This window comes from Gnatocerus cornutus, chromosome 2 (assembly GCF_029298725.1).
Source record: "Gnatocerus cornutus isolate USDA-ARS CGAHR chromosome 2, icGnaCorn1.1, whole genome shotgun sequence".
NCBI lineage: Eukaryota > Metazoa > Arthropoda > Insecta > Coleoptera > Tenebrionidae > Gnatocerus > Gnatocerus cornutus.
This window is the reverse complement of record NC_142234.1, coordinates 5065949-5136423: the sequence shown is the minus strand read 5'-3', so window position 1 is coordinate 5136423 and position 70475 is coordinate 5065949. Positions and strand designations below refer to the sequence as shown.

General features: G+C 35.3%; 8 protein-coding genes across 9 annotated transcripts; 4 read left to right on the top strand and 4 right to left on the bottom strand.

Moving 5' to 3' along the window:
* Positions 1-31973: 31973 nt before the first annotated feature.
* Positions 31974-43577, bottom strand: LOC148178252 (maternal embryonic leucine zipper kinase-like). Its single transcript, XM_088030933.1, has 8 exons — positions 43233-43577; positions 42998-43180; positions 42691-42951; positions 41482-42091; positions 35964-36015; positions 35326-35473; positions 35168-35271; positions 31974-32399 (listed from the first exon to the last, which is right to left on the bottom strand). The coding sequence occupies exons 1-8, from the start codon at positions 43452-43454 to the stop codon at positions 32063-32065; spliced, it is 1917 nt and encodes a 638-aa protein (XP_087887059.1). The 5' UTR covers positions 43455-43577; the 3' UTR covers positions 31974-32062.
* LOC148178253 (elongation factor-like GTPase 1) lies at positions 38046-41185 on the top strand. Its single transcript, XM_088030932.1, has 2 exons — positions 38046-38155; positions 38231-41185. Exon 2 carries the CDS (start codon positions 38232-38234, stop codon positions 41142-41144), a length of 2913 nt encoding a protein of 970 aa, XP_087887058.1. The 5' UTR covers positions 38046-38155; position 38231; the 3' UTR covers positions 41145-41185.
* A 42-nt stretch (positions 43578-43619) lies between the features above and the next one.
* On the bottom strand, positions 43620-44716 carry viaf (viral IAP-associated factor). Its single transcript, XM_088030936.1, has 5 exons — positions 44585-44716; positions 44398-44530; positions 44124-44352; positions 43870-44078; positions 43620-43812 (listed from the first exon to the last, which is right to left on the bottom strand). The coding sequence occupies exons 1-5, from the start codon at positions 44588-44590 to the stop codon at positions 43697-43699; spliced, it is 693 nt and encodes a 230-aa protein (XP_087887062.1). The 5' UTR covers positions 44591-44716; the 3' UTR covers positions 43620-43696.
* An 82-nt stretch (positions 44717-44798) lies between these two features.
* Positions 44799-46242, bottom strand: LOC148178250 (protein arginine methyltransferase NDUFAF7 homolog, mitochondrial). The gene is made up of 2 exons (XM_088030934.1): positions 45453-46242; positions 44799-45404 (listed from the first exon to the last, which is right to left on the bottom strand). Exons 1-2 carry the CDS (start codon positions 46151-46153, stop codon positions 44867-44869), a joined length of 1239 nt encoding a protein of 412 aa, XP_087887060.1. The 5' UTR covers positions 46154-46242; the 3' UTR covers positions 44799-44866.
* Positions 46243-46247: 5 nt separating this feature from the next.
* Positions 46248-52611, top strand: l(2)k09022 (HEAT repeat containing 1 homolog l(2)k09022). The gene is made up of 3 exons (XM_088030931.1): positions 46248-46357; positions 46411-47572; positions 47675-52611. Exons 2-3 carry the CDS (start codon positions 46419-46421, stop codon positions 52536-52538), a joined length of 6018 nt encoding a protein of 2005 aa, XP_087887057.1. The 5' UTR covers positions 46248-46357; positions 46411-46418; the 3' UTR covers positions 52539-52611.
* Positions 52612-54707: 2096 nt separating this feature from the next.
* On the top strand, positions 54708-55814 carry ND-30 (NADH:ubiquinone oxidoreductase core subunit S3). Its single transcript, XM_088050696.1, has 5 exons — positions 54708-54860; positions 54909-54974; positions 55022-55269; positions 55319-55564; positions 55608-55814. Exons 1-5 carry the CDS (start codon positions 54800-54802, stop codon positions 55767-55769), a joined length of 783 nt encoding a protein of 260 aa, XP_087906822.1. The 5' UTR covers positions 54708-54799; the 3' UTR covers positions 55770-55814.
* BtbVII (BTB-protein-VII) lies at positions 55810-63834 on the bottom strand. Of its 2 annotated transcripts, XM_088050694.1 has the most exons (10): positions 63713-63834; positions 63568-63644; positions 63313-63502; positions 63100-63265; positions 62888-63050; positions 62514-62775; positions 62365-62461; positions 58676-58977; positions 58426-58629; positions 55810-57599 (listed from the first exon to the last, which is right to left on the bottom strand). In XM_088050694.1, the coding sequence occupies exons 3-10, from the start codon at positions 63481-63483 to the stop codon at positions 57339-57341; spliced, it is 1626 nt and encodes a 541-aa protein (XP_087906820.1). In that variant the 5' UTR covers positions 63484-63502; positions 63568-63644; positions 63713-63834; the 3' UTR covers positions 55810-57338. The 2 variants fall into 2 exon arrangements, with proteins under 2 accessions (XP_087906820.1, XP_087906821.1); XM_088050695.1 differs by lacking the exons at positions 55810-57599; positions 58426-58629; positions 58676-58977 and adding an exon at positions 59041-60934.
* LOC148178247 (uncharacterized) lies at positions 57707-58432 on the top strand. The gene is made up of 2 exons (XM_088050697.1): positions 57707-58015; positions 58058-58432. The coding sequence occupies exons 1-2, from the start codon at positions 57707-57709 to the stop codon at positions 58427-58429; spliced, it is 681 nt and encodes a 226-aa protein (XP_087906823.1). The 3' UTR covers positions 58430-58432.
* Positions 63835-70475: the final 6641 nt, after the last annotated feature.

Here is a 70475-nt window from a genome sequence, read left to right as displayed (position 1 = left end):
AAAAGTTAAAGTTAAAATCATCAGAGTTAATCGAAATTTTGTTTCGTTTATGCTATAATTTTGTAAATAGCCACAATTAAGAAGCAAATTAAAGTTAGTAATAAATTCTCTAAATTTGATTGCAATGTCGTTAAAATCTTCAAAATTACAGGCTTTAATAAAAAACTAAAAGTTTTCGGTTCGTCCCCAAAAATAAATATTTTATCTTTTCTCTGTGTTTTCAAAAATAAACTGAAAAATACAGAAAGATAAGTACATGGAAAAAAACAACACTTGAGAGTAACGTGAATCCATGACAATAATAAATTATTATGTAATAACAAGTACGTAGTAATAATAAATACGAAAGTTTTTGTGCGATAATAACAGCTTTAAGATGTCTGTATTTAAGGACATAATTTAATACTCTATTTAGTTTACATTATGTCTTTTTTACTTGAAAAGCGAACGATGTAATAGAAGTGGAAGAACATGTAGACGCCAATTTATTAAAATAATTTGTGTCGCAATTTTTGCAAATGTTAATTAACTTTTATGACGACATAAAGGTTAATAAGAAAATTTATAGCTTCTTTTAAAACATTTTAAATGTGCTCTGATTACCGAAGTAAACCTTTCTATAGTTTTTGTTAAAACTTTTAAACGCTCTTTTGTGGCTCTTTGAAGAGTCTTATATATGTGAAAACAAATGGAAAATTTCAGTCCTAAAGAAAAATAGTAATTCATAGAACTATTCCACCGGTCGTTGTACAGAATTGCAGCTATTAAACTAAAGGAAGTGACTCGCAAAATGCAAATAAAACGGCCCACACCATACATTAACGTCATTCTCGCTCACCAATTAAATAATTCGATTAAATTTGAAATTGCCGCTGTCGATCAAATCTGATTGATATTTGTTCGTGTGCTCGCAGTCATAAAATGATCTTGTAATAGCGACACGCTACATAAGAAGTCGTGTTTTAGTCCATAAAAGAGTTGAAATTATCGTCGTTATCTGGAGAAGAGGAAGGGCACCTGTCCGGAGCACCGGAAGTATCGTCACAGTAGACGATTCTTCTCAATGGATGCGTCCAATCTCCACCGGAACTGACCAACCCTTCAGCCCTCGTGTGGAGAGCAGTGCGGAGGAAGGAATATTTTTACTTTATGCTTAAATAGGAACACGACACAGGATATGCGCAGAATTTAAATCATAAAAGAAGTACTTTTTATACACCGACTTTTATTCACGATTACTAGTGCGATTACGATTGTTATCTAAACAAATTCTGGGCGGAACAATAATAAATGTTAATTGTATAAACAGTAAATTATAAAATAATATGTGTACCACATAACAAGTAGTTTTTCGTTTAGTTGAGAATAACAATACATTTAAATTACCTACTATTGTTATTTATAGAAGATAAAATTGACATTTATTGAGCAAAAACGCATTGCCTGATGATACTGATGAACTATAAAACGGCTAAGTAGGTTAATTTAAATCCGCTTCAAAACTATTATTTACTAGTTAGTTTGGCAGAAAAAACAATGCCTCTAATAATGCTCTTTTACTTTTCTTCAATCCAAAAGTTTAAATAAATATTTGTATACGTACGATAAAAATTCGCAGAGTTTTAGAGTTTACGTGAAATTCTGCGTGAGTACCAATAATTTAAGTTTGCAGGATAATAAATTGAGATATCGACTGAATTAGATTTGCGCACATAATTTTTTCGAAAAAATTGAAATTTCAAACTTGGGAACTCTAACACCTAATTCTTATGGATCTTTCGGAGATATAAAGCAACTCAGAACTTAAAAAAAATCTCTTCTTCAAACCCTTCTAATTCAATTATTTGTTGAAGTACATTAAAAATTTGCACTGTTTCTGATTCTGCGTGAAATTCTACATTAAATGAGTACCAATAACTTCAGTTTGCTTCATAAATAAATAAGACCGAATTAGATTTAAGTCGGAACAAAGATTTATCAAAAAAAACTAAAATCTTAAATTTTCGATTCTGCGTGAAATTGTGAATAAAATAAAAACCTCCTCAAATAAGCGAGATATCAACCGAATTAAATTTAGGAACATATTTTTTCAAAAAATTAAAAATTTTGAATTCTAAAATTATATCACCTGTTTTTTATGGGATTAGGTGTGCAAAAAAAGGATAGTTAAAACCTTGAGTAAAAACCGCATCTTTCTATCTGCCGGAGATACGAAGGTTCAAAAATAAAACAAAATTATTTCATAAATTTTTCTTTTCACCTTTACAATAAAAATAAAAATATTTTTTTTTGTGCCGCCATCTATTAGAGATTCGACAATTGCAAACAACATTTCAAATGTCTATTTTAATGCGTTTTTATTGCCAAAGTAGTAAAAATTTTGTTTGCAACACGAAGCAAAAGTGGGTAAAATGAAACACTTCTGCTTCCAGTTGCAAAAATAGCAATTTGTTCACATAAAATCCAAAATTTGTATGATGATTTTTCTGGGTACAAAAATTCAGAACTTAAGTCTATTTTCTCGCTCAAATGGACGAACACTTCGATTGTACGTGCTAGGGCAAAATAACGTCCACGCAATTAACATTGTTATAAAATTTTTGTTACGCTCATTTTATAATAGCCATTATTATCACTTTCACATTCAATACCCTCATTCAAGAAAAATAGCTTAGCAAATGATTAGAACTGCTTGCAATCCCATTCATGATACGTGAATTCAGCATAATTAATCATTAATGTCCAAGCATGGGCGTTCTTGCCTTAAAAATTTTCATACGCATTTGCAACTTTAATTAAAAGCACAATAGTTGTCGACGTGCACGCTGCGTTGTAAACAATATTATTAATCACGTGGTTTGTATGTCACAGCTAAATCCGATATTATATAGTTGTATTGTTCTTTTGGTTTAAATGTGTTGGCAATTCTAGAAAATTTATGTTTAACATAGACCGTAAATTAAACTTGCTTCTATTCAAAGCATGAATACTCCACTTGAAAGGAAAGTGACCTAAAACAGTTGTACTCATTTGATGAATTGCTCTTGCACAGAGAATACGAAGAATTGATCAAACAATGGACACCAATTATCTCTCACGACTTGTCAAGCACATTTTTTAATTATTCAAATTTCCGCAGCCCCCGGATTTTCCGCTGAAATAAAATAATTATGAAATTTTTTCCGGGTATCTCCCACAAAATTTCGTTAATTAAAGCATCCGTTTAAATATGTGCATACAAAGCAAGCGACCTGGTCAGTGCAGGACGTTCCGGTCGCTGGATGCAGAATACGATTAAAAATTATCTTCGTTGTTATTTTAATTTCTCATTGTCTCTTACATTCATATGTGCATAAAAATGTCCCTCCTCCTGATATAATTATTGCAGGATAAATTCTGGGAAAGTAACAAATTCGTGGAGCAAACAAAACGCAAAAGCTCTGAATAATGTAATGTTCGTTCTGAACTGGAACCGGGGGGAAAAATGCATGCGTGTCTTGTGTAAAAGATGAACGTAATAGATGCGCAATAATTCATATAACAATTCATGCTGCAGTTAGAATGAAGCGACTTTCTAGTTTCGTTTCTAATAAATTGTTTTTGTTTAAATAACGACTAATTTATATAACAAGTTGAAGTAATTAATTGCGCACAGATAAGATGCAGCGCACTTAACAGAGCAAAAAATCAGAAAGTTTTAATTCCGCATTTATGTAAAACTACAGTTACTTTGGTTATCTTAATAGTGTAGTGTGCACGCTACAAGAATTAAAAATATGTTAATTGGAAACAATGTGTAGTGGCTGAACGACTGACCAAAACCTTAATAGACTGGAGAATAATTAACGGAAGAGATTTATTCACTTCAACACCTGCTAAGTGCAATAAAGATTTTCTTACGAGAGGCGAAGGAGTTTTTGATAAATCGTCATGAATTGCATTCATGGCGACCTTTGCCACGAATCGACATCATCGCTCGTGGGTACAAAATTTATCGTTACACATCTCAGTTTTCAATACGGTTTTGCTGGTTCAATGTGGCAGGTGGTTAAACAAAAACGTGAACAAGTAGCGTCTGCAGACTAAAAAATTACGAAATGAATTATTGACAAAAATGTTCAAATTTTTAAAAAATTAAATGTAATAATTAACATTTTTTTTAGAAAGTTTTTAGAATGACCCGATTTTAATTTAGTCGTACAGTAGACTCTCGATAATTTGAACCTCAATAATTTGAAGAAGAAAATTTGAAGATCTCGATTTCTCTCGATAAATTGAAAAATTTCAATGTGTTTTGGTCCCCTTGTTAATTTGAAGTAAAATCGAGAACTTTTTTCCGCCAACACACTGGCAATTTGAATTTTTTCCTCTCGAACTCTCGTTAATTTGAAGTTCCTCGCGTGGGCGTACAGAAAAGCAGAAAACTTCTGAACAAGGCATTCTTAAAAATTCCATTTCAGCTTTAAAATTAGATTTTTAGTGTTTTTTGATAAAGGGTTCTTGAAAGTTCTGTCTAATTAATAGCTTGCAAAATATAAGTTTTTCGATATTTCGTCAAAGTGGAGTTAGTGGATTTTAGGCTCTCTTCTCTGATTGGTTTTTTTCTTCTGACTATTGTCTGTTTGTCTTTAAATTCTCGTTTATTTGAATTTTTTCTTGTCTTTCTCTCGATTATTTGAATCACACCATATTTTCAACCCTCGATAATTTGAACTTTTTGTCAGATCCCTTGAGTTTCAAATTATCGAGAGTCTACTGTATTTTCCTAAAACTGAAAATTATTTGGAAATTCTTGTAATTTTAGAGCCCTAGAAAATCCTAGATCATCCTTAATGAATCTACAGGATCCAAAAACACAAAATTTTCTTAAATATTCTGAATACCTATTAATTTAATTTCGAATTTTGATTCACATTCACACACTTTTTTATCTATCCTTGTTATTTTTTTTTCGTCAATTTTAGGATAAACTGTAGATACTTTCTTTTTCGTTTTATACTTTTTTCTTTTGTTTCTTTTTTTTTCTACCAATCTTGTTGTTTTTCCTCTGCTCTAGCATTAAAGTCTCTACCCATAAAACGCTGCTATTGCCTTTTAAACTCATTAACTAAAACATAAGCTTCAAAAATTCGAAGTTTCTTTGACAAAGATTCGTATTTTTGTGTCCCCCAAACCACTTTCCTTCTTTTCTACTCTTCTTGCTCGTACAGAGCAAATCTTTTTGCCCACTCGCATTCAATTTTTCTCATCTCCGTCATCACGGATTAAACTCATTGTGTCTACCGTCCCGGTCCCCTCGATTTCTCTCGATAAATTAAAAAATTTTAATGTATTTTGGTCCCCTCATTAATTTGAAGTAAAATCGAGAACTTTTTTTCCACCAAAACACTATAATTTAATTTTTCCTTCCCTAACTATGTTTAATTGTAAGCGTAATTTTAGAGCTCTAGAAAATCCTAGATCATCCGTAATGAATCTAGAGGATCCAAGAACACAAAATTTTCTTAAATATTTTAAATACATAGATACAGTGAACATTCGACAGTCTGGCAACATTTTTTTAAAAAAGTTGCTTTTATCAAAAATGTTGATTATATCGAAATGGATTGACAATATTTTAAAAATAATATTATGGTTTTTCTGTGTATATGCAGACACAGAAAGGACAAAAGAGCTTGCCTTGGCAATGACCTAAAGATGAAAAATAGTCACATTATACACCGAATATACAGAAAATAACCAGAGAATTTACCAACAGAAATGAAAAATCAATAATAAATAATTAAGAAATGTGGAACAAGGTAAAGAGCATAAACAATAACGAAAGAGGTGTAAACTGAAAGGATCACAAATTAAAGGCAATTTCAGACGGTACCTCAATAAGAATTAAATCTGGGAACATCGAGTAAAAAAAATCGATGTTGAACTTGAAGAACAAGAGCACAATTACATCGATCTCCAAAACATCGGAGAAAACATCGATTTTGAAAAATAGTAAATAAAAAAACTTAATATAGCCTAGTTTATTGTGAAAAATAAAAGTAAATAAAATTTTTAATAAAGCAACAAAATAACAAGCAAATACAAGAAAAACAAAAATAAATAAAATCCTTAAGTAATAAACAAAATAATAAGTAAATAAATTATAAAAAATAACAAATTCAAGATTAATAAAAATAAACTAAATTCTAAAATAAAACTCCCTTAAATTAAATTACAGTCTTCTTTATAAATATCACCAAAATCTAGAGTGTAAAATAAAATACATACATCGAAACCGCAATTATCGATTTTTAATGATAAATCGAAAATACAAATATATGTATTAAAAATCGATGTTTTTTGGCAAAATCGATGTAAAAGTCCCAGATTTAATCAGTATCTATACAAAAAAAAAAGGCAAAATAGTAAAAAATTATTATTAATGTTAGTAGACAAACAACGAAAAATTAACAACAATAGACAAAAAACAAATATTAAAGAAATACCTTGCAATTACAAATATAGAAAACTACGAAGAATACCAATTGTCAAGAGCAAGAACAAACAGTAAGATAAAACAAGAAAAGGAAAGAACATGAAAAGAATTTAAGAAGAAAATAGCAGAAACTTCAGAGCGACAAACACTGTCTCTTCTGTTTTTGCATCTTTAACACGGTTATTTTAGCGACTGACAGTTAATGTGATTATATCGAATTACAGAAACTAAATTAGTTGACAATATCAAAGGTTGCAATATCAAATGTATCTTATATCGAAGGTGACTATATCGAATGTTTGCTGTATTTAATTGCGAATTTCGGTTCACATTCACACTCTTTTTTATCACTCCTTGTCATTTTTTTGCAGCAATTTTAGGACAGCCTGTAGATACTTTTTTTTTAGTTTTATACTCTTTTCTTTTGTTTCCTTTTTTTTCTGCAATCTTGTAGTTTTTCCTCTACTCTAGCATTAAAGTCTCTACCCATAAAACGCTTCTATTGCCTTTTAGACTCATTAACTACAACATAAGCTTCCAAACTTCAAAGTTTCTTTGTTAAAGATTCGTATTTTGTGTCCCCCAAACCACTTTCCCTCTTTTCTACTCTTCTTGCTCGTCCAGAGCAAATCTCTTTGCCCACCCGCATTAAATTTTTCGCTTCTCCTTCATCACGGATTAAACTCATTGTGTCCATCGTAGGATTTCCTCGAAGTCCAACAGGAAGACTTCAAGTACTGTTACGAATTGTACGTCTTCGACATGAGTTCTTTTGTGATGTCATATCTTCTTATTATCTGGGGCACGTATAGAAGTGACAAATAGACACAGAATGGTATGAATTGTTGAGATTTATAAAGAACTCGGACAGCGATGGATGTGGACGTCACTAGTTAGCTTCCAATCAGCCGTTCGATCTCCGACGCGTTAAACTCGCGCACGATCGTCATTTGTCTAAGCGTGCCATTCAAAAATCAGCATACCTATGTCCGTGAGTTATTCGTAATTGTACGGTGCACAGCAAAGTCATTGTGTCGAGATTTTATGGGGTGATAACGGACAAAAAACTCGAAATTGTCGGCCTTTTCTTGTGCTGATTGACAATGGTTAATTAACGACCAATTAAGGAAACGTCAACTACTGAGAGAGGCGAACCACAACAAAAACGATATGGGATACATACAAGTACCACTGTCTTCATTAATCATTACAAGACAAAATTCAGTTCGCAATCTTGATCATTTTGATGTTTTGGTTTTACGACTATATAAAATTCGAAATCTGTATCGCTAACCTGGGAAAATTGCAGCTAGCTTCGCAGATGTTTAATTGGTTCAGAAAATTTAAATTAAATTAAATAAGAAATGTTTAAATACAGAAAACGCACACTAATTACTAAACACATATTAAACATACGAAGAATTGGACTGGAACTTGAACCGTAATGTCAAACGTTAATTAATTTAAATAGCACGCGTTAAATTTTAATTAACGTGATGTGATAAATTAAAAAAAATATGTTTTAAATTAGAATTATCATGCAGTACTGGTCTGTAATAATTACAAGCATTTGTTATCTCTTGCGACTCAGTAGCTCTCATTCTTGAGTTCTAAATCATCGATTTTAAAATTATTTATTATTTTAAACTTTGAATTACCCAGTAGACTAATTTTTCTTTTAATTTGGAAAACTAAAACTCCAAAAATAAGTAAATTTGCGAACTTGGTTGAATTAAAAGAAAAATAAAATGAATCTCAAAAATCCCAAAAACAAATCCAAAAAAAAATTCAAATTTCTGAACTCTCATGTTTCCAGACTCCCAAATTTCCGTGGATTACTAACTTAAAGCTATTTATCTACACTGTCAGATTCTTAGAGTTTCAACCACCAAAAGAAACTATTTGAAGTTTTGTCTTATACAGGTGTTCCAAAGCACTCGCATTTCCTTTTAATAGAAAATTCCCCATAAAAATTGAGTTTATTTTGGAAACATGTAATTTTGGAGATTCAAATTTAAGCCTAATCTTTGCTTTACAGCACATGCACATTGATTGAGAAATAAACAAAAGGCTTTTTTTCGTAATAAATATTGGAATTTTTAAAAGCCCTGTGTAGCATCAACATTGTTGTGCGATAAGACGAGTTCACACCTCTGCGCTCTGTTGTGCAACTCGTTATTGAAAAATTTCTTTCTAAGTGGTTAACTGATTAAAATTTTGACCAAATTTTGCTAACAATTTGATGAAGAAACTCTATCAAAAATTCAAACGTTCTATTTAAGTATATATCTAATCATTAAAAAAAATAAAACACCTAGAAAACTTGTCGCGTTGTTTAAATACACTACCTAGCAAAATTAACGCAAAATCGGCTTACTCCATTTAAAAATGGCTTAAAAAAATTATTGACGACTCACACCAACTTAACAGAACTTCAATTTCATAGAGCATTTTCTGACGTACAGTCAGCAGCAAAAGAAATAGGCGGAATAGCTCATAACGAAGTGCTCTCTGCGGGTGGTGTTTATAATGTGCATCTTTGGTCGATTTCTCGCTTATTTTTTAAGCAAACTTGCATTTGACGCAAAATTTAGGCACAACTTCAAATTCGAGCTTAAAATCTAACAAATACCCGAGTTATGACTGATTAAAGTTTCTGATGGTTAATTTTTATTTTTCAAATTTTAATGCTAAATATCTCCGTCTTCACGACAGATAGAAAAAAAGTTTGGCAAAAATCCATTCTTTCGCGAAAAAAATTACTGACTCGATCGATAAAAATTTTTAAATTTTTGGCTTTTTGGCCAGCACTCGTAATTTAGAGCTTCCCTTTCGATTGTAGTATTACTTAAAAGTATTAAACGTCGTTTTCGCTCCAAAAAAAATTTAAAGTTACTTAAAAAACCCTTGAGAAACAGATTTCGGTCAATATAAAATGTCTCGTTTAATTGTGAAGTAAACTCAAGTTGTTTGTGCTAACGCAGAACTTCACGCGGAATAGAAAACTGGGCGAACTTTTAACAAACGTTAACAAAAATTTGTTAATTAGTTGCCATAGGACCGAATTTTTGAAGATTCGATAATATCTAAATTCGAAAATAAACTAAAATTCTTCTGTCAATATCTTGTTTCTGGAGCAAACTTGCGTTATTGGTGCTCATTTTAAGCACAATTTCACTTAAAATCCACGTAAGATAAAAAATAATCGAGTTGTGGTCGATTAAAATTTCGAATAGTAAATTTTTACTAGTTAGGTCTTCAACAACAAAGCTTCAAAATTTACTCAAATTTGTTTTATGATACTCAGATTATTGACACCACCTGTTAAGAGTTTACCACACCTTTTTTTGCTGTCAAACAGAGAATAAATGTTCTTTGTTGCGCTAAATTGTTATTTTAAAAATTAAACTGAAAAATTGTTCAAAAAGACAAAAACGTTAAAAATTATTATCAGTTAGAATTTTGTAAAAATGTCAACAAGAATAGTATTTAACTTTTAACTTTTAATTATTAGATTTTTTAAGATTAAAAAATTAAAACAATCTAATTGGCCTAAACAATCGAAATAATCAAAGATATTAAAGAACTATTATAGTAAATAAGAAATAAATTAAAGCAAAAGATACGCCACAACATAAAAAAATCGAAAAATAAGAAAAACTTGAAGATAAGCAAAATCAAAAAGAAGTAAAAAAATCGATAAAATCTCAATCTCAACAATCCAAAGAATTTAGAAAATTAGAAATCTGCAAGAGATTTGATGAACGTTAAAACTGACGAGAAATGCAAATATCTGAAACATCTGAGTAGTAACAAATTGATACATGTGAAGAATTAGAATAATAAAAAACATGAGTTGAAAACATTCTAAATTTATGTACACTACCGCTCAAAAGTATTTGCCCACTTAAAAATATTATTAAGTCTTTTGCGATATCGCGGTTATTTCTGCTGATTCTGTGGTAAGCGATAATCATTGCACGCGTTTCCACACCTAACTTAACTTTCTTCACCATTTCTGTACAAAACTGTCACTAATTTTTTGAGAAAAACTTGGAGAACAATAAACTTCCCAACCACAAATTAAAGAAGTTTTGTTGTCAAACACCTTAACGATATTAAAAAAACGATAAACGTCAATCAACACTTTTGGTTTTTGTCTTTATAGGCTGATGGTCTGTGAAAATATATGAAACGATCAATTTTTCAAAATTTCTAAAAGTACTTTAAAAAATAAAAAAACTTATATTTACTAAGACATCAAAAAAAATGCTGTTAGCATCAATGAAGTATATAAACATGAAAACAAAAAACGCCAAATAAAAACGGAAGAAAAAAAATATTTTGGAGTTACTTAAAAAAATGTTGGTGGGCAAATACTTTTGAGCGGGAGTGTATAAGTATTTAATAAAGTCGAAAATTTTTAAAATGGTATTCGAATGATGCACCTACTAAAAGAGTTTGAAACCGTCCAAGGAAGAATGTGAAATTATCTAAAAAATCGAAGGGGTTCTTTAAATATTTGTTTTATTATTTAATTTTTTGAAAATTGCGTGTTGTATGCCCTTTCCATTGCACCGTTTCTAGAACACGTAAGTTTTCTGTGATCAGAATTCTTTCTTGTCGACTCAATTCACTGCCAAGATTTACGATCACGAATACAATCCCAGCAAGTGACTGTCACGTATCATAAATACACCAACTCAAAAGATAACTCATATAATGCACGTTCATAAAGTGAAGTTGGTCAATCCCAGCGTGTTACAGCAATTTCGCAAGCGACTGTACCCGAGATAATTACAATAAAAAAGTAACGAGATGATTTTCAACTTGTAATCACTTTATTTTCTAATATCCATTTAGTACACGTCTGCACAGATATTTTGTATTCAAAGAGCTAAAGCTCTTCACAATGGTAAATGCACTCGCTGTAGGTTTTATTTACTACAAGAAATCTAAACTCAAGTTATTGCTATTAATAAGTCCGTTGTAATAGAATTACGGCATTTACAGGGCCGTAAATACACTTTTTTCAAAAGTAATCCTTTTAAAGGTTAAGCGGTTTTACTTAAAAGGATTTGGCGGAAATTATTTCGTGTTGTCATCGTTTGTTATGATCTTAAGCGATTCTTGCACAAGAAGCAACGTTTTTGGAGGTGGAGGAGTGAGTTAACAAACCTCCAGCGACTAGCCCACTTATAGGGTGACCGGAAAATGACCCCGCGTGTCCCCTATGCCTGAGGAATGCAACTTCACCTCCGTACAAAATAAGGAATTACACGCTAATATCCGTTAATAGTATTTTTCGCAAATATCCATCGTAAACTCCCAGCGAAAGTAACCGCCAATTATGACGTCTAAGCGAGCTGCCAGCTACGCCGCCCTTCTTTTAAATCCCTCTATAATGTATAGTCCACGAAGTGAAGCTCGTTAAAACCTAGACTAGGAAGAAGTTATTTTATTGCGTTTATTAACGAAAAGTCCGTTATCTTCGCCCGACGAGCTCTCCTTTCGATACACTGTTCGAAATTTATTACTGCCACACCTGTTACGTATTTGAGATTTTTACTCAACCCCTATGAACCCAACTGCACATTTCGAATTGGAAACAAGCTCCAGCCAACATTCTTAAAATAAATTTGTTTAATTAGGAAAATTTATAGCGAAACTGGAATCTCGGAAAAATTGCGGTGGAAAATTCAACGAATTCAGCGATACGAGATCCTGCAATTTGATCATTTCTAATTAGCCAAACGAGCAATCGCACATTATCGCTTCCTCTTTAAATTAAGGCACTTTTCTCATAAACTCCCTTCATTTACTTTAATCGCGCCAATATACATACAGACAGTTACATTAGTACTAATAACAGAACATAATCTTAAAACAGCGGCGCGGATGTGCAGGAATCATCTCGTTGGCAATGCACACCTGCTAAGGACGATTTTAAAAGATTCCTGAAATGCCGGTAGTTAATACAGTCTTCATCGCCAACTCCTGTTATTAATTTGAAGTTGTAGCGTGCATTCCTGCAGTTTGATATCGATTGGTATCCTGCTTGCGATCCGTCAATGGAAAATTAGCAAACCATCGATTAATTTTACCATGGTAATGATGGGTTAAAAGGTCGATACCTGATCTATAACATGGAAGTTGCAAGAAACGCTGTGATAGAATGATGGACGATATAATCGAACCACAAAAAACCCCACCACTTAATTTTTTACTATCAAAGACACGCTTTTTATCTCGCAGACCTTTTAACATTTCTCTGTAATTAATGTAGTTGCACGATCAACATGTAATGTTACATCAAAGAAAAAGTTCATGAAGGGCACAGGAAATCCTTCAAGTTCTCGTAACGACTTCGCCGGCACCTGGCAAGTTCAAAAACCGAAACGAATTTATTCCCTCGCCAAGGGAAAACACTTGTCTGCATTTCACGAGGGTTGGTGAGAAATTTTCTTGTTAACTAACAAAATAACGAAGCGTTGCTCGCCGTTATTTTTCTAAAACTTTTGATTCAACACTGCTTCTACTTGAACTAATAGTTCAAATGAACCTGCATGCTCTGTAATAGATCTTGTATTGGCAGCTAGGCAATTATTGACGGCTATGTGCTGTTGGCGAAGAAACTTAAATTGCAAAATCATGTGTTGACGCTTACGGACGATGAAATAATTGTAGATTTCGTCGAGTTCCGGGGTTATCGAATTTTTAACTCTGCTGATATGTATAAAATAAAACTAATTTCAGTGTTGGTTAAAAAGTGAAGAGGTAAAAATAAATGTGCTTTTAGCTTTTAATGATCATGCGTGAGAGGTTCAGATCAGAAGATTAACGTTTGTATGACTAACTATAATTAGCAAAAATTGGTATGTTCTCGTATTACGTTCTTGTTTTGCAGATGTTTTCTTATTGGCATTTAAGTCAAGATTTTATTTGTGCTAAAATAAAATATCGAAAACATGTTCTAACGTGAGAAAACCCCGAGAATGAAAAATTCTGAAGTTAACATCGAATAAGCTTTTTGAACTAGTAGACATTGAATGAATAAAAACATAGCTAATCCTACCAAAGTACATAAACACAATTTTATCCAAAATACACTCATAAAGTGGCTTTTACTTACTCACTTGATGCATATAAATTACCTTATTAGTCTCTAGTGCTATAAAGTATTGTCATACTTCCATTACAACAATGCAGGCATGGTTTTTTAATCCATAATAAATTTGTCACTTCTGTCAATTCTTTTAATGCTTTAGTGGAAAAGGTTAGGATAAAATCTTGTATTGTATTCGAGTATGTGTACATAAAATACACATGACATTTCAATCAATACAATTTTTTTATAACTGTTTCTTTTCGCAAACCAAATGTGCCATTATAGTCTTAACTAGGGTGTAATCAAGGTGCCTCCTGAGCTCATATGGAATCAAACTACTAATAGTCGATACCATAAAAATAAACATTTAACATTTATTTAACACTGTTTGAATATTATTTGAAATGGTAAAGTGTACTTCTCAAAAAAAGAATGATAAAAAAATAAGTAACATTCTGTCAAAATCCATTTCTCCTCGGTGCTAAACGGTGCCGGCTATTGGCAAAAAGGTGCCCCTAATTATTAGTTTAATGCTGTGTCTTTTAAATTTTGAAGATTTACGAGTTTTTACCATTATCTGGAGGTTTACAACTATTTTTACAACAAATTAAAGTTTTTCTGAGGAAAATGACAACAATCATATTCAATAAAATGTAATTTTATACAGCGTTTTGAAGTAGAGAAATCTGCTAATGGGGCCAATTATTGGTAGTTTTACCCTAGATAAACGTAACAGACAAAAAAATTTAATCTTCTTAATGTTACCAAGAGCCCCGTTTACACGCTCAGGTCGCGACAAACTTTACTCAGTTGAAATTTTTGGTTTGAGCAACTTTCATGCCAGCATTTACACCCAACGATAGATTTGCGCAAACTCTAAAAGTTCTTTTACGCTTGCACAAACCAATTTGCGCAATTAAATCGTATGTGTAAACGCTGGCAAAGAGCAAACCAGTTTGCGCAAATCCATCGTTGTCTGTGAACAATGGCATAAAGGTTACTCAAACTCAAACAAAATTTAGTTTGAATAAAATTAAATTGAAAAATTGGTCCTTCTTCAGATTCAAAGTTTTCTATTTTTAATGACCAACGTAGTTTCTCAATTGAACAGTTTGAAACTGACTTAATTGTATTATAACTTTCGAAACTGGTCAATTTGTGCGTGTAAACGGGGCTTCACAAAAAATCGATATAAGAATCCAAACTAAATTTAGAAATGATCAAAAATAATTTGCTTTCTAATAGATTAAAGACCATGTTTATTTTTCTAGATTTTATCAGATTAGCTGCAATATTTCCACATCTAATTTGCCAGTTTTTTGAAAAGAAGGAAGCATGTAGAAAAATGACTTCAAAGAACTTCATAGCATATAAACTTTTAATTTTTTAATTTCATTAATTTTGCTTTATTTGGTGTCTGACTGGTTTAATAGCTATAACTAAAAACTAGAAGCTTCCCAAAAATAAAAATTGCGTTTTGGTTTTTTCAGTGCGAAATTATACGAATCATTCTAATATCCGCGACTTGAACGCATCCTGTACAAATCGATTTTATATCGATAAAGTCAGTGGAGGAATATGAATACTGCATATTTTATTTGCATCTCAGATCTTCAGGGTACTTGACTTTGTTGTTCATTGTCCAATAAGTTATGAGGCTTATTCGCGCGTCTCTTCATTTAATCTTTCAGTCAACTTTAGACATATGGTAATGGATAAAATCCCCGTGAGTACTCTCCAAGACAAGTTCAAACCTCACCTTCGGTTAGCTCTTATGTAGATTCTCTGATTAATTCCCAACTAGAACCAGTAATAGTGTAAAGTTAATGTGTAAACACCTTTGCAGACAGATCCGAGGTCATAGGTCAACCGTGAGAATTTACAACGACCTGAGCAAATTGTTCAACACAGAAGTTAGCACAAACCCTCTTAAAGCATCCATTATGAATTTGTTATTAATGCTTTCCGGGTAGTGTAACCCGAGAACTTTTCAAGGATTTAAATACCAGAGGAGGAAATAATTATTTTGGATTAATTCGCGTCTGTTTGAACATTATGTGTAAAACAGCCGTTATCTCCAGCTAGCAACTAGAGTGTGGAATAACATTAAAACAAGCAAATAAATGGCGGCGGCAAAAATGGTATTTGTAAATGGTATCTAATAGGTAAGATCTTAGGTAAGATGGCGCGCACGTGCCCCACAGGAAGTGCCGAAGTCACTGTTGGCTGGCGGAGCGTGGAGCCCACAATACACCTCGCCCTCCATTTCCTCGGAGGAAATGAACTTATGATTGAGCTCGGAAATTAATATTAGAGAAGCATTTAGGTCTATGCTAAATCACGGACTATTTTCATGCGGCCTCAACAAGCACCCATTATTCTACACCAACAGCTACAAAAACTGTCCAGAAGAAGTGGCGTCTTAAATTATTTTTATAGGACCAGAAAAACCCTTGAAGTAATTGTCCATTTTTTTCACTCCTTAATTCTTATTAAAAATTTCTCACGTAATAATCGTAGTCTGAGACCTTTTTAAAAAACTTGTGTACTCACATACCGTAAACTTTTTGCAGCTGCAGCAGTAATTTCAAGAAAACCAACTGTCTTCAAGTCATCCTTCGATGACCACCCTCGTCTTCACAAACCCCAAGCTTTTATTGTTTACGAAAAAATGAGTATTTGGGTATCAGGGTCGTGATAAGCACTTCCTGTCTTTACCATTAACGAGTAACGAAAATAAAAGCAACAGAGTAAAAGTTTTCTTATTCTTCGCAACGGAAACGCCCCAGCATCCTTTCGTCGAAAGTTTGAGAGTTGTCTTTTCGACATGTTTATTAATTGGGTTTTTAAGTGATGTAAGAGGATATCGGATCGAGCTGTATTGTAAATCAATATTTAATGGTTCATTAATTACGGCAATTCTCACGCTTTAACTTCCTTTTGTAAATTAATAAACTGATTTGAAACAATCGATTAAGACTGCAATTACTGTCGAATGGAATTAATCATGTCCACGGCGAAGCGAAGAGATAATTTCACGTTCAAATTCGAATTTTAAGAACAATTTTAACATTAAATTTAATTATTACATGTTATATTACGGCATTAGAATAACTATTCTGTAAACATTATACAGAACAAGTTTCATTCTTACGATTTTTAGTGTCTCTAATTCTGACATTAAAAATCGTGCTATGAGAATGAGAAGTCACCAAAAGTCGTTGAAGAATGGAGGTTAGGTGCCAACTTGAATTCGAACTAAAAGTCGTAATATTGGATATATTTCTAAAAAAACTCGTTGCAGAACGAACTCACGCTGGAATATAGGCTGTTTTGCAACTTGTTTTACAATATAATATTTTAAGCTAGGCGCCTCGTGTGCGAATTTCGAACTCACGCTGAAATATAGGCCGTTTTGCAACTTGTTTTACAATATACTATTCTAAGCCAGGCGTCTCGTGTGCGAATTTCAAACTCACTCTGAAATATAGGTCTTTTTGCAACTTGTTTTACAATCTACTATTCTGAGCTAGGTGTCTCGTGTGCGAATTTAAAACTCAGGCTGAAATATACGCCGTTTTGCAACTTTTTTACAATATACTATTCTAAGCTAGGTGTCTCGTGTGCAAATTTAAAACTCACGCTGAAATATAGGCCGTTTTGCAACTTGTTTTACAATATACTATTCTAAGCCAGGCGTCTCGTGTGCGAATTTCAAACTCACTCTGAAATATAGGTCGTTTTGCAACTTGTTTTACAATATACTATTCTGAGCTAGGTGTCTCGTGTGCGAATTTAAAACTCAGGCTGAAATATACGCCGTTTTGCAACTTTTTTACAATATACTATTCTAAGCTAGGTGTCTCGTGTGCAAATTTAAAACTCACCTGAAATATAGGCCGTTTTGCAACTTGTTTTACAATATACTATTCTAAGGTACGCGTCTCGTGTGCGAATTCCGAACTCTTGCTGAAATATAGGCCGTTTTGCAACTCGTTTTACAATATACTATTCTAAGCTAGGCGTCTCGTGTGCGAATTTCGAACTCACGCTGAAATAAGGGCCGTTTTGCAACTTGGTTTACAATATACTTTTCTAAGCTAGGTGTTATAAACATTCTTCAGAAATTTTTTATCGCGTTTTAGAATCCTTTTTTTTCCATTACTTTACCATACTTTAGATAGTCGACTTTTATTTCCTTTTTCCTACATTTTTGTTTCTTGGAAATTTTTGAGTTCTTTTTGGATTCTATAGACTTTTTTCAGATTCTAGAAGATTTCTTAGAAATTAATTCTCCTATTCCCTCTTGTGATAATATTTTTTCTATTTTAAACAAATTCTTACCTGTGCTCCCATATTTCTTAAGTTTTGACATGTTTTGCATTCGAATTCAGCTTTCTTTGCTTTGGATTCTGTTACTACACCACTTAAACATAGTTAAAACTACAATTTTTTCAATATTTTTCGAAATTCTAGTAATTGCTTCAAACTGTTCTTTAGCTCAACCGGCTACTTCTTGCCTTCCCGTTCGTATAATCAGCCCGTCCACATCTCAAAGTCCTTATCTCTATAACCGTCACCTCTAAGCGCAAATTTATATTCACAACCCCTCCTTCAATCATTGCGATATAGAGATACCATAACACCTCATTACTTTCTATTTGCATGCAAACTCCCAATCGCAAAGTAACAATTAAAAAAAAATCAAACGTAATTACATCAAATTTAAGAACTCAACCGGCGCCCTCAAATGATACATTCCCTGCATATGAAATACGCGTCCAACTTGTACTGTATTAAGATAGCAATCGAACCGATCTATGATAAATCACGTACAGAGCGCGAGGATAATGTTTGTTTAGAGTGGCTTCGGTAAATATCTCTTTGAAGAACACAGATCATCCGAAATTAGGTATTAACCGACAGTAACGAGTCGTAAATCGCGGACTAACGACAATGGAGATAAAATCGAAAGCTCCGACGAAGCAGTGGCGGCGAAAAGGAATCCAGAAAAAAACGACCAGTTGAAACGGTGAAAATATTTTTGACAGCATGTCGGGTTTAGCAGTCGTTAGTTTTAATTGCGAATATCAGGCGATTACTAATAATAACATGGAATTATCAATGCTAATGTTAAGAACATTTCGCGCAATTACGGGTAATAATAGTTTATTAATGCTAATGTGCGTAATGCATTTTATACATTGCAATTTTTCGAAAATCACAAGATTTCGGCAACTTCGCCAATTTTGGTCTTAATGAAGCAAATCGCTGTTTCAGTGATCATTTTTTCCTCCATAAATCGGGCGCCGCTGATCCCTTGACTTGAGATCTCCACATTACATTATCCATATTGTGTAGTCGACTTAACCCAGAACCATGAGCCTTATGTAAATCACTTCTGGCACCTCAGCAGCCGCTATCTTATCTGCAACAATTATTTGTAGTTTACTGCCGCGGGAGGGCATTAGTTACTGCCATTCTGTGCAAATGGCGCTCAGTGGCGGTCTCATCCGGATCGAGGAGATTATTTTAACTAGATATATTTAACTGTGCGTTTTCCTCTTTACCACCTGATGAGATCAGATTTAGAACTATTGGTTTTATGTGTGTTTTATGAACGGCAGATAAGCGGCTGCGGGATGTTTACAACAAATCGCGGCTGTGGATAACCGCTTTCTTCTTGGCGAAGGTTCACCGGGCGCTAAGGATGTTATGAGAACGTCATTTCTGGAGTAATAAGATTATATTATTATTACGCTTAAAACCGCAATTATAATTCATTTAGCAATTTTTATTAATTGTTTGTTTAATATTGAGTGGCTATTTCTTGTCTCATTTAGTGCTTTTAAATAGGTCTATTTCATGTTTCCTTAACATTAATTCAATCTGTTATTATCATCAAGTTTACAGCAGTTTTGTGCCGAAGAAGATGAGTGACGTTTTCAATATTCAAAATGTACATTCTTTATTATAGCAGGTCCAAATTTAGGATATCTTTTCAGATCAAGCCTTAAATTCGCCGAAATTACACAAAAATCAAACTTCTTTGCAATTAACATCTCGAAGTTTCAATTGCTTATTGCTTATTCAGTTATTTTAAAAATAAATTTCGATTCTACGTGAAATTTTACGTCAAACAATAAATTTGCATGAGATCGCTAGATAGTGTTCCCTTGCTAAGTTACCAACAAAAATTTTTACTTGTATTACAGGCAGATTAGCCAATTTATGTATATCAATCGAAAGAGCAGTCCGAAATCTATTAACAGGCCAAATCTCAAATCGGTAGATTAAATAGTTTACGAGTGGCAGTCAAAAAAACAAAAATTCATAAATTTTTATCATTATTTGAATTTTTCCGCAAAAAATGGCTTTCGAATTTTGCATATTTGAGAATAAATTCCAAAGAAAAACAGCCCGAGAAAAACAATGGCGCAGGCCATTTCTTACTATCGGTTGTAGTTTTGAAGATATTGAGCAATTCACTAACCAAATCTTTAATCGGCTATAACCGATATACTCAGTTATTTGAACCCAGATTTAAATTCTGGGTGAAATTCTGCGTAGAATAAGAATAATAGAATAAAATTAGTGTTAATTTCTTCAAAAATTGGCGGGAAATCGAAGAAAGTTGACGGTTTTAGTCATAAAATTTTTTTTCGAAGAAATCAAATTTTCGACTACCGAAAAATCAAACAAAATTTAAACTAAAAATTGACGAAATATGTATACAGGGCGTTAGGTAACGATAAGGCTACAAGGAAAGAGTGATAGAGGCAGTCGTCAAAAGTAATTATTCCAAGTTTATTTGAAACTAATCAAATCAAAGATCAATTTGCAAAAAACTACCAACCAAATTTTAAATCAAAGTCATTCTAGGAAACTTTTTGATTAACATGAAACTGACGGTTATTATTTTATACCAGTGGCGTAGTTGGTTTATACATATTTAGAAAAATAAACTTATTTGCCGCACAATAAAGTTATCATTATTATACCGGTTACATGTTTATGTTGATCAAAATTGTAGTCATTTTGAATATTTATCGAATATTAGTTTTCTCTTCTTTATCAAACAAAATGAAAGTATTGTTTCTTGCTCTTATTGACGCCTCTGACTCCAGTAAAAAAATATGCATTTGACCGAAAAACTATTTAAATTTTTGGAAAATTCCAAATTGGATAAAATTATTTTAATTGGACCATTTTAAAGCCTTGTATCTTTTTAAATAATAAAAAAAATAAAAATTGAAGATAGTAGTTTACCTTATATACCTACTTTATAGACATTAGCCTATAACCGTAACATTACTGAAAACACTGTACACAGGGTGATTCTGAAATAGAGCCGGAAAAAAAAATCCATTACAGCTTATTGTAAATGAAGAAAGTTAGCAGGTTTCGTTTTTTTAATTGCTGTCTCAGTTTTAAGAAAAAAATTATAAAAATTGATTCCAATTTTTATGCTACGCCAATGATTACTAAAGTTACTAATGTTACTATGCATAGGTACATTATTAACCAACAAAATGCTTTGCGTTGTTGTTAAGATTATTTTGTGCATATCAGTGGCGCCGAGTAAGATCGGGATTTTGGAATTTTTACATTTACCTTAAAACTAATAAAAATCACCGAAAACGTCTTCTACGTATTTCCGTAAAACAGTGATTTTTTTTCCGCTGCTATTTCAAAATCACCCTGTATAAGCTTCAACAGATTTTAGAAATCATATTTAGACGTCATTTGCAAGAGTTTTTGGCACGAAAACGTTGTCAAATCGGTTTCTAATTTTAATTTATCGAAAGGGCAGCTCAAAATCTATAAATAGACCAAATCTGACATCTATAAGTCAAGTAATTTAAAAGTTAGGGACAAAAACACTAAAAATTTACATTTTTTAGACACATTAGTTCAGTTTTTTTTCAAAAAATTGAATTTTTAAAACCGAGATAAGATCGGTTTCTTATTATTTTAGATGGGGAAAAAATTATGCCACAAACCACTTCTTTTTGTCTGTTCTAGTTCGAGAAATCTTGAAATATGCCAAAATTTTGAACTTTTTTGCAATTGCTTAGGTAGGAACACCTCAAAATTACAGTTGCTTAGATTTTGATTCTACGTTAAATAAATAAACGAAATATGCATAATTAAAATTTAGGAATCAAATTTAGCGGTCATTTTCAAGAGTTTTTTCGGCATTATTTTCTGTCAAAAGTTGCTACAGACGATCGCAAGATACTATCCGACTAGATAATTCAGTTAATGAATAAAAATTCTCTTAGAATTGATACTTATTTTTAATATGTACCACCCAGTGAAATGCACGAGTTTCTCCACTAATAATTAATTTAATGTCTTTTTCCCCAAATCAACTGGAACAATTTGTAAGCACCATATGTTGGTTAGCACTTTCCTCGAAATCTCCGAATTACCATATTATATCGGTAGCAATAATTTGAGGTGGTGATAAAAAGCAAGTTAAATTTAAATTTTAATGATATCCGCGTCATACGGAAGAACGGTTGAATCTAACGTCTGCACAGCTGATCGGGGGGTTACACCGTCTTTTTCAGTTTCTAAAATAGAAGAGATTCCCGCCAAGAAACTACCCTCGGACGCCATATGTTGGTACGCTAGTTAACACGCACAAACGTTACAAACATGTCGTCAATACTCTGAAAAGTTACTTTAGGGTAAATTTATAACATCTTTCTAAATCAAGTTGGAATTTTTGTTGTGCATGTAAGGCTGTATCTTTAGAAATCTCTGAGATGTCCATATTTATCGCGCCTCCGCCGCCGCCGATAATAACTAAGATGCGATAACTGAAAATACGGCAACCGGAGAACGGCAGATCACACAAGGCGACAATCCTCTAGTTACTTTTCCCAGGCCAAGTTGGGAAGACCGGCGATTTAACAAGGATTGTTTATGCCTAATATGTACCGCCTCGCAGGATTGTATGAAAATAAACGTCATCTTCTCTGCGCGACTACATAAATTGCATCCACATTTACTAATTTGTGATTTATGAAAGGCAAACGAATGAAAGATACCGATCCTTCGAAGATTGATTGTTTTCTAATTATGTTGATCGACATTAGTTTCAAAGCAAAGATACGGCTGTAATTATTTTCGTCACCCGCTTGATTTAGCATCGAAATCACTTCCACAAATTAATTATAGTGCTTGGGCTACTTGTTGCGTTGCAACTCTTTGATCTTCTGCGATGTTTAATTTTGATGGTGGCTCGCTGGCCTTTGATGTCAACGATCGCATTATAGCGGTTTATCTATAATTGATTTATGGTTCTTTTCAACAGTGAAAATATTCCAGTCGTCGGATTTAAATCGTATGTTTTTCGCCGCGTGCATAAATACGCTTACTAAGAAAAACTCTGAATCAAGTGCAGGAAGAGCAGAGATGTTTTATTGGTATTAGGAAAGTGAGTGCAGAGATCGTGATAAATCCGGGATTTTTCAATCTCGACTGGCTATTTATGACGGCGTATTAGAGCCGGCTACTCGAGCTCTCCGTGAATAACACTGCCCGACATCAATTTTCTCCCTGTGAATGTAATGGGGATCTTTATATGATCACGGCTCCTGAACCTAAAGTACTAAATCCATTATGGTCGTGTGAAATATCACTTTTGGAATCAGAGAAAAAATTTAATAAGAATTCGTGAACCGGAAATTTACGTAATTTTGAAAACGTTGCAAGCATTGTAGTGGCATCAAATTATTATTTTAATAATAATAATTAGTCCTCAAACTCAAACTGAACTCTGTCTGACTTAAATATAACCAAATTAACAATGATTTTAATCTGACGTGAATCAAATTAGACTAAACTGATCCAATTTTGTAGATTTGAAACTACATCAAAGTTACCATAAGATTAGAATGAATATCAAGAACTGTATACCTAAATCGGTACCTAAAAGTAAGTAATGGAGTCGAAATTTTATAAATTTGCCATAAAAACTAACTCTTCTGATGTTTCTTAGTTGAATAAAATAAGTTAAAGTTCTTAGTTAAATAAAAGTACTTTTATTTTTTATTTACCTATTAAGATAGTTTGCATTTTGAGAAGAATAAAGCACTTAAAAAACTTAAAATAAATGCCTAGTTTTTTCACCGAGTCGAGCCAATGCGCCAAAACATTAGAAGGTGATTATTCAATTTCACGTGGCTGAAATTTTTTGATATTTTTTTTGAAGGTGTCGTAGAAGTGTCCGTTAAAGCATAAAAACGAGCGCACTAAAATATCCAACAGCTAAAATGTGGACTAAGCGATTTTACGCATAATTGTTTGTTTTGATGCGCTGACTCGTTTCCTCTAGAAAACTATTCGTTTAGAAACATACAACAATTTTTAGTTCAAGACAAAAACTTTTATCATCTACATCAAATCCGATTGCAGAAAAATATTTTTAATTTCGAGTTAAATGTAGTCTGTGATTAAAATAAATTTCATTCTAAACATTGAACTGAACAAAATTTGGATTAAAAACAACTTAATCCTGAATTAAACGATGTTTAATCCCACAGGTTTGATGGATCTATAGGTCAGTTGTAAGTAAAGTTATTGACAGTTATAAGTAAAATATTTTAAGTTACGTGGTTTTGCGACTTGTGCATATGCAAATAATCGCAAAACAATATTAATTACTGAAAAAGGTGACAAACTTTTTCGTATTATAGCACTGGATGTACGAATAAACATGATTTTTTTTGACGTGCACGTATGTATTTCTGCGTTTTCAGAAATCAGCCACAATAATAAGCTGATATTGTACTCGAAAATCTTACAGTTGGTTTAGGTTGCAAATGTCCACCCAAGGTCACAAATTTTAAAATTTTCATCGTGTAATTCGTTCCTGTTGCCAATGTTGCAATGGCAGTGTTGTTTTGGGGTACAAAAGACGATCGTGTTAATTCTGCCATCGTAATGCGTCGCAATTAAATTTGTTTGTTACCGTTTTAAAACTGCAATCGCATCTGAGGAAAAAGGTACTTCACTTGGAACATGTTTAAGAACTCGCACTAATTAATTACGTAACTTTTATGCACAGCAATTTTCATGTCAAAGTTGTTAAATGTCACATTCTGGATGAAATCATGCCAACCATGTTATCTTAAAATTTCGAAAATTAATTCATCAAGATTCCAACCTTAAATAAACAATTCACTGTCAAGGTGGACACTTGCAACCTAAACTGACTGTAGGTGGAATATGTATATTCCTTGATCATTAATTTATTATTTTTTAACCGATTTCGTTCGTTTTAATGGTTTTAAAATTATATTCCTAAACCACAAAGTTTTAGACAAGGTGTTATAGTTCGTACAGTGAGAGTTTGAATGACAGAAAAGTAACTAAATCTACGCAATAAAAAGTGTACCATACGCGCGAAATTTAAAATCACAAAATAACCCCAGTTACTTGACAACCCTGTCAACCCATTTCGCGTAGGAATTTAGTGTTTTTAGTGTATTTTGTAGCATAATTTGCTGCCAACCTATATGTCAACTGCCGAAATCTCCCAATCTCTCACCGGATATACTATACAGTGCAAAACTTATACAGAATGAAAAAAAAACACTACGTAACGACATTAAATTCCTGGAATAAATTATTATTTTCATTAGTTTGGATAACATTTTAATAGAGAATACTTCAATTTGTTATTAATTGCAATTTGAAGAGAGCGCTGTGAAATGGATTTAATTATGGCCATAGATTTTATTTTGAAAAGTAACCGGAAGTATAGGTCAGTTGTAAAATAATCCACTTCAAATTCTACGTAAGTATCAGTTAATTTTACATTTTACAACCTGCATTACAACAATATCTACATAAGAAATAATGATAAATTTAGGTAAATTGTTACGTTTTCTAACCCGCAGTCTCCATTATTTGCGAGTATTTAAATCAATCCATGAAAAAATGTCAAAAATGTGGTTCGTTTATAAGTAAAAACTTTTACTTGAATTTACGTAATTTCATTATAACCACGTTTCTCTTTATTGATTTGTATGTCATTGACAGAAAACATTAAACATTTTATTCATGGGCACTTTAAACAGGCGTGTAACATGCATTAGAACCATATTTTACACTATTAAAACGATTTTTTATCGTAAAATGTCACTAGATGAAACGCCTCTGCTTCCAAGGTAGGTAATTGTCAAGGTTCTGTTATCTGTCAAATTCAATTGCTATTCTTGAATTGCCGACGATTACAAAAAGTTTTAACCCTTTTTAACCCTATTTTAACTTTTATTGTTTCCATTTGTGCGTGTGGTATATACAGGTGGTCCACATAAGATTTTTGAACCCAATATCTTTGTAATTTGTGAAGGAATTTTGATAAAATTTAAAACCAAGATAACTGAGAGGTAAAAATTAATTTGGCATTGCAGACGACACCCTTTTTTTCAAAAGATTCATTTATTAGACTTAATTTAAATTTAAATCATTCAAAATTATCTTATTTTATAAAGTGGCAATAATAACACGCGTTTGCTGAAATTCAACCGTCTAGCTGGTCCAGTGGACCTGAAAAAAAGCAAAAACTATGCCAACATTTCCAAAGGCTACAAAATCATCTCCGGTTATAAAATCCAGAGCAGTTATGGACATCCCTGACTTTTGTTTTAATCTGTCGTTTTTAATGTTTCTCGATTGAATTTATTGTCTGATAATAATTAACTTCAACCTACAGAGGCCCATTTCGGCTCTATTATGGTTTCCTGTTTCGATGAAAATTATTGCAATGCGTGGATACAGAAACTGTAAGAATGTGTAGAAATTCAAATTGGTCAAAAAGCAGAGTTAGCAGGAATGCACAAAACCAACGCTTTCATTTGTTATTTCAAAGACTTCATTAGTAAATCGCTGCAAGAAAATAGCTATTTTTAATAGCAAAATCGACTACTTCTCTTATTATCCGTGAAAACTAAATATCAACAAACACGCGCATGAACAAGGATAGCCGTCGCCATAGGCGTTGACAGTAGGAAATTTTACCACAGGCTAAAGTTAAGTTTCATGGCACATAAGCGATAATGATGCATTTTAGTTGCATTTTTAACTAAAGATTTGAGGTTTCCCTCTTTTAAAGTGAGCGAAATTGTATATGAAACTTAAAACTTGCGTTAATTGTTCGAATTCCATTGATGCCACGCCACTGCTATAGGAATCAGTTGAGTTGAGCGTCTGCGCATTGACATAAATTTAATTTTTTATAATTTAATTTTAACTTTTTATACATTCTAAATAGGAAAATTTACCCATTATAAAGGGGGCTAAAAAGGTTTTTTTGATGGTGCCGTAGTTTACTTAACGTTAACTTAAGCCTCACATATTCATTAATCTTTGTTTTAAATTAATTAAAATCCGTTTACAAGCAAAAAAAATGTTGGACTCCTAAGTGGGCCACCCTGTATAAACGACATATACCTCCTGAAATTTTTCAACGCCGCCTTTAATTAATATTGTCAATAATCACCTGTAGGTACTATTTTGTAAGCAATAACACTAATTTATGATAAAATCGTCTAAACATTAGTTTTAATTTTTTGAAAATTTTCTCAATGTTTTTTGTCTCCTTACAAATGATAATGCACTTCAAGGTGGGTCTAAAAGGAAACTCCCAATCTACCAATGATGTATTCCAATGAAAATCGATAATATAATTCTTGAGTTACGTGTAAATTTGCAAAATTTTATAAAAAATATTAAAAATTGTTTTTTCTGAAAGCGGAGCGAAAGTACTATTTTGACGCCGAAAATGAGGAGCGAAAGTTGATTTTCCCTGCCCAGAAGCGAAAGTGATACCAATTGTTTCTTTTCGTTTCGTTCTTTTTTTGGCAAAATTGCAGAATTTACAGTAAATTATTGCATTCGTTTGTGATTTAATTTTTTATCTGTAAATTTGACAGCGTTCCAACTAAATCTGCCTGTATTTTTAAAGAACAACTCTGAATCCTGACCTGACTAACAGACTACAGCTTCGGAATAAGAAGACGAAAGAAATAAGGAAAATAAATAATAAAAAAATAAAAAAATAATAAACAGAATAAGGAGACAAAAAAGTGAAGAAGTTATAAAACCTCGATTTCAGAAAATCCTTCTAAACTACAGGCCCTTGAGTTTTAAATTTCCTCGGTAAGAATATTTAATTAGTCTTTCAAAACAATCCTGCGTAAAACTTCAAGAAAAACTGAATCTGTAAATATGTTGTATTAGTAGTCTTGAAGGTATCAAACATTTCATCAGTTACATCACAGAAACCTCAACATTCCGTTCCATTGTCCATTCTGCATGAGTTTTTTCGTCCACGTTGTAAAGATATTGTGAGCAATAACATAAATTTTCCAACCTCAAACTTTCTTTTCTTTCCTGTCTAATATTTCTTGCTTATTTATTTATCTGGTCAATAATACTCAACCAATAACAACAAGTTAATCGTTCACAAATCTCTCAATTACCATGAATTTTAGTTGGTAACAGTGAAGGCGTGCACAACACCCGCTATTAAAAGAAACAGAAACTGTTCCACTTAATTACGACCATGTTCAGTCTTATGTATTATCGGGTGTAATATGTAACATTCAGTTTAATTAACGCATAAACCAACTGACCGATATGTTAATATTAACGACCGTAAAATTAATAATAACCGGAATTATTAGGCTAATGAACGAGCTTTAATCATGCCATAGCTTCGTACAAAGTCTCCCGCTCTACAAGCCGAATGTTAAGGACGGTCGTTTACATACAGCTGTTCTATAATTCATTCGCACGATTCTATTTAAAACACACGATGATGCTACACTATCGTTTCAATCAAGCGTAAATTTTTTCTATGAATTTTTGCAAAATTTTGATTAGTACTGGTTCTCCCATATGGTGGGATATCCATCAGCCGCATGTGTTAACGGTTCGGGTTCATGGTGCATCAGGTGTCACGTGACAGGTGGATTCGAAATGACACGTGCCTTGTTATGGAATTCCCTTCATGTGAGTGGTCGTTATTAGGTATTAGTAGCTACACGATTCTTGTGTTAGTCTTAATAACAGGGAAGGGTCAAGAACTGCTGGTTTCCGAAGTGGGCGGTTTGTGAGGTTGTAGATCAACTGGAAGAAGTTTGCTAATAACGGACTTAAAAAAGTAATGAGATGTTGGAGACATCAATTAATGTTATTAATAGATTCGGAGAAAAAAGACCACAAAAAGAGTAACCTTAGCGTTTCGTGTTTCATTTTATACACGATACAATTAGGTGAGTAAGTTTCAATAAAAAAAAGGAATGACAAGAGAATTTTGGTTAAACGGTTAAGGGAACTGACAAAAAAGTAAATGAAAGCGATTGTTAAACTTCCAGATGTGACCCTCAACAAATTTTGTACTGAAGAAGTGGAAAGTCTTGAAAAATTCTTCAACAAACTACAAAAAAATACATATTTATTTACTTCAATTTTTCTTGCAAACTTGCAAAGTTATGGTATTGCGCAGCAGTGTTTTCCAACGAGCTCTAAAACTCATTACTGGGATAAGTACTTCCCATGACATTTGTAAAAAACTGATCTCATGATTAAAAAAATGCAGTTTTTAGTGATTTCCTTAGACAATTTTGCATAATATTATAACTCAAGATTCATATTACATCAATTTTTTTATTATAATCCTTTAATGAAAAGATTAAGAACTTGCCTTTTGATGCGCTGACTGCATTGCTATCTTTTATCGTTTAGAGGTTAAAGAACAAAAAACATTGGGTTTCTTCATTTTTTTTTATTTCGTTGCGATTTCATAAAAAAAATCAATGCCATTGCTTAAAACTCCTAATTTCAAAACACACATATCAAGTTTTAAAATGACTTTAATGCAAACGCAATCCAGAATAATCCATTGATCATCAAGAGTTCTTAGTTTGCTTATGGACTAAAAAAATTAAAGAATAGGAATCTTCGAAAGAAATTCTACATATATTTTGGAAAACACAATGAGTAACTAATAAACACAAATACTCGCCAATCTGTTGAAAAGTTAGCACAAAATGTGGAGGTGGATGTCACTGAAAATTTAATTTTTGCATATTCACTTAAACTTTTTTCCAATATGGTGGCAGTAAGCGATGAAATTAAATTTTACGAAAATTTTATCTGGGGCAAAAAATGATCTAAATTTATACGAAAACGCCTTCAAATTTGTTTAAATTATAAAAAAAATCTGCAAATTTTTTCCGCTGATTTATTCTGACCAATGAAATCATTTTGAAACGCAAGATTTATCGAAAAATTACACTTTTGTAAGCATTCATATTAAATTTTTTACATAATCTTCGAAGGTTAATGAAACATGTTTTTTCTTTCTAAAAATCCCTCTATAATTCCTTGTAACTTTTAAATGCGAAGAGATAATAACTTTTTTAATACAGCGTTAGAAAGCAGAGACGTCAGCCTTTATAATGACAATGACATATGTATTACAAAAAAACAACGAAGTACAAATTCTGGAGCAAAAAAGTGTCAAAAAGTTTTTTAAAACAGTTCGTTTTTAGTTCGTTGAAAAGCTTATTTAATTACCTTTCCAATGATGTATTATCGAGTTACATGATTTTGCAAGTTGTTAAACAAAACTGAAGAAACAGAAGCGAACGCAAAGAACTCAAAAAAAAAACACATTTTACAAATATCTCTGAGTCCTGACCTGATAAAGCAAAACGGGCTTTGAATTTAAAATCAGAAGGCAATTTTACTTTTGAAACGACTTTGCACTGCTCCAGTACAAATTTTGTCTAAAATTTGATGACTAGTTTAATTATGTTTTAACAGGGGTGCGATTCTGGAAATGTACTGATTTGATTTAGTCCTCTAAATATCCATATTTAGTGTGAAAATTCAAAAAGTGTATTCTCGACGTTCTGTGAACATTTAGTGTACTGAACTTTCAGTATGAAATTATTAGTGTATTCGATAGCAGACTAAATTGCATGCTAATTTATTTAGATTGGCAAAATTTTTGATAAAGCAATGAAATTAGAAGAAGAATCTAGACGAAGGTCTTAACTTAGATGTAGTAGCAGCAAATTTACATGAAACCAAAATATATAGAAAATTCCTTAAAAATGTGGGAGATAGAAAACTCTGTAAAACTTTTCGATTTACTGAAGACACATTTAATTTCAAGACCATGCCTACTCCAAAAATTGCGGTGGTTTTAGTGTTATCATGATATTTTTTTTCTGCAACACCACTGATTGGAAAAATACTCTTTCTTTCAAATTTAACACATTCTGTTTGACTGGATCATTTCGTGCTGTTGTCTGTTGGTGTTTTTTGTGCCTTATTTTAAATTTTGAGCAAAGTCTTTCCACGCCTGATGTATTTTTAAGTTTTTTCTGTTCTCCAAAGTTATTGGACATTTTTTCATGTAAAGATAGACACAAAATTGCCTTGTACAAGAACCAAAAGTTGTTCAGAAAGTTTAGATGATTTCTTTTGCTTCTCAATAACACGCAAGTTATACTTTTTACCCTGCGCTAAAAGTTTGGATCCACGATGAGATATTCTCATGAGATTATGGTTTCACGAGTCAAAAATCGTATCAAAAAGTAGCAAAACTATAAAATTTGTTCATTTTGCTGTGATTTCTTGTGGGGGCTTTAATGCTGCATTTATTTTTGTTGAACATTTGACTGGAAAAGTTAATTTTTTGAGATCAGTCAGCCTGACAAACTGTTTTTGCGATGTTGCCAAGATAATATTTAGACCGCACTAAAATATTAGTGCACTTTTTAGTCTGATGATGGAGAATACACTATTTTTGATACCACACTGATTTTCTCGTACTAAAAATTTAGTGCTCTAAACTTTTAGTGTGATTTCGAGAATCGCATCCCTGGTCTTGTTAGATCACAAATTCAAAATTAATGACTAATAAAGGCCCCGCAGTTATCAGCACTCGTACAACCACAGAGCGACAATGAAAGATGGATGCAATTAAACCAGTCAAAACGAACTCGATTCTTTAAAAGTAATCAAAGCTAAACAATGAATAATAAAATTATTCCATTTATATCCCAACCAAATGTTTTAATCAATTGCATGTCTTAAAACACTTCTCTATTTTTAGAAACGTTGGTAGACAATAACCAATTACCTCGTAGATTTCACCAAATTCAGCAAATTACACAATCACCCAAGAACTATTTGTGGTCTAATTTAACACAACCACGGTCATTTTTAACACGACAATGCAACAATTAACCAAAAAAACTACCAATTATTACATAATTACCCAAAAAATTATTACTCACTTACCTTCAACTAATGAAGAAAGATACGGAAATTTAACACAATAGAACCAAGCTCTTAAGAAAAATATATTAAGCACTCTGGCTCCGAAATAAAACCATACCACCGGTAGATACAATAAATACATCAATAAAATTCTTTGATCACACTGCGGATTCTGTCACTTGTTTCAGATCCTTAGTCGCGACCGCTAAGACTTCTTCGCAGACTTTCTTGTAACACCACGAATCTCCCTTGAGACGCTTCCTCTTGATTCCCACAAAGGCAAAGTCTTTGACCAGTTCGAACTTTTTATTCTTGGAGTTCGTCGGAGTATTAAAATTTAACGGACCGTTTTTGAGAATTGATTTAGGGGGAGTGTCGTAGTTTTGGGATCTTGTTGGAGGACCCATGCAGGGGAGGTAACAAACCTCCAATTCAAAAGAACAACCGTTGCAGGAGTGCAAGACGTTCGCTTCGACTTTCCCTCGGAGGACAAATCTGAAAAAAAAATGTTACTAGGAGGGAAAACTGCGAGTTCTTTAAAATTCCCGGCAGGTCATATAACAATTCCTTGTTAACGTCGAGCAATGCAAATACCCGCTTTAGATGTTGTTAACGTAATTCCGCTCAAATGTTCTGTTGAAGTACTCAATGGACAGCAGTTCAGACCAAAGTGGACGTAATTTATGCATGGGAACGCAATCGTAGTCGTTGTTTAACAACTAAACGATTCTTAAGCTAGAAGACACTACACATTATCCGATTTGTTATCTGATTTATATTTTTCACGTCGAAACAGAACAATAAACCATTTCGCGATACTATAATAAACCAGAATGAACCACATATTTCAAATCAAATCAATTAAAAATTATTATCATCGTGCCGAAGGCTTAATTGCAAACTAATGAGGGATAGAAATTGATTTGAAAAAGCCAGAAGCTATGATTATTGTTAAGATTCATGAATAAATTTAATAAAAAAGAAGGAACTTGTCGCCGGGAGCGACGCTCGAAATTAGAATTAATTAGCTGTCGGAAATTATGAAAACCGTATTGACCTCGCATGGAAAAATCTTATCAGCGAAATGAAAGATGTTAAATTATTTCCTTATTTTCACAATAGTTAGAGTAATCATTATTATGGAATAAGACGTTATTAAAAATGTCATTGTTATAGAAATACAAGTTTAATTGGAAATGACAACCGACATAGAATTATAATTACTCTAGGTTTATCAAGAAGTGGCAATAAATTCTCATTTCCAAAATTAAAACGGAGTTTCTTATCAAAGTTTTATTTTCTTCTTGGGCAAGCACTTTTCAAATTTCCTGCAAATGCTGTCCCGCAAACTAGCACAAAATTGACATACTTATTTTTAAAATTGCGAATAAAAATGAACGGGTCCAATACCGAGTTTAAGACAAATAATGCAAAAATCTATCAGGAAGAAATTTGACTGGCTCTACTATTCCACAAAGAATTGACAGCTGTGGTCCAGTATACACTCTGCTACTTCCTTTTTAGAAGAATTTTGTCTTGTCAAAATTGTTTTGATAATTAATGTATTTGAGACCACTTAAGAAAACAATTTTGTGTTAATTTTTCTAGGAATACAAGAATACAGAAAAATTTAATATATTTAGAAAATTGAAGGAAACTCGAGCAAAATAAAAAAAAACTTTCCTAAAAATCAGAACGGAAAAATTTAGAAAATTCAGAATCAAAATCTAGAAAAAATACAAAGAGAATATCTAAGGTTCAAGGAGAATCTAGAGAATGAAAGAAAAATGTAAAGAAATTGTAGATATAATTTGCAAAGAATCTAAAGAAAACTAACAAAAAATTAGAAATTTTAAGAGAAATCTGAAAAAATTTGGAGAATGTAAGAAAAATCTGAAAAAATATTGAATACCAAGACAATCTATAGAGTAATGTAAATCTAAAGACCCTCAACAAGGTCTGAGAAAAATCTAAAACGAATTTAAAACAAATTCAAAGAAACATTTTTAATGCTTGAGAGGTTGAAAAAAGGAAATTAAAAATTGGGAAATCTGAAAATTTAATGCTAAAAACATAAAATGCTAAAAAGAATTTCAAGATTTTCCATATTATATTCTGCACACAACTTTTCTTGCTTTCATCCTTTTTACTCAATCTTCGATCGGCACACCTGTTATGCGGCAACGGATTTTTGTGAACAGACAAGAAAGAAACTAGAAAACACTCGAACCGTTAGATTTGGCTTTCCTTAATCCCGGAATTCCATCCCAACTCGACATAACTCGAATCGTTTGTGTTCCAACCGTCAAGATCGAAAAAAGTCGCGCCTTATTCCACCACATTGAGTCACGTAGATCCGTGGTCGATCTGATTTCCGGTCTTTCGTCCGTTTTCAGTTCTGTGAAGAATCCGTGAGAGCGAGACAGCGCTCGTTGATTTTTAGGGCAAGTAGTCAATGAAAAACCATCAATGAATGTAAGCGTCGACTCGGCGGTTTTCCTTGAGTTTTTTAAGCGATAAATCGAGCAAAACTCGTAGACGATGGTATCGTTGAAGACGCGCCATTTCGATTTGTATTTTTTCAACGCTCAGGTAACTATGTGCGGAAAATACCGGAAGCGATTCTCTTGGTATGATCGTAACGGATCGTTATTAAAATTTTATGATGTTAATTAATTTCAGACGGTTTAACGACGAAGAGAAGTGCGAGGAGGAGGTGACACACCCACATTTCGTCGATCTTGTTATGTTGATAAATTCCATCGGTACACAAAAAATGACTAAATTAAATATAACTTGTCATCCTGGGCGAGTCCGCGTAATCAAGAAAACAAATTTACCAACAGACTCGTAGGTGGATGTTAATTTTCGTCCGAAAAAAATGTTCCGCGCTTCGCTATCAGCTTTGATTAACTGCAAAGTATCTTATTTAACAAATAACTAATTAAGTGTTAGTAAAACTGATTATCGGATGAGTTATGGGGCGTTTGAGCCGTTCGTTTAGCCGCCGGTATGCTAATGGCTTGTTGAAATATCGGTTATTGAGGCCCGTAAATTACTAAACATCAAGAAAAAGATGTTAAAACTCTCTGACTGCGAAGCCTCCGGTGAAATCGATGAATATTATGCGCATATGTATCATTTTAAGCGGTAAACTTGGAGTCGCTCCGTTTTCAGAGCGTTGTGTGAAAATTGCAGTGTCATTAACGAACGTTATTTCTCATCGATCGCTTGTGCATAATATTCAAACAAAGAACACACACCCTTTGCGGACGCAGGAAAATCCTTTTTTCTGGAACGCTTGTGAAAGTTCCGTAATGACGTACTCGGGATCATTGCACTGTGTGGTTGAAACGTTGCACAAATCCTTCAAACGAAAAAAATTACAAAAATTACTCAATTATTACAGTCTCACACTTACTTTAGTACTGAGCAGAATCGGCTCGCCATCGTCCACAGATTTCTTCGGCGTCATCAACACATGTTTCACTTTATGCAAAGACTTTTCGATGCTTCCCAAGACGCGTCTGGCGGATCCGGGCGTCTCGGAGTTCGAAGAAACCCTTTTCCTGCAACAAACAACAATTAATAACCAAACGAAACATACAAACTTTGGGCTGAAAATATCTTCAACTACCAGATTTTGAGATTTCTTGTTGTTGAAATTCTTTGTCTTCGTCCTTTTTTGACAATTTATCGATCCTCCTCCAAAGAAATATTAATAAAATTCCCGTGCTCAGGTACAAACACAAATTGCGCGTTCCAAACGGACCGGAAACCGATGTTTATGATAATCAAAGCTGGTAAACATGTCCGACCATCGGGCCAGCAACCGCGTGCAGGTTCACCAAACACGTTCAACCCCTTGTTTACAACCCCTACACTCCATATACTCGACACTTTACTGCTTCAATTACCACAAGCGGAACGCGCTTAATCAGGGGCGCATGTACGATTAGTTGGAAGAAATGAAGATCATTCATTAGCAGACGAACTAAAGAATTTTGCTAACGAACTAGAGGAAACGTATAAATCTGAGATTTTGTGGTCGAAACTCACCGCTCTGGAGTCTTCGGAGTGGATTTGTCCGTTGTGATCTTCTTGGCGGGAACTGTAAATAAATGCTGATTAGTACAAAACGTCGAATTTAAATGTTGAATAAATCTTGTCCGTAATAGCACCTCTATAACGTTAACATCATAAAGGGTCTCAAAGTAACAAAGTTAAAACGACGATATTTTAACGTGAGTCGGGTGAGGGATGTCACCCAAGAGGCCACTTCACCAACTGCTCTGACGATATTTTCCGGCACTTTCTTATTAGTGTTTAGAACACTTGTGTAAAGTTGAACTAATTTAAGAGTTTTAAGCCATAAAGAAGGAGGTAACAGCCCTTGAAGAAGTGGACACTGATATACACATCTGCACCTTTAAGGTTGTGCTAAGATGCAGTGTAGTCATTTAAAGTTTTAACTACTTTGCCTTCACCGCTGTCGTGACAAAGGGGATTTATGGAAGACACGAAAATTAACTTGCTGAAAAGACAACTCCAAAACAGAATCTGCGCAAAGTATATAAAATAGCTACAATTCAGAGCAGAAAATCGAAATTTCAATGTCAATTAAACTTTACTATAGTTTATATCTCAAGCTTCTAGAAGTTCTCACTCGTAACTCTAAATGATTACAATAAATTTGTAAATTTTTAATAATCCGCAATTATCATTTTAAAAAACCTCAATTTGTCAACTAGAATTGAACTCTGCGCGAAGTTGTTTTTTAGAACCCCACCCATTGGTAGCCCTGAACCGAAGATGTCGCAAACGCTCGGGACACCCATACCATCTTCTCAGTGACAATCGTATTATATGAGCAAGTTGACCATGGCTTTTTAGAGTCAAAGTAAAGAATTTTGCAATTTTAACATATTGGTGCGCCACTGGTGAAGAATGGTATACTGAGTCATACTGAATCTTGCACTTGACGTCGCGTCTTTCAGTGCAAACTTGTACTGGTTGATTAAAAGGTAGTCCAAACCGCTGTCTAGTTGGAACGGACGCGCATAAATCGACGAAAATGCCCCTTCTTCTGTGTGCCGCTCGAAAGATAGTGAATGCGTCAAAAATGATGGTAACAGAATGAAAACAGCCGTGAATGCCAGTTTAAAATCCAAACACATTTTTTTCATACTACGTTGGGCAGACCACGTTAAACGTCCTAAGATGTCAAAATGTGTCAAAAACGCGCCTTTCAAATCTGACATAACAGCTTAATTTTAAACACGGCATTTTAATATCCATATTTCAGGAAATAATTTACTTTATTCTGAATAAATTATGTAGTGAATAGTAGATTTTGGGTCATTTTTAAGTTTGTAGATGTACGCCACCTAACGGTAAACCAAAAAACTATTTTTGGTCTCATGAATTGTAAACGTCAAATTAACATTCAAATGACATCTTCGGAAACGTTATATTTATTTACAAACGCCCTGGGCGTTTACACACGCCGTGCGGTAAAAATTGCCCAAATCATCTGCTCCTCCGATGCGTTTAAAAATTAAAATTTCTACCATAATGAAGATTGATCACCAAAGTTGTATTTACCTAAATTATTATCTCAATTAAGACAATATTTCTATTTTTAAAGTAATATTAAAATGTTTTTTATACAGCGCCATCTTGTGTACTTTTTGTGCACCAACTACAAAATTGACAGAATTGACAGATGATGAAATTTACAAATGTCAGATGGGGCAGTTCTCATGAATTTTGAAAAACCCAATTATTTTTAGTTTAATACGAAATCAGTTTGAAGCACGACGGCGTAGCCGTAAGTAAGTTATCACACGCGACTGTAAATGACTAATTTCTATTCTGTTTAGCGGATCAAAAAAAGTTTCTTTAAATTGATGCAAGATGAAAAATAAATTATGTAATAAAAAAAAATCAAAAAATGGTGACAATTTTCTTTACCAGATTTGTAATTAGATACACCCGTTGTTTTTTAAAATTAAATTTTCTAAGCAAATCTATTCCATTATCTCAAAGAAGGAACTCTTTAATAGTAAAACTCAGTTTTTGTTTGAACAAAATGATTAAAAAAACAAGTGTGAACGGTGCTTTTCAAAACACTACACATCTAAACTCCCCTTTAGCGCGTTCCCCCACGTGCAACTGACAGCTGACTTACACAACATAACCTCAAAATTGAACTCCTCATTTTCGTGCCCAAAACTGCAAACTGTCCCCATGTAAGTTTACAAACAAATTAAAACCAGCAACAATAACATCCCTAATGTTGGAATTACACAAATTCTCTATTTTAGAATGAATTCCGACAGACCACCTGCTGAAGATCTCAACGAAGCCATGCGGCACGCGGGCTACGTTCGTAACGTATGCATTTTAGCACATGTGGACCACGGTAAAACCACAATTGCAGACTCCTTACTGGCCACAAATCGAATTGTAAGCAAACGATTAGCTGGTACAATCAGATATCTGGATGATCGATTAGATGAGCAAGAACGTGGAATTACCATGAAAAGTAGCGCAGTTTCGCTTGTGAGTATGGTGGTGGATGAAGACACGAAAAAAGAGATACCAGTATTACTAAACTTGGTAGATACGCCAGGTCATATTGATTTTTCCACTGAAGTTGGAGCAGCCCTGAGGCTCTGTGATGGAGCTTTGGTTGTAGTAGATTTAGTTGAAGGAGTGTGTGTGCAAACTCGAGAAGCGATAAAACTAGCGTTTAGCGAGAAGTGCAAAATGTTGCTCATCCTAAACAAAATGGACAAACTCATCGTGGATTTGAGAAAGAACGTAAACGAAATTTTTCAATGTGTTTTACACGCAATTGAAGACTGCAATGCCATCGTTGCTGAGTTGTACCAATACGAATACTGTGATGTAGATATTGAAGACACAGGTCTTTTGTTTTCTCCTGATGTTGGTAACGTGATTTTTGCAAGCGGTCTCGATGGCTGGGGTTTCACCACCAAACAGATGGCCCCACTGTTTTTGAAGATACTAAAAAACGAAACTTTGGACTCTATCAACTCTAAATTGTGGAACTTTGATGCTTACGTCGACGGGAAAACAAACTCGATAAAATTAGGGGCGATAGAAAAAGGAAAAACGAATGTCTTCACACAGTTATGTTTAAAAACCATCGTCCACGTCTACTCAATGATTGTCATCCAAATGCAGAAAGACGAAGTGCCAATGATTGCCGAGCGTCTCAATATTGAAAATATTACCCGAGAGATGAAACACACAGACCCTAAAATCCGACTCAAAGCACTTATGCAAGCATGGAGTCCTTTAGCAGAAACAATCCTACACCAATGTATGAAAATAATCCCACCTCCAAACCAAATCAATGAGGATAAAATTAAATATTTACTAAACTACGATCGGTTGTATGAAAACGAACACCACCGAAGCTGCTTGGAGACTCTAATCACCGTTTTCAAAAAAAGTACTTGGGATGAAACCGAGCCGTGTATCGCCTACGTCTCGAAAATGTTCTGCGTCGATAATAAAAACCTGGCTCAGAATGCCCCGAAGATTTTCATTCCACGAGCCCGAGGCGAAAGAAGTGAACCAAAGCCCGAGGAGCCCCCAAAAGAGGTGAAGGAAGACGAAGCGGACTTCACCATAATCGCTCTCGCCCGTGTTTTTTCCGGGACTCTGAAACCAGGTCAAGAGATATACGTTTTGTCCCCTAACCACGTCCCTGGAGAAACCAACCACGCGCAGTTGATAACCGTTAAAGAACTGTATTTACTTTTTGGTCGCGAGTTGGTTCCTGTTGATTCCATAGCGGCGGGGACGGTGTGCGGGATTGCCGGTCTTGAATCGGCAATCGTACGCACGGCGACGCTCTCCACTACACTTCAATGCGTTCCTTTCGTGGAGCACCCATCGCAACCGCCTATCGTGCGTAACGCGATAGAACCAGCGAACCCTAAAGACATCCCCATACTCCGCCAAGGTCTGCGAACTCTAATGCAGAGCGATTCTTGCGTACAGGTTGTCGTTCAAGAAACCGGCGAGTACGTCTTACTCACCGCTGGCGACGTGCACCTCGCGAAGTGCATCGAGGATCTCACATCCAAGTTCGCGAAGATTGAAGTCAACGTGTCTAGTCCCATGGTGTCACTCAGAGAGACCGTGAAAACCGACAAAAAAGACTTTGAGAATGGAGTAACAGGAGAAGCTTCTCAAATTAGAGTTACAGTGGTGGTGATGGGATTACCAGAAGCTATTTCAATAGAACTTGAGAGAAACTACAAGGTGCTGAACGCTATAGAAGATCACCAAGTCAGCGGTCTAGAACTTTTTGCTAAACGTGAAACTAAACCACATGAACTCCAAACACCGACTCTAAAAACATTCAAGAATGAAACTATGAACATCGCTTTGAAACACACGAGAGAACAAATCAACGCCGCTTTCGACGCTTCCAACGGCTGGAGCGGGTTCAAACACATGTGGAGCGTCGGTCGAATGAGCGACAGTGTCAACGTGTTAATCAACGCCACTGGAAACTACTCCAGAAGCATCTTCGAAACTTTGGACGAAACCGATGCCAGGTCCTGTTTCGACCAGTTCGTTGTGAACGCCTTCAACTCCTGCTGCAGAGCCGGTCCTCTGTGCGAAGAACCGCTGAAAAACTGCGCCTTCATGATAAAGAACTTTGAAATTATCGACGACCGCCTTCTAGACAGAACAACAAAATCTAATGTAAACATAGAGTCAACTTTGAGCGCCGCCTTCAGGGAGGCGTTCGAAAAACAGCAGCAACGACTCATGGAACCGATGTTCACGACGAGTATCCAAGTAAACACGAACATTCTTGGAAAAGTTTACGCGGTGGTCAGCAAGAGACACGGTAAAGTTTTAGATGCCGTCGGAATGGATGAACAAGAGAGGAGTTTTCTGGTCAAAGCGCAAATTCCAGTTGTTGAAAGTACGGGATTTGCTAACGAGATTAGAAAGACGACGTCTGGACAAGCTATGCCGACGCTCAAATTCAGCCATTTTGAGATTATCGACGGAGATCCTTTTTACGAACCGGTGGAAGATGACGAGGAGGAAGAAGATGTAAATGTGGAATCGGCGGTTAGAGCGACGAAGTTGAGGAAAGCGATTAGAAGAAGAAAAGGGCTGCATGTGGAAGAGCAGGTGGTTGTGCACGGGGAGAAACAGAGAACTCTTAACAAGAAGAAGTAGTGTTGTCAGTTAACCAGTGTTAATAAAATATTTATTTTGTATTAGTTGTGGTTATTTTTGGTAATGAAGTGAAGGCAGTGCTCCACCATTTTTGTATTCAATTTTTGCTGTTATTTTAAAATCCACAAATTCTAAAACATTGAGAATATTGGACAAATCAAGAAGGATCTAAAGGGAGAATTCAAAAAGACTAAAAAAGATCGAAACTAATGAAGAGTCTAAAGTCTAAATTCCTATAGAGAATTTTAAAAATACGAAGATTTTAAAGAATCTAAAATGCGACTGCAAAGAATTTGAAGAATCTTGAATTCCCAAACAAATGCTAAAAACTACTCACCTGGAGAGTTCTCCCCGCCCAAGGTCGGACTTCTCAACCTCTTGACCGGCTTCCTCACAGACGCCGGCTTTGACGGCTCCACGAATCGGCCAGGACTATCGCAATTCTCGCTCTTCTTCACAGGAGTATTCTCACCACCTTCGCAATCATAATACGGCGTTTTCACACCATTACACTTCAAATTCTCTGCTTGAACTAACATCAGCGGTTTAAGATGAGGCCTTTCTTTCCTGGGAGTTTCCTCCAACTTCACTTTTAAATACGTCTGCCCCGAAAGACTGTTCAACTTCACGGTAGTTCCACGTTTCTTCCTTGCGAGCAGTAAAAAATAAGTCGCCGTATGATAATCGTATTTCCATTTTTTTAAATGACGCCACATGCGCTCGCAAGGAATGTCGTAAAAGGATGCCATAACGTTTACGCATTCTTGATCGTACTTCTTATAGTCTGTGGAGACGTAGTTCACGGGGTCTAAAATACCGAGAGTTAGCCACTGATGGGACAGCAGCTCTTCAATTGTTATGCGCTTCTTAGGTTCTACTTGGAGCATGGATCTGATCAGACGTCTGCTTTCGGGAGACATGAAGGACGGCTCATCGTATTTTCCGCTCTGAAAATAAAAAAATGACATCGATATCCCGTAGCTATAACTAAAACCGTCACAAAAATGTCACCCTTGACAAATATCTCTAAAAGAAAATGCAGCCAACGGACTCCAATAGTTCTGGAAGTATTTACAGTGCAGTGTTTCAAAACGGTGGCCCTACAGAACCCGTACTGATAATCGGAAATGGTCATGTAACTCTTTTTGGTCTCAATTACAATTTCAGTACCAAGATACCCCCAAGGCTGAGAGCTCGCTTGGCACAGGAAGAGTTCGAAGTGACGATTCTCCTCATAAATAGACTATTGCAAAAACACTTTATTAACAACATATTTTGGTTTTTCTGTGGATGCATAACGTTCTGCTGCACGTTGGGATGTTCGATGTGTCCAACGCTTTATTTCAATAAAAGAACGCTGCGTTCGATACGGAAGACTTTGAAGTCGGAAAACAATCGGTTGTACCATAAGTTGGGAATGCACTGGTCCTTGCACAGGAAACATTCGGGGCCTTTTAATTTAGCTGAATATGTTATTGACATTAGTTTTTTACCAAAGCCAGACATTTATGTGCCAGATTAGAACAATAAATGGTGTTCAACTTACTAGAATCTTCTTGTAGAGACTATCAATGTTGAAATCGTCGAACGGCAGCGCCCCTACAAGGAGAGCGTAGAGTAGGACCCCCATCGCCCACACGTCGACCTCAGGACCTAAATATTGTTTTCCTAACACCAACTCTGGAGCTGCATATGTTGGAGACCCACAAGAAGTAAAAAGGGGGCTCTCTATCCCCCCTTCAGGCCTCGCGCACAAACCAAAGTCAATCAGTTTCAAATTCTGATTCTTATCCAACAACACATTTTCCTAAAAAACGAAATTGTATTCTGGAAGACAAACACCAGATTCTTACTGGTTTCAAATCTCTGTGTGCATAACCCAAACTGTGTAAATACGCCACCCCTGAGACAATTTGTCGAAAAAATGTGCGACTTTCAGCTTCACTCAACCGATTTCTTTCCACTATGTGGTCAAACAATTCACCCCCAGCGCAATATTCCATGACAATGAAAAAGTGAGTTTCTGTCTCGATTACCTAAAAACAAATCCCTGCAGGAGCACAACATAACACCTTAAATTGTACTCACTTGAAACAGTTTACAGATATGTTGGTGTGAAAACGATTTTAGGGCCTTCAATTCCAGTTTGACCCGAGGTAAGTCGTCCCCAAGCCCCGTTTTGTTCATTATTTTGATTGCCACCTTTTCGCCCGTCGCGATATGAGTCGCTAATTTCACTTTGGCAAAACCCCCACATCCTATCGTTTTTTCGACTTCGTAAAGACCCTTTAGTTCTGCGTAACGCACCATTGTATAAAAAACAACCACAAAAACTTTATTCACTTAAATTACAATCGGCATAGTTTCTGCAATAACGAATTTGTGGGGATTTAAATTTGAATTGTTTTGACATCTGTCAACCATAATTGCGTTACAGATGGCGCTGGTGTGCTGTCAATTTTTGAGACTCAGGGATTTAACCTCACTTTTTAGTTTTTATTAAAAGTTAGGATATAATAAATAACATTTTTAAGCACACATTGAAGTTCTCATCACCAGTCGTTCGTGCTCGCCAAGTCTGCAAACATTTTATCTTTGATGACTGGTCGCGGGTCTTCCACAATAGACGTATTTATAGCTCCAGTTTTCCCAATCAAGTATTCAAATTCTGAAATCACAACATTTACTCCATAAACTACCCCTCAAACTACACTATAAAATCTACCGTCTTGAGTTAAATTGGGACCCCTAAACTCCAACGGCCCAACAAGTTGTTTCTTCATTTCACCCTCAAAATACACGAAAATTGTGGGCAAATTCTTATCTGGATAATTGGGGATGCAAGTTGTAGAAATAGATTTCAAGAACTTGACAGTGGGGAATTTCGCCGCAAGTTGCCTCATGTATTCATTCAGTAAGGTACAGAGTGGTATTCTGAAAAGTGCCATAAATTTTTTGTATTTTTAAAGTCTTATTTACCCTTGTCTATATAAATGCAGCACCACCCAAATGCCTTCACCAGCTTTGTTCACTTCTTGTACATAGTCTTGAGCTGAAATCTCTCCAACTGTACCAAATTTAGCCTTTTCAGCCAAAGTTTTCAGTTCAGCAATCCTCTTATTCCTGTACTCCAAAAGAACAGCTTCATCTTCAGAGTCTTCAAGTTCATCCAATTCATCTAAATCCAAAGATGCCAGTGGTTTACCAGCTAAAATTATCAGTTATAAGTGAACTTAATTTAGGTAATTAATACATGCTGTCTTCTTTTCTATTGTCTCTTCTAACATAGACACAATTTGGTCTTCAGTTATTTCCGCTTCTTTTTTGGGGGGAATTATTCCTTTCGCCCTGAGAACATCATTCCATTCGGTGTCTTCATTGGGGTCCTAAATCAACCAAAATTCGAATTTTTTGAAGGAATTTAAGCAGAATTAACTTACCTGCATCGTGTCTAATGTTTAGAACGTAAAAGTAAATATAGAAAAAAATTGAAATCTACATGTGCTCATTTGACTAAAAAGGAAACTTTGTGGGTTGTCCCGTGACGCATACTCAATTGACAGCTTGCTACGTCACCCACATGTTTGCATCTCGTTTCCTCCCATTCAAATTGAGAGAGAAAGCGAGTCGGATCAAGAAATAAAAGGCGGTAAATTCAAATCAACAGAAATGCATTTAGTCACTATTTAAAATAAATAAATAACTGAGCGATCAAATATCAATCACGAGAAGCCCGCGGCTGGGTACTTCTCCATCAGCGGTTTTAAAACCGCCGGTACCAGCGCTAAAAATTTGAAACGCTCCCCCATCTGATCGTTCTCTGTCATCATTTTGTATCCAAAGCGTAAACCATCGAGTTGGTCAGGCTTTGCGTTTTCCTCCAACGTCTTAAATCGATGCTCAACCCCCATTTTCATTAGAAAGTCTCTTTGGGTGATTGGTCCTAGGGTTATAACACCACCAGCTTCCGTCGCGCTGTGCGCCAGCTGTTGGAAGTCTACATCAGCGGTGAGATCTGCAGTTCCCGGTTCTACGAGAGGATCATGAAGTTTGTGCTTTTTGAACGCTCGAAACGTGTCCGTTTTTGTGCCGGTGTGGCCATAATCGGCGATGAGGGCAAAACCACCGTCTGTTTCCAATCTGTCTGCGAGTTTTTTAATTAAAATTAAACTTTCAGGAGACACTTCAAATTGGGGACGACTTTCTGTAGGACTAACTAAGAGTTTTGATGCTGGGGTGTCTTCTCTGGCGATGACGTATCTAGAAAAAAGAATGTGAAAAATCGGTTCATTGATTGGGAAAAAGTACCGGAAAGCACCGTCTTGAATGGGGTCTATATCGATTAAAACTTCTCTGTACCCACTGTTGGTCTTTTGGAACTTGTGAATCGGTAAAGCGTCGAAAAATTCATGAGCTACTAATAAAGAAAAACAACTTGGGACATCTTCCAGTGTTCTGTACCACTTCACAGGAATGCCTTGGTGACTAATTCCTTGTCGGTATATCACAGACTTTCTGTCAATAATATTTTCACTTTGAATGCACAATCTCCTCGCCTGTATGTCACTCAAAACTGGACTTATCTCCACCAAGTGCAAACTGGCATTCTGTAAGGCCCCAAAATGATCAAACACTCGAAGTAAATCTTGACTTAAAGTGCCCCTACCTGGCCCCAACTCCACAATCTGCAAGGGCTTTGGTGTCCCCACTTTTGACCACTCATTCAAAAACCAAATTGCGATCATCTCTCCAAACATTTGATTCAATTCAGGCGATGTAACAAAATCGCCAGTTTCTCCAAAGACATCTCTGTGCATATAATACCCCCCTAATGGATTCGTGAGCACTTCTTTCATATAATCAGCGAGTGTAATGGGGCCTGTCGCATTGATTCTTGAAGAGATTTGCTTGGAGATTTCGTGGGGATCTTTAGGTGGCTGTTTGTTTTTAACGGTGTAATAAGTGCGGAGATGGGTGGTCAAACGAGTCCAGGCCCGCGCTCGAAACATTTTTTCCGATTTAATAATTTACAATTTTTGAATTAACCTCACTTGTCATTTCTGACGTTTCGATTGACAGTTGGTACTAGCGCCATCTTCACCTGTCATATTATTAATCTAACCCTACTTTAATGGCGTGTTCGTCGTGTTCACGTGCAGTGCGTTTCCTCACTTTATTCTTTGCCAAAAGTGCTGACCCCGGCTAAAATAAACGTAAGTAGCGTAAGCTGTTTCACTTCCGCATAAATTTGCCCTGATTTGAATAGATCTCATAATGGGCACTTCCTTGAGCGAACAACTGAAGCGTCTGGCTCTCCCCCAAACCAATCTCTTGAAGAGAGACAAGAAAAGACCCTCTCTGCTGTTTGAGCCCAAAGAAGCCGCAGGGCTTAAAAGAGAAACTGTTTATCAAATCGGTCTCGATGGCTTGGAAGAATTGATTAGTAAAGACCCAACATTTGAGCAGTTTAAAAATACACTTTTCCACATCACTTCCAAGAAATTTGAACGGTCCGTGCAAACATCTGAAAGTAACAAAAAGTTGGATAAAGTTATCAGGAAATTTTTATTGCAATTGTCGCCATATTTTTCGCTGAATTGCTCACACAAAGCTTTAGAATGGCTGATAAACAGGTACTGCATTCATGAGTTTAATCGCGAGGACTTGTTGATGACTATAATGCCATACCATGAGTCAAACATTTTTGTTCGCGTTGTACAACTAATGAAGTTCAAAGATCAAAATGATAGCTGGTTCTTCCTTAAGACTTTACAAATAGGAGGTGTTCATTTAACCAAACAGAGCTTACTGAGTCACGCATCTAGTGACGTCTATTTTTTGAAATTCGTGGGAAAATTCATTACATTGCTAATCAAACAGTTTGAGAAACCTTCCTTGCTCACGGTTGCTTTTAACTTCTACTGCGCTGTCTACACTGGAGCTATTGAATATTCAAAAGAACTAAACGAGACTCAGATTTCCCAGATGCTACCAACTCTTCTAAAAGGACTAAACTCAGACATTCCGGACTATTGCGCAGCTTCTTACATCATCCTTGGACGCCTCTTTATGAAAACTCAATTGACTGACGTTATCTTGAATAAATTCATCGAAAAAATCGCTGAAGCGAAAGTTGAAAGTTTGAAGACGGAAACGGTTTTGCTGCTGCTAATTTTGTATCAATCGCAAACTCATTATAGTTCTATTCCGGAAGACGCTTGTATGAACTTGGTACAGAAGGAGTGGTTACCAAAGGTTCTACAAGAGTTGAGCAATGGGCGGTACTATGTAACTCCATTTTTAAAGGCACTTGTTAAGGGTTCTTTTGATGGGGGCGTCAAGATGGACGAGGAACCACACAGAGAGTTCTTGACGCGGCTTTTGGCGGCCATCAAGTTGGAGGACGATTTTGTGGAAACGTTTTTGAGGTAGGTTGAATTGACTCCATTTTATCTAACTTTTTTTGTTATCGCTTCTTTCTTCGAATTTTTCCCGAGTTACCACTTTGCAAAATGAAATATTTTTTGTAGTCTTCTCCTTGACGGCACCAGAACAAGCAAGCAATACCCGGAATATCTCCAGAAGTGGCTAACCGAAATAATCGAAACCTTGGAACGTCAATATCCCGACCAATTTGACAAAGAAGTGTACAAAATCCTCTCATCATCTCGAGGTGCAAAATTAATCAAAAGAAGAAAGTCCCTTCAGAAAATCCTCAAAGAGACGATGACCATCCGCGGGAAGTTCGACGTCCTCGACAAACTCTACCATCCAAATCCATCTTTAAGAACCGAAGCTCTCCGCTACTTGACAAAGAATTTTGATTCTCTGCCAGAACGTGAGAAGCAGATGATCAAAAGTTCCTTTATTGATCGTCTCAACGATGATGATGTCAGCACCGTTGCAGAAACGCTGAACTTAATCAAAACGGTCTCAGTACTGAAAGCCGACGTCTTAAGAGAGGTGTTGATCAAACTAGCAAACAAATGTCAACAGAACTTGAAGACATGGGGGACGGTTGCTAGAGATGTTGTCTTATTGTTGTGCGCAAACAGAAATCCGAACGATTGGGAAGTTTTCATTGTGGTTTTTCCTTACTTGTTGCCTGGTTGTGAAGAACAACTGGAACTAGCACGTGAGCTCAGTCAAGTTTCTTTCATCAAGAAAAATCCGTTGCTACAGAGGATCGACGACAAGGCGGAAAATTCTGAGCAGTTTTGTAACAACGTCTTTGATAGTCTGAAGAATGATAGTCCACAACTGGTACGTGTGTTTTTGGAAGACTTCAATCGAACACCTGTCGAAAATAAATGCGCCCTAAATAAGTACATTGCCACGTTGATCCTGACTTGCGTGCTACCACACAACAGTCCCATTGAAAGCAACCAGAAGATTGTAGACATGTTCGTTACGATTCTTGCAACTTGCGATGTTAAATACGAGAAAGGTAATGCATTCTTCCAAAAGCACATCTTCGCCGCTCGGAACGGACGATTCTCCATTGAAGCTTTCCTGCTGTGTCTAAAGAACGTCATCTTGAAGACCAAGAAACCGGCGGTGGATTTAGGTAGAGTGGATCTCCATGAAGACAACTCCTTCAACCGATACTTCATATCTTTAGCTGATGCTCTCTTCAGACCATCGCAGAACCATAAGAAATACGTCGTGTTTTTCGTTAACTACTTCTGTCGCGATTTGCAGAAGAAACTCGAATTTATTTTGAATTTGGTGGCTTGTGGAAAATGCTCAAATCCCGAATTTTCCTCCGAATCTCTAAATTTGATGATACGACTCCTACAAGGAGCTCAGGAAAGCGAACTGAAGGATATTTTCACTGGGGACGAAATTCTTCTTCCATACTTGTTATCGATGCTGTTGGACAAATCCGAAGAGTATAAACAGAAAATGTTCAAAGCGATCGACATTTTAGCCAAAGCTTCCAGCAGCGATACTCACGTCCGACTCTTTGAAGAACTCCTGGAGCAACGCGAAGAGATCATTGCCGACAGTGACCAGGTCCCTCTTGTTTTGTTCAATTATTTGTCTCCTTCTCTCGTGAAAAGTAAGAAGCTTGCAGCAGACACTCTATCATTGGAAACCATTCTAATTAAAGCCACCTGCAAAGACCACTACCCCATCTATGTCAAAGCAAAGATTCTTGAGTTACTTTCGCACCTCAACACCATCGAAATCTTTGAAGAAACCGCCACCGACTGCTTGGTGTTGCTCACAAGTGGCAACAACTTCGACGCTGTCAAATCCGCGGTTATCTACAGAAACGCCTTGCGATGTCAAGCAAACATCGCCCAACATCTCCAACTGGATACCACCGCCTGGAAATTCATTGAAACCTGCATCAAGCACGATGAATTAACAATTATCGTGGACGACAAAACAACGTTCGTCGCTGTAATATTGTTGGAGCAAATTAACAAAGAGTTTTTCGAGCTCCTCAATGAAGACGTAAAACTGCGACTGTTTGACCTGATTGTTGGAAAGACCACCCTCACTAAGATTTCCGAAGTTCGCTCGGTGGTAAAGCGAATTGTTAAAATTATCGATTTAGATGCGAAACTGATTTTGCAACATTTCACCGCGATGAGAGAAGTCCAGAGTCCGAAGCTCGATCAAAGCAAACTGAAACGAAGGATCAGTGTTGTGCCCACCGCGGATATTTTGGACACTTTGGAGTGGAAAAAAGGTGTGACGGCGTTGGAGTTCATCCAGGACAAAAAGAAACTGAGAAACATCTCCACGTTGCTTCCGGTCTTATTCGGTGTTTTGAAGAAGTGTTTGGATTTTGATGAGCAAGTCGCTGTTGAGTATCCCAAGCAGTTGATTCTCTCGTCGATTTTGGATTTGGGGAAAAGAACCCCCAAAGGGGAACTCCCGGAGACCATTTTCAACATGGAGTTGATCGTACAGTGCATCCGGGCGTCGCAAAATCCGCAGACCCACTACTGCGCTCTGTTAGTTTTGGCGTTTTCTGCAGATTTGTTCCCAACACTGGTTCTGCATAATATCATGGCGATTTTCACGTTCATGGGATCGTCGCTGTTGCGCCACGAAGATGCTTACAGTTTCCAGATTATTTCAAAGACCATCGATACGATCATTCCGATTTTGGTGAAAGATAGCGACCCTGAGACCGTGGCGAAGGTGCTTAGAGTATTCGTGGATGTTCTTCTCGACGTTCCGGAACACCGCAGAATGCCCATTTATACGCAACTTTTAACAAAGGTCGGTGTCACGGATTACCTTTACGTGTTCTTGTTACTCCTATTCGAATCGCATGTTAATCACACCAAGAAAGACGACGATATGAAGCGGTTGGAGTATGCGGCTAATATTTGTCGCGAGTTTCCACCGAAAGTTGTGATAGAAAATTGCATCCATTTAATCAAGTATTTGAAAGAGCTTCCAGACGAAGTTGAGGGTGACAACTCCTCGTCGAGTTTCGATATTCACTATAAAACTCCCAAGCAGTTTCGTCACTACAAGTACACTTTGATTACTTTCACTGCGCGTTTGTTGGCGTCGAAGGAGTTTGTCATCCAGGTGGCGTCTTTAAGCAATGATGATTTGTTGGAGTTGGAACAACTTTACAAAGATTTGATTGTCAACATCTTGACTTACATCCACAGAGTGTCGAAGATCGCCGACAAGAACACGGGAACGCCTCAAGCCAAGTACTGGAAAGTCATCTTACATCTCAGTTATGACATCTTGGATAGCGTCAACGCAATTCTAACACCTCAAATGTTCCTTTTGGTGACAAAAGGACTGATGTTGCACAATTTTAGTACAGTTCGACGACGCAGCATGGAACTCTTGAATTCCAAATTACAAAATAGTCCGGAGTTTTTCGACGACTGTGCATCTGAAGAAATCTACTCTTTGGTGTCCCCTCTACTTTCCATCATCAAAAACGTAGAAGACGCTCAAAACGATGGCGATGAAGAGTTGATTATCCAGACCGCCCTCCTCTCACTTAAACTCCTAGTGAAGTTATTAATCACAGAACACCAAGAGAAGTTAGTCGAAATTTTAGACTTCCTCGCTGATCTGACCAAGAGCGGAAAACTGCAGAACAACGTGTTAGCATCAGTTCTACTGTGTTTGGCGGAACTCTGCGCAAATTTGCGAGCCCATGCTATTCCAAGCCTCCCCAACTTCATGCCAACGTTGCTGAAAATTCTCAAGCAACAAAACAATCAAGATGCCTCAAGCTTGCTTCTTCTAAGTTCGGTGACAGCAGTTCAGAAGATTCTAGTGACTCTTCCTCTATTTTTGAGTCCTTACCTCGAGAAATTGTTGTACGAACTCTCTTTATTATCGAGCCATTGGAACGACAATGAAGAGAAAGTTCAACCCTTGCTATCAAAACTAAAAACGCTGGGTGAACAAATCGGGACCTCCATCCCCCTGAGAGTTTTAATCCCAGTTTTAGGTCAAAGCTACGATCGATTGATTTCAAAGAACGAATTTTCCGCCGTCTCCTTCCTGATGGATGTGTTGGCAGAGAACTTGAACAACCTCAAAGTGTCCGAAATCAACTCAAATCTCCCAGAACTGACGAACTTCTTCTTGAACGCTCTTCAATTCCGTACTGAGCGAAAAACATCGTTCGCCGAGGCGAATAAGGTCGAATCACAAATCGTGAACGCGTTAACCAAACTCATCTTGAAGTTATCTGAAAGCACCTTCAAGCCTCTCTACTACAAACTCTTCGATTGGGCTGCTAGACACGAAGAAAAAACCGAAAGACTGATCACATTCTACGCTCTGTCCAGTCGAATAGCTGAATCCTTGAAAAGTCTCTTCGTTTTCTTCGCCGGACACTTCCTCAACAACGCCGCGAAGATTTTAGACGGTTGCAACATCATCAAGACGGATAATCTTTATTTCGAGGAGGAAAAAACAGTTTTCTTGTTGGAGAACGTGCTGAAGACTCTCTGCACTGTCTTTCTTTACGATAATCATAAATTCGTAAACAAAGACAGGTTTGATATCTTAATGCAACCTCTGGTGGACCAGTTGGAGAACACAGTCGATGAAAATATAGAAAAACGAAACGAAGAAATTGTAACTCCGACGATTGTGCAATTCGCGGTGGCCACAGCAGATGACTCGCTTTGGAAACAATTGAATTATCAGATTTTATTGAAGATGAAACATAACTCTCCGTCGGTCCGATTGAGTTCACTGTTTTGTCTTAAGGAGATGGTGAAGAAGTTGGGAGTTGATTACTTACCATTGTTGCCGGAAACGATTCCGGTTCTGGCAGAGTTGTTGGAAGATGAAGAAGAAAGTGTGGAGAAGGCTTGCAAGAAGGCTGTTCAAGAAATGGAGAAAATATTAGGCGAACCGATTGAGAAATATTTTAAAGCGTGAATAGTCAATTTTATATATGATGTAACATTTTGATTTGATCACTGTGATCTTTTAAATAAATTATTTTAAATTATTGGTATCTATTGTTAAACGAGGGTTTATAGAAAAATATACAGGGTGTTCAAAAAATGGCGGACCAACTATTCACTACGTGAATCTTCAGATAATAACTAGTAGCTAAATTAAGTTTTTTCAATTATTGAGTGCTTCGTTGGAAATCTACAGCCACTTAGAGGGGCGCTAATTATGGCACAAATTTTTCATTATAATGAACTCAAGGTTTACAAAATTCAACTAGGGTTCATGTTTTGGGTGACATTTACATACTTACAGTCATTAAATGCCTTAAATGTTGATGTAAAACGTTATTTTGCACTTTTAAAATCAAGCTCAAAAGCGCAAAATTAATCTGGCAACATTTCACTTCAAGAATTCAGTAATTAATTGTTGCCTAGTGCCTGACAATGACCATTTTTTTAGAAAAGTCAAACATTTTTTAGGTGTCACAAACTAGAGGAGTTTATTTCTCTAAAGATGTATAATTTTGCTAAATATACCGACACCTGAAGGAAACAGTCGAGAAGCAGCAAGGGGCAGTAAGGCTTGTGAATTTCCTAACTGGCAAATTCCCTCCAAGAATACTTTTCAACGAGTTTATCAACAGGTACGTGAGATGGGCCGATTGGAACCAAATTTATCAGGATCATGTAGGACCCAAGACTATTCGCACACCAAGAAGAGAACAAATGGTTCTTGATCTACTTTGTGACTTTTACTGGTCAGGTGTTATCAAATTTAATTGCAAACCATAGTAACCAATTACATGATTTATTAATAATTGTAACTACCAAAGTGTTGCTCTGGTCTCAAAATTATACTCCTAATAATTACCGAAAGAATTGAACACTGTTGCCGTTTTTCGCAATATTTAAAGTTATTATCGAAACATGAACATTAAGATGTATCTAATACCTTTGTATGCTTACGTGTAAAGTACATCATAATAGTGATGATACAAATAATTCATAATAACATAGTTACTGTTTCATAATTACGCATAGTTACCGTCTCATAATAGCACAGTTGCCATTAATCCATAATATTCAACGTTTTTATGCAAAGGAAAGCAACTCCAAAGACCAAAATTAAAAACATTCTGAAGATCTGCATTTATTTGTATTAATTCTAACATAAAATATCTTGGAAAATGCTTTTCTCGCGGTTTCATCGCGTTCAAAACTTCCGTCAAAAATTGGAAATTTGCAGAACTGTTGAGTGGTAACATTGCCACCTTCGTACATGTTTCGATAAAGCTTTGTATTTACTACGGATATTAAGTAATTCATAAAAAACTCGGACGTTAACAAGTAACGTCCTCGTTCATTATGAATTACTTAATATCCTTCTCAAATAAATAGCTATTTTGCTCTCGTACAAAGCTTCAAATAAAAATTTAAACAGGATTTCCAATTCACAGCGTCTTAGAGTTTGACGTTCTTATCAGTTGGTCCGCTATTTTTGAACACCTTCTATACTGACTTCCATAAAAAGTGCAACACCTTTTCATTGTAAAAGAATTTGTTTAAAACATTTTTCTTAATGTTTGCGAACACTACTATTCAAAGACAGAAAATAAAACTCATAATTTTGTTTCTGCCCTTCTTTCTCTGACTTAAATCACATTAAACTACACTAACTGTTACTCGTGAAATTTCAAATTTTAAGTTTTTTAACATTGGAAGCAAAAATACCAAGTAGTTAGTCTCCGATTTGTGTGTTTTTGTAAAGCACGGATAATCGAACGAACACCCTTACACGGTTAATCCGCACCCGGATAATCGAAGTTCTACTGTACTATCGCGGAATCAAAATTTCGAACATCACTTTTTGACATGGCAATGTAAATCAAGCTTTATTGTCATTGTGACTGACATAAAAAGCAAATTTCTGACACTTCCTGAGTCTTTTATAAATTTTAAGGTTATAAAGACAAAGGACAGTTTACAATTTTTAAACATCAATCAATTTGATGTTCGAAATTTTGTTTCCGCGATAGTACTTTAAACTCCTTGAACACCTTTGAACAGTACTGCAAATAACACCTGCTGTGGTGTATTGCGGGTTGCACCTCCTCAAAATCGAGAGTGTATTGTTGGTTGCCCATGACGACAAGTTTATTTGACAGCTGTCATCAGGTGACGTCAATTTGGAGGTTAATTCACTCACCTCGAACGTATTAGGTAACAAACACACAAAAACAAATGGCTTCACTTTTAAGACAGTTAACAAAAACTGTCCGTTCACCTTTGATTCGTAATGGAGGTACAATTCCCCCATTTTCAACAAAATTTTTCATTTGATCATTTTCAGTTTGTAACGCTTCGATTCAAAAGTTTAAGCACACGGAAAGTGGGGGCCCTGCGGCGGAAACAAGACGTGCGTATTTCATTGTGTTTTATTAATCTATAATTCGCCTATTTCAGCCACTGTCCGCAAACCCGACCTAGTCGCACGAACCCAGTTAACAGATTTTGGAAAATACGTTGCTGAATGCCTCCCCAAATACATTCAGAAGGTGCAAATCACAGCTGGAGACGAACTCGAGTTGTTGATAGTCCCTGAAGGAGTCCTCCCTGTGTTGCAATTTTTAAAAGACCACCACAACGCCCAGTTTGCTAACATAGTTGACATTGCAGGACTAGATGTTCCCTGCAGAGAATACCGATTTGAAGTAAGTTTGAGCTTGAAAATTAATCTAAAACTAAAGTTCTGTCTTCCAGATCGTGTACAACCTCCTCTCCCTCCGTTTCAATTCGCGAATTCGCATAAAAACGTACACGGATGAACTCACCCCTATTGATTCCGCCTGTGACATCTACAAAGGTGCCAACTGGTATGAGCGCGAGATTTGGGATATGTATGGAGTATTTTTCGCGAACCATCCAGATCTGAGGCGCATCCTCACCGATTACGGCTTTGAAGGACATCCGTTCAGAAAAGACTTCCCCTTGAGTGGCTACGTCGAGGTAACTTTCAAATAAACCCCACAAAGTCTGAGTTTGTTTTTAGGTGAGATACGACGATGAGAAGAAGCGTGTGGTCATCGAACCGTTGGAGTTGGCGCAAGAATTCCGCAAGTTCGAGTTGTCGGCGCCTTGGGAGCAATTCCCCAATTTCAGAAATGCTCCACCCACAGCTGAAGAAGTTAAAGTTGAAACGGAGAAAAAGTGAGGATGAGGTCGTGTAAATTTGTTGTATTAAATGAATAAAGAAAGATCTAGTATTTTTTATTTTTCCTAACAATATTTTTTCTCGTTTGTTTAAACAATTTGTACTGCAATAACAAAACAGCGTCAATTGGGTCAGAATGTACGAGTCAACATGTAATTCAGCGTTTTTACTGGTACATACTGGTGGAATTCATGGTAAACCCTTTCAGTTTTGTTTAAACCGAGAAAACATTACAAAAATAAAGTTTCTTCTAAAGTAACACCCACTTGTCAAGGTTTGTAACAATTTGCGGATTGAAAATAAATATTTTGAAATAAATAGCAATACAAAATCCAATTTCCAGATTATTAATTAAGTTAACTAGGTTGTTATGCGAATGAAAATGTTAATTGGTGGAAATGCGATTCTGAAAGGGCGACTGAAAAAATAAATCTTAAGTCTACATTAAATTAGTCATTATGAATAATACTAACAATATTTCACAAGTACAGGTACCATCTATCACACTTTTCTAACATCAATGGTAACTTCGTTAACATTCATTATGTACAGGAAAGTCTGCCATCTCATGAAACCCCAATTTTTCGCGCCGACAAATAAAATACAAACGTACACCAACAATTGTGCTTTCATGCCATGGCATTAATAGAACTTTTTAGGAAAATACCTCCAAAATATAAACATACAAAAACAAATTACACAATTTACAAGTTGAAAATATACTTAACATTTAAGAAAATAACTATTTTAGTCCATTCAAAAATATATTTTGTATGTGCATCATAAAAAATAGTGTCTTATGTTATATTTTTCGATTCTAACACCATTTAAAGCTTTTATTTACTTTAGTAGAAGTGAGCCCATTTCACGCACGTTCGGACTAGTGTTTGAGGTATTCAAACAATTATAGCGACTCAGATTCTTGCCACAACAATAAATAGTGAGTAAAGTATCACAATTCCAGTCGTCTTCATTTAAAGCACGATCAAAACAAATCACAACTTTGATAACAGTTTCCAAAATTCAGAAATTAGTTTCAACGTTGAATCCTGAAGCTGACATGATTGTTCTTTACTAAATTAATCTTACGTTACTACAGTTCAACTCCCGATGGAAATAAAACGTTTTATCCCACTCGACTCTGATTTCAACAATATTCAAATACAAATGCAGGGAACTCAGCTCGGGCATCGACAAGTAAAATAATACTGACGCCCGGACAATCTCCCTTGTTCCCTTATTGACTTTTAATTCCCCAAGGAATATTAAAACACTTACAATAACAATATTCAATAATTATAACAATTTATAGCATTTTGAGCTAAATATCAATACAATCCCAACAACAAATACAATAAAACAGCTCTGTCCGTCTTCTTATATAAAATCAGATAAACATCGAAGACCCTGATATTTACTTTGTCTTTTTTTTTCTTGAAATCTTTTTCTGCCATTTTTACAGATACAAACACATAGATTTCTGCCTTTGACTTGAAATACCCTTAGGCCATCGATTGTGTTTCCCACAATCTGTGTCAGTTATTGCAAAACAACAATTGATCAGACTGTTCACATTGAAGTCGTTTTCGGAAAAACCCTCATTACCGACGTGGTTAACGCTATGGGGTCGGTTTGGCCGGCACTCACATGTCTTTCGTGGTATTCTTGGAAGCAGGGAACTATACATAGATTAGTCTGACACTCGGGACAGTGATATTTTGTTTTGCGGCGCAATATTCGACCGTGATTGTCCACCGTATTCCAGCAGTAATTGCAACCTAGAGCCGGGCCTGTGCGCACCACCGGACAGTGGCTCGATCGGGTGCCAGTCTGCAAAGATTCCAAAGTCAGAATGAACAAGACTACATTGTGCTACTTCCTAAATGATCGCCCAATTTGCTCAAAGTTTGATCAATACCAGTTCAGTTGCATCTCTCATGATGACGACGCTACCACATTTAGCCACTTTAAGACTAAAGTCTCTCCTCATGAGAAAAAGGAAAGGCGAAATTGAAGAGAATTCGATCGAAACTTTATTAAAACCTGTGAAAAGTTTGGAACTAGACCAAGACTCCGATAGTGACATTAGTGAAGTATCAGACGTTTTCGAAGAATTCCATAAAAACAGTTATTTGAGACCTCAGGGCAAACAGTACTTGACCAAGCATGAAGCTGACCTTAAAACAATGGAGGAATTCACTGACGATTTCAAAAAAACGATGACGAAGATCCGCCACGAGCTACAAGTAAGTTCCATTTATAAGAAAATCACCATCAAGTTTTTCTAGATTCCTGACAACCTCTTCGACGAAAACGTGGAGCAAATAGAAAGAATTTTCCGCGACCCCACAACCCCAAGAATTTTCCCAAAAGTTACAATCAACAAAGAGATAACTAAAATGTTTGACGAAAGCACCAGCTCAATTCCCAAACATGAAGAACTAGAACGAAGAAATAGTGATTCGAGCTCCACGTCAATGATTTGGCACATGTTAGCGACAAACTGGAACGGGAGAAAATTTGAAATTAGTCCTCCAGGTTTCAACACTTTCAAGCAGAAGGAGCCCCATTGGTTACAGAGGGCGTCGGTGTCATGGATAGATATCGACCAAGCAACCCTGAAATGCGAAAAATGGTTAGAGACGTGCAAACCTACCTGAGGTGACGACGCGCTCCTCTTCAGTTCGTCTGTTCTGACTCTCAGCGAAGTTGTAGGCGCCGTCGCGGCGCTGTCCGCTCGAAGAGGAATATCATGTGGTGACGTCAAAGGATCCGAAACTACGACCACTGGACTTATAGCTCGTTGTGCCGCTTCAGCCGCGCTGTGTGGTACGATTTGAATATGCAGAGGTGGTGAGATCTGTAAAAACTCTTCAGACGTGTTGTTCATTTTACCAGACACTTACCTTTCCTTGCATCTGACTGGGTAGTAAAGGATGCGAGTACTGTTTCACCAGCACTGCTCCTGGAACTGTTAACAGATTTCCTGGTGGTGGAGAATGCGAAGGCAGAGGTTCTGAACATTGACGTTCTACGCGAACTGGAGGAACTGATAGAAATTGGGGCGAAAGGGGCTCATTGTCCGAGGGTTGACTGGGGTCGCTTTCGCGTTTTATTCGAGGTTGACGCATTAGGAAGCGGCCGCGTTTTGTGCCCATCACGACTTGGCTGCGTTGAGATTGTTGTGCTTGAGTTGTTGAGGACTTTTCTGGAAGTGAAAAGCAGTTAGATATAGGCTTGGTTGGGAGTCGCCAAAACGATTAATACGATATTTAAACTTTATAAAAGCTATCCTTTATTTTGTGTAATGTACAATATTAGAAAAGTAGGTTTATGACACAATAAAATAATACGTAAGGAAGGCGAACAAAGATATAACAAGAACATCAAAATAGAATATAGATTTAAAGGTTAAGGTAACAAATCACAATAAATTATAAAACATTCAATTCTACAAAATGAGGTACACCTATGTATCTATACGTCATTTTTCCTGCAGAGAATTTACCAATTTACAGTGGATACATGCCAATTTTAAGTAATAGATCCACAACTTGGCATTTAAGTTTATTAATAATCGCAGTGTTATAATAAAAAAATTAGGGCTAGATTACAGAAGCTACATTAAATCTTTAATAAATTGCAGGAGATTTAAAATAAGCATTGTGTAACTCGTTCTGCTGACCGATCAATCACAGAGCCGCATTTTAAATTGGGCGCCTACCAAGATTCTCCGCAGGAAAAACAGTCTTTAATGGATAACTGTGAATGTATATTGTATGTTTTTTTATTATAAGAATATTAACAGCTGCTAACATAAAAAATTATGTTACCACGCGCCCTTGCAGTGTCTCAGTTGAATTTTTCACAATTAAGTTTGTACCAATAAAGAGCAGAATTTACGTTCATATTTACGGTAACGCTTGCATGTAAACCAAACGTATACAAGATGAGATTCAAACTTGAAGGATTAAAAATACACGTAAAATTATAATAACCATAACGAGTGAGTACGATTATATATCCCGATTAACCTAACTGAAACTTTACTAGCTGGGTAACAGAAGCAGTTTGAACAAAGGACCGATTTCAAGTAACTGAAGCAAAGTGCTATGAACACCCTGTAACACACAATATATCAAAATATTGGCGTACAAAAAAGTAATCGTCACTAGTCACTCGTTATTTTTAAGATTCTTTGAATTATGTCCGGTATAAAAAATTCAAGATATAGATGTACATGAGTTAAATAAAAACATTTCTTAAAAAATTAACACGTTACATAATGAACATTGAAGAATAACGATAACAAAATAGAAATTCGAGGCTTGCCTAAAAAAATAAGCTAAAGTACAGCAGATCTATTTCTTTTCTAAGCACAGCAATTGCCGGCACTAACAACAGAATAAACTATTTTGTAAGTAAAGCTTGATATTTGGTGTATAAATATATGAAAAAGTTGAGAAACACGTTATAAAAAATAAATCTAAAATCTGAAAAGATCGCAACAAAAATCCTCGCGATTCTTATTTACATTTGTTCAAAATTGATTCCTTGGAAATTGACCCCTTGTTGCGTGTTGACGACCGTTCCGTCTAAATATTTAGGTCTCTGTAAAACTGTCCCCAAATCGACATGTTTTCCGTCAAAAAAAGCGCTACTTATAAACGTCACCGGATGGTTTTGATCTTCTTGTTTGGCATCGGGTTGCGTTTCGGTTTTAAGAGTTGACTGCTGGTTGGGGTCTACCGCCGCCGCAGTCGTTGCCACCGCTTCTGAGTTTTCTTGTTTTCTGTTTTTGATGCTCATACGGAAATTGGGGTAACCTCGCTTTTTGTACTCTAACCACAGTGTCCGGTTGTTAACGCCATATATCCTCGCAGCTTTACAAAACCCTATTCCCCCGAATCTCACCGCCTCCAAGGCTCGAATGAAGTTTTCGTCTCCTTGGGGGTTGATACTTCTTTTCCTTTTCTGTATTATCTGCGGCGGGGAGTTTGTTATTTGGTTTTGATAAGTCTGGGCGGGGGGCGAGGGAGGTTTCATTTGCGGGGTGATGTTAGACGGACATTGAGTGAACGTTTGATTGGTGGTTAAGGAGGTGGGGGAGGTGCATGACGTGAACTGGGCGTACGCTGTGTGGTCCATCACGTTCCATTGCATGCCTGCAAGGGTTTGGTTTAGGTTAGTGCTAGGTTCCTGACAAGGCTAAGCTCAACGGCAAATGTGAACATGAACGATTTTTATGTCGACCAATCAAAAGGGATGTTTATGAGTTTTAAGGAGGCCGTATAGACCATTGAGCTCAGCCTCTGTCTTGGGACAGAGGGATGTGGAAGGGGTGAGGCGGCACGGATTTTATTTGTTCACGTTGCTGTTGATTCTTAGCCTTGGAATTGCTTATACTAGAAAGTTGCAAGAATATTGTAAGTTGCAACGGCAATCTTTCATTTCAGGATCCGATGAAGGTCATAGGCCAAGTGTCAAATCACGTGGCAAAAAACCCGTCGACTACTTGTACCAACGTACATTTATCTCTTACAAGCAAAAAAAAATTACATAAAAGCACGAGAACAAGTAGTTCTCAGTTTTTTTTTTCATCGTTTGCTGATTCATGTTACATTACACGGACTTTCAAGATTATAAGAATGATTCACACTTGTTTTTATAAAATTACCATTTTATTAAGAAAAGTGCTTGACAGCAGGATACTTCAAACTAGAATGGCCTTGACAAAATTTTGTCTAGATCCAAACTTTGTATCTTTCACTTTTTGCAACTGAGTCGACGCAACTTGCGACACAAAAGCCCTTCGCGTATTCCATAAATTTAAATTTCAACTGCGATATGAAAAATAAAACAATGATAAAGCAAACATTGGACTGAACATCCTACGTCTCTACATCTTATCTGTTGCAGCCATTATGTAACATTTTGCGGGTTATTTTGTATTATTTAATACATGAATCCTGTCAAATGTGTCCTAAAATTTTGACAAATTATACCTTGAAATACCTGTTTAAAATAAATAGCATCTAGGTCATAATGATAAGCGGTCGCTTATCAGTCCGCTAATGCAGGTAGTCTAGTTATCAGTGTTAAAGAAATTAATGTCATTAGAGATCATTTTCGTAGTGGTTAATAGTAAAACATTTGTTGAGGGCAATAAAGATAAAATTTTGTATGCAATTCGTCTCCAAACTCACCTTGACTCACGTGAACAAAATCCCTGCTTCTGGGGAATTCCCAATTACCGAATTATTTATTTTTAACAAGATGATTCATAGCAATTTTAACAACAATCTGTAACGTTCCAATAAGACGTCGTTTTAACAGAGGTCAAAGAGCAAAGAAATGTCAAAGCAAGATGACAGATATGACTGATTGTAGCAATGTTGTGACAAACAAGTGGAAAACAAATGTAGACAATTTTATGAAGATAAAAAAACTTTGAACAAAGATCATGAATGCTCATTTTGATTTTGATTGAAGTGGTGCAGAACAAATTATACGCCTCAACTGTCGTAAGAATTAACCGATGTACTCAAAAATATTTTTCCAAAAACCAACATTTCACAACCTCTTCAAAACTCACCAGTTAATGTTAACTGTGACGTAGTGGAAGGCCCGGCGACTTCTCCCGAAGTTGTCGTCTCTAAGCCGTGTTGAACACTCATTTCCTGAGGAACTTGCTGCAACAAGAACAAAACATTACCCCGCTGTTCATCCCCCATTGGCACCTACCAATGTAACTTGATGTGTCATCTCTCCCTCAACACTTTCATGAGAACTTCCCCTGTGCAATTCGGAATCGCTGCTATGTTGTTTACTTTTTTGCAGTATGCTACCAGAGTCGGAAGCGTAGCCTCCGGGATCCGATTTTATAACCGTTCCTAAACCGCTGGCGCTTGAAGACGTCAAAGTCACTTCACTGGACTGGTGGTCATCTGAAGTTCTTTCAGTTGAGCCAGAACCAGAGCCGGTCGACGATTTGCGCAGTCTTTTCCTGTAAAAAAAGACAAATTTAGGTATATAATTCCTCCTTATCAATTGATGTTCAGATAGACAGGACTACCAACATACTACAAATTTCAAGATTGCTCAATAATTTTTCGTACCGTTTGCTACTGGGAGAAAGCGGGCACGGCGATGGCGACAAAGACTGTCTGGGGCCCCCGTCAGAACTCCAGTTAGAGTCTCCAGGTGTTAACAACTCTGCTTTGTCAGTTGAACTGTTTTGAGTTTTAGAAACTGACTGATCAACTGGGATTTCAGCCAAACCTGCAGTAAGAATAAACAGTAACAAATGCATTCAAAACAACAATTATACCTTTAATTTTAAGCATTTCTGCGGTTTTTAATATGTGTGGCAACTGTTCCTGTGATACATTAACCTCTCCATAGTACATAAAATCAACCATAACTTTCAAGTCAGTAAATTTCACATCTTTTAATATCACAATGGGATGTTGGCAAGGGTTGATTGTGAATAAAGACTGAAAAATAGTTCTTAGATTGTTGGTAAGAAGATGGTTGGTCTTACTTGAAAATATGAACTGCAAGCAGACAGCACCACTTTGTGTGCTTGCAAATGCCTGCCCTCAGCGGCCAAAGTCACGTCGACCAAGGACTCGCTGTTCAGAAGACTAGAGAAGACCGAAATGAAGTTGGGTTGATGGTTATTCCATCGTAAACAATACTGTTGCATTGTCATTGTGCTGACGGTTCTATCCCTGAAAAACCAATTCATTAGTTCAAGACAAACCATTGTTTATATTTTTGATTTTCGAACACGTACAATCAATAAATTGACCTGTGAATTGTAACCTTGAGAGTCCACCAATGCGAGATGACATCAACGTATTACAATGATGACTGCAACAGTTAAAATAGAAAAGGTCAAAGTGAAAGAAACAAGAAGAGATGCCAATAGGCAAACTTACTCGTCAGCGTCTTCAACATTATACAGAAAATAAACACACGAATTTTTTAAATAAACATTACACTTAAAAAACATAATCCACCATATTTAGATTTTCACATTGACGTAATTCAGACAACTGCCGTTAAGGTAGGATTCTGTAATGTCACATCTCACTAAATAGAAAATAAAAAATAATTTTGCCATAACTTGGACTCACAACTCTGTTTTTATAGTTTCTAATAATACTATTGTGAAATATGAGTTAAAAAAGTTGTCTTTTTTGATAAAAATTAAAAATTGTTTTGTTTAAGTGTAAAATTAAGGCCACAGATGTCACTACGTATTCTAAGATCGTCATTTGTTTTGGAAATGGGCTATTTGGGCGGCAATTTAGTTCGTTCAAAAGTAAAGTTAGTTAGCTACACACTATAGGTACACATTATGCCCAGAAAAAGTTTGTTTACTTATTTGGTGTCTGAGGAATTAGCAATTCTGTGAAGGTAAAAACAAATGATGTAAACTCTCTTGAGAAAACTTGAATTTTTTTTAAAGTTTGATCTGTCCATGAGATTGTTCGAATAATACAAGAAACGTAAAAAAATACTACGAAAGTGTATCAACTGGAATCCAAGGATGGCTTCAAAACACATGTCAAAACTGTGAATCGCTGATTACCGAGAAGATGGTCTCCCAAACGTATGGCACTACCAAGTCCTCGCAAGAAGTTGGAGACCAAAGTGAATTTAATTATGACTACAACCTAGTGATTATCACAATTTTTTCTCATACTTAAAGTGCATAATTATTTCGAATCGGTCTAATATGTGTTTGTTTAAAGTTTGTATATAAAATCGGTCTATTAATTCTAGTGTCGCCATTTTTTTGAACGTAGTGTCAGTAGGTAATTGTAAAAATAGCTTACTTACCTATCCTTCTCTTCTGTTTCAGGTCTTTTATTTCTACAGCTTCCAATTTTTTTTAGTATCACTCGGATTATTACATAAAAATGTTTATAGATATCAACACAACAGATTTAATTGAGATTTGACACGTACAGTGGTTAGATTGTTACTTACTTCTTATAACTATTCATAAAATCTTATATTAAAGTAAAAGAAAAAAGGGTAGTTTTATGTAGATTACTAAGATGCGATTGGTCGAAAGTAAAGCAGTAGCAAGTGGTGAACTAAGGGGGTCCGAGAATTTTTCACGGTTTTGCAGGTGGCTGACTAGGTTCTAGAATTTTCATGCTTATTACTGTTTATATTTATTTGATTGGACGGGATGTAAGAGGCAATAAAATTAAAGTTGGCACCCAAGACAGGGTCAAAGGTTAGACGAAAAAAATTAGTATTTATAGAACAAAAAAAAAGTTTGATAGTCCGAGATGCCATAACATAAAACCTTGAGCCATAAGTTAATTCGATCATACAAACTTTTTTTGATGGTTTTATGATGAATAGATTACAGATCTAACATCGGTGACCTCATTTATGGTTTTCGGTTTCTAAGCATTAGAAACAAAACTCCAATTTTCCAAAAAATTGCCGTGAGTTGACACAAATGTCACAAATTTTAGTTTGAATAAAGTAAATTAATTTTGTAATGATATGAATTCTATCCTGAGAAGATCTGGCGAAAAGTCCTTTTATAGTATTGCTCCTGATCCTGTAAGTATGAATATATTTGTTTAACTAATCATTAATTGTTGTTAAGCTCTACGTCTTCAAAGACGTTCCACCCGATGCCGAAATTTTTATTCCAGAATTATCGAGCAACCGAAAATGCACCAACGTGTTTGGTCTTGTTATTTTCGTAGTAATGTTGCTAATTTGGGTATGTAGGTACATATTTTATTACATTACTAATAATTGTCTAATAGTTGATAGTTGCAATTTGTGCTGTCCATGGTTCACCCATTGATCCATTATTAAGACCAGCAGACATGTGTGGAAATATTTGCGGAAAAAAAAATGTTCATGTAAACAAAGAAAACTGTCAAGCCGTAGATTATTCAGATTATCCGTAAGTAATAAAAATAATCAAAAAACTATTTTAATGTTTTAAGCTACGTACAGCATAGGTTTCTATGGTGCATCTGAGGACACCAGCCGACTGCCGGCGCCAATTGCTTGTGTAGACAAAGAATTTTGTAAAGTTGCTCTGATTTTTAATCGTTGTTACTTTTCCCACAATCCAAGATTGAAATTGTTAGTGCAGATATTTTTTTACGTAAGTATGTACAAAGAATTATACGATTTGAGATGACCTTTGAAATTTTTACCAACAAATTACAGTAGACTCGCGATTATCCGAGCAAATGGGGACGGATAAGAAAAAAATCGGATAATGCAAAGACTGTTTAAAATAAAAAATGTTACACAAAAAATCAACTTCTTATTATACTATTTATTTGTTGTACATTTGACAAAAATTTAAAAACTTTTAGAATAATGTCGATTTCATTGTCTTTGTTGACTGGGGGACAGTTATATCGCAGGTATATTAGATTTGCATACAAACACAAAACTGCAATTCCAAGAACAATCAAGACGCCAGACCAGATACGGCGTTTTCGTGTAAATTTTTAATTTTCTGGAAAAACTCGGATAAAATTCCGGATTAGATCGGATAATCAAGAGTCTACTGTATGTTGTTTAAATTTTTTAAGACTCGGACAGTTACGTTGTTAAATTGAAAAACAAAATTAAACTATTTTAATTTTTTTTCTAGGTTATTATGGATTTATACGTGCATAGTCTCCCACCAATTATAATTTTAGCTCTACTTACTATTGGTGGGTATATTTAATGTAAAATTTAGTATGAAAAAAATCTTTTTAGGAGCTTCTCTTCTGGTGCTTGTAGCTTTTCGTTATAAGACACTAGAAACGATAATAATTTGTGCAATATTGTCAACAATATTAGCTGCAGCAATCATTGGCTATTTGGGGTAAGAAAAAAATTTAAAAATATAGACACAACCGTTTAAATAAAGGATATAACTAGTATCTAATGCCAAATGGGTCACTTTTTATTTTTAACTAAATTAAATCATTAATTTCGATTAAATATTTAACATAATGTTAAAACGACTTGAGGATTAGTTGCGTGATTAACTTAACTTCAATTCAATTATTATGTAAACCGGCCCTATGTCTGCTAATTAGGTACTTATTATTGCTTCTTGGTTGTTTATTATATTTTTAAAGAATAAAATTTTGAGCAAATATCTTATATTCACAATTCATTGCCTTTTAGGTATTGGGCTTTTTCCAAAAAAGGGAAAATATATAATAAAATAGCTTTTGGTATTGTGACAGTAGTAATGTTGGTAATAGTGATATATTTTTGGTATTTACTATGCAAGTCACGAAAACTGCTGGAGTGTTTATTTGGAGAAGCTAGCAAAGCCATTTTCCATGAAAAACTTTCGCTTATGTTACCTTTAATGGTAAAATTTTAATGTTACTGTTCATCATAAGAGTCATATTTTCAGTGTTTCTTTTTACTAGCTCTTGATTTAACATCCTTCTATTTATTCGTATTGGTTACGGTTGATCCTAGAGAAAAAACAAAAACTCCTAGGTAAATTTAGTAAACATATTTGCATAATAACATAACTGAAAATAGGACAATCTTCTATGTATTATTACCAATCATGATTATATGGTATACGGCATTCGTTAAGGCTTTCAACTGTATGGTGGCCGCTGGAATCTCCGCTTCATATTTTTTTACGAGGTACGTTTCGTTATACCATTAGCATATGTTTAATTGTAGCTTTGAAGAAACAAAGATGATCTGGAGGGGTCTTTTGGAGATTCACTGAAAATAACTTTTTGTTACCATTTGGGTACTATAGGTGCAGGTTCGCTTATAATAGCACTACTCAAGATTGCGAAAAGAATTACTCATATGGCGAAGGACAATAATTCTGACAATATGCTTGTACTTTGCATTATGTGTTTGTGCGTATGCGTGCTCGCATGTTTAGAGGAACTTTTTGAATATTTATGTAGAAAGGCATATATTATGACAGGTAAACCCCAACATATACAGAGTGATGAAAAAAAGGCGCCCATGCTACCCATCATGTTGCAGCTTATTCTTTCCTGTGTCCAAAATTGAAAACCAAAACGAAATTGTGCTTTTTTAACTAAGTTAGCATCTTTTTTGTATAAACAATCAAAAATCTGTTTGGATAAACTTTTTATAACAATTTCATTGTAAGGCATCACATTTTTTACAGTTAATGATATTCTGTATCCAAAAACGAACAAAAAGTGCTTTAAACCAAGTTTCTTAAACCTTTAAAAGTACTATTTCTTGGCTTTGTAGAAAATTTTTCTATGTTGCAACATTGTAAAGCTCTTAGTATTAGTTACTTAGTTACGGAGACTGCCGAATGTAAAATTTTATTAGAAAGTGTTGAGTAGCATTGCCAAGATTTTCCTTAAAAAAATCATATTGTGAAAAACATTATTAGTATTAAGGTTTTTACATACGAGTTTATATTTTAGATTAATGTAAAACCAGATAATGAAATCTTTTTCGTAACTTCATTCTAAATTTAATGCTTGCCATGTGACATTTCTGAATTATAAACCACGAAATGCGACAGTTAGTCATGTCCAAAATATCATCTATGTATTATTATTATTATTATTATTTCAACTGTCAGTAAGTATTTGTTAAACGTCAAATTCAAATCAAGCCCTACGTTTTCATTGCTTTATTTTTTCAAGAATTACTAATATGATTCAAAAAATTTCAGATTTTGTTATTCTTACCATTACTTCTACAACCACCTGAAAAACACCTAAAAAACCCCAAGATTTCGCACACTTTATGGAGCACAACTAGTGTGACTGGCTAAAAAAAAAATATGCTTTTTGTTTTTCTCAAATTTAGAGGATGTATTTGTACTTAAATAATGAAAAAATTGAAATTTTCAAATAAAAATATTTAATTCTTGAAGAGTTATTAAGTATCTCCCAAGCCACTAAACAAAAAAGGATCTCTACTGCTACTATTATTAAAGTTAATATCTGTAATAGTCTATTTAAAAAAGGGACTAACTACTGTAACTCAAAAACTATTTAAAATATTTATATTAAATGTATAAACTATCAAAATATGCAAAAAAATATCGTTTTTTTTCAAAATTTCACACTGGTTGTGTTCCTTAAAATAGTTTGCCATCAATTAATTGAAAGAAGTTTTTGTGATCCAATTACTTGTGTCATGGACTATTTCTGATAAAAATGGGAAGTAAATAAGATGATAATAAGAGCAGAAAAAAGATTTAAAAATTTTTTGGATAGAGGTAAAAAATAATAATTACATTATAATGTATATTATGTACATTAATGTACATAATAATTTAAATTAATTTTGCTTTGATTTCTCAGAAAAGATTATGGTAGTTGTACTCATGAGCGCCTTTTTTTCATCACTCTGTATACAATATGTATCAAAGAAGGAACACAAACTGTGTACCATGCAGTAAAGGAAAGCACCCAAAATCCTAGAATTTTTATTTTAAAAAATTCTATTTTAAATATTTTTTAATTTATGAGGCTTTTAAAATGTCACTTAAGTAGTCAAATGAATAAATGTCTGACCAGTCAATTTATTTTAAAATTCTGTTAAATTGTGTATATTATTGCTAATTACAAGATCCCCTAATAAAAAATGTGGTTTTTAAAAATTAACAAATTTACTGCCTTAATTTTTTTAATTTTTCAAAATTAAACCTCGTTGTTGTATAACCTAGGCATTTCCATCTTCTTATTATTAGTTTCCACTTTTTTCTCTTATTGTTACAAACAGAGATGCCACCTACATCTAACGCCTTGTTAATCTAAAATATAAAAATGTTTTTAACAATTTTCTGAGATTCACGTTGGTCCCATCTATTGAACGGTAAACAGTTTGTGGGCTATTTTTGATACACATGTATATGTATGTATAAGCATCTATTAACACGATCAGTGTTGAAAAATGTGCTTTTATGCAACGCATTGCTAATGAGCGATAAGATATCGTTACTACATACAGGTGTCCCAGAACGCTCGCACTTTCTTTTAGTGGGAAATTCTCCATCAAAATCTGAGTTGATTTCCGTATCGCACAATGTTCAGGCATTTATAAAATTCAAGTTACAAACATGTAAAGTTGACCATTCACAACACATAGTTGTGCAATTTAGGGAAAAATTTTTGCTAGCAACGTAGGAACAGAATGTTATCTAGCAATTTATGTGGTGTGATTGGTCAAATTAATGTATTTGTAAATTAAAAACTGTAATAATCAACTCAGACTTCTTCATTAAAAGAAAGTGCGAGCGTTCTGAGACACTGTATAACAACTAAAGATAAAATAAAAAAGTGAGCGGGTGTAAAACTATTTGAACCAAATTTCAAAACTGACCACAACTAAATCTATTTTAGCTCTACATGGTAAAGGTTTATATGTATCTGGAAAACGCGGGGCAAGACTGATCTGGCATTTTCTTTTGGACGCTGTCCTCATGGACGGTTTTGTCTTTTCGGTTTTATTTATTGTCACGCTGGCAATCACCCTTGCAGGGATAGGACTATCGATACCTCTTATGAAGGTAACGTTTTATTATGTTTATTATTTTATTAATATAATTTTATTATTTTAACTTTTTTTAAGAGTTTCATTACTATTGAGCCGATGTGGACCGAACATATCCCCAACTATATATTTGTAACCCTATTTGCTCTGATGCCAACGTATGTGATATATCAAATT

What these genes read in the sequence shown, in the direction of transcription:
- LOC148178253 (XM_088030932.1), top strand. Translation starts at nt 38,232, where the DNA reads ATGAATTCCGACAGACCACCTGCTGAAGATCTCAACGAAGCCATGCGG.
- LOC148178252 (XM_088030933.1), bottom strand. Translation starts at nt 43,454, where the DNA reads ATGGTGCGTTACGCAGAACTAAAGGGTCTTTACGAAGTCGAAAAAACG. An exon ending in ATATCTGTAAACTGTTTCAA is followed by an intron (nt 43,181 to 43,232) that starts GTGAGTACAATT and finishes ATTTGTTTTTAG; the next exon opens with GTAATCGAGACAGAAACTCA. An exon ending in GGGCGGGGAGAACTCTCCAG is followed by an intron (nt 36,016 to 41,481) that starts GTGAGTAGTTTT and finishes ATTTATTTACAG; the next exon opens with TTCCCGCCAAGAAGATCACA.
- viaf (XM_088030936.1), bottom strand. An exon ending in AATAGAAAAGAAGACAGCAT is followed by an intron (nt 44,353 to 44,397) that starts GTATTAATTACC and finishes TGATAATTTTAG; the next exon opens with CTGGTAAACCACTGGCATCT. An exon ending in TCCCAATTTAACTCAAGACG is followed by an intron (nt 43,813 to 43,869) that starts GTAGATTTTATA and finishes TTGTGATTTCAG; the next exon opens with AATTTGAATACTTGATTGGG.
- LOC148178250 (XM_088030934.1), bottom strand. Translation starts at nt 46,153, where the DNA reads ATGTTTCGAGCGCGGGCCTGGACTCGTTTGACCACCCATCTCCGCACT. An exon ending in ATTCAAGACGGTGCTTTCCG is followed by an intron (nt 45,405 to 45,452) that starts GTACTTTTTCCC and finishes TCTTTTTTCTAG; the next exon opens with ATACGTCATCGCCAGAGAAG.
- ND-30 (XM_088050696.1), top strand. Translation starts at nt 54,800, where the DNA reads ATGGCTTCACTTTTAAGACAGTTAACAAAAACTGTCCGTTCACCTTTG. An exon ending in GCAGAGAATACCGATTTGAA is followed by an intron (nt 55,270 to 55,318) that starts GTAAGTTTGAGC and finishes TCTGTCTTCCAG; the next exon opens with ATCGTGTACAACCTCCTCTC. An exon ending in CCTTGAGTGGCTACGTCGAG is followed by an intron (nt 55,565 to 55,607) that starts GTAACTTTCAAA and finishes GTTTGTTTTTAG; the next exon opens with GTGAGATACGACGATGAGAA.
- LOC148178247 (XM_088050697.1), top strand. Translation starts at nt 57,707, where the DNA reads ATGATGACGACGCTACCACATTTAGCCACTTTAAGACTAAAGTCTCTC. An exon ending in AGATCCGCCACGAGCTACAA is followed by an intron (nt 58,016 to 58,057) that starts GTAAGTTCCATT and finishes AAGTTTTTCTAG; the next exon opens with ATTCCTGACAACCTCTTCGA.
- BtbVII (XM_088050694.1), bottom strand. Translation starts at nt 63,483, where the DNA reads ATGACAATGCAACAGTATTGTTTACGATGGAATAACCATCAACCCAAC. An exon ending in CTTGCAGTTCATATTTTCAA is followed by an intron (nt 63,266 to 63,312) that starts GTAAGACCAACC and finishes ACTATTTTTCAG; the next exon opens with TCTTTATTCACAATCAACCC. An exon ending in TGACACATCAAGTTACATTG is followed by an intron (nt 62,462 to 62,513) that starts GTAGGTGCCAAT and finishes TTCTTGTTGCAG; the next exon opens with CAAGTTCCTCAGGAAATGAG.